The 72,089-nt window shown below is 42.3% G+C and overlaps 1 protein-coding gene across 2 annotated transcripts; it reads left to right on the forward strand.

Annotated features, from left to right (window-relative positions):
- Positions 1–8,537: 8,537 nt before the first annotated feature.
- Positions 8,538–45,263, forward strand: LOC147889956 (RNA binding (RRM/RBD/RNP motifs) family protein). Of its 2 annotated transcripts, XM_087390490.1 has the most exons (12): positions 8,538–8,882; positions 35,273–35,373; positions 35,608–35,752; positions 35,880–35,958; positions 36,109–36,182; positions 36,304–36,448; positions 36,800–37,680; positions 37,836–37,953; positions 43,219–43,280; positions 43,578–43,684; positions 43,777–43,864; positions 43,999–45,263. In XM_087390490.1, exons 1-12 carry the CDS (start codon positions 8,751–8,753, stop codon positions 44,476–44,478), a joined length of 2,412 nt encoding a protein of 803 aa, XP_087246616.1. In that variant the 5' UTR covers positions 8,538–8,750; the 3' UTR covers positions 44,479–45,263. The 2 variants fall into 2 exon arrangements, with proteins under 2 accessions (XP_087246616.1, XP_087246615.1); XM_087390489.1 differs by having other exon boundaries at positions 35,880–36,182.
- The last annotated feature ends 26,826 nt before the right edge of the window (positions 45,264–72,089 follow it).

A 72,089-nucleotide genomic window follows, 5' to 3' on the forward strand; every position in this document is an offset into this window, starting at 1 on the left:
CAAAATAAATTTTAAGCATCTAGCACTTCTGAACCACTTTCTTCCTCAAGGATCGGAGGCCTAACACTAATAATTATTAGGCACTTTAATTTACTCTCGCAACCTTTGTTGCGTAGGATTTGCCGAACTAAACAACAAACACGAAATGTAAAAAACATTGAATTCAAAAAACAAAAGATTTACAAAAGACAACCAAAGCATAAATATTACTATTATAATAGATTGGTCAACAATATGCCACCGCTGGTTAAGTGATGTGATTTGATGGACAGTGGCAAATCCGTAGAGCTAGGATTGTGCCTTGGACCTAGATGGGCCCAAGAGGATGGTAAAAGAATGAGAAGGGAGAGTGGTATAAAGAGATTAGGGTTAGCCTGACAAAGTGCAGATCGTATTAGCCTAATCTATCACTTAATGAGTGTAAAAATCACAGAGGATCAAACCAAATATGAAAAGCCATGGGGAGAGAGACAAGAAGTATGAAACACTCAATCTATTCCAATGTGCTATATCAACAATACATGATAGGCATCTTATATAGAGAGTGCCCTTTGAATAGTCAACACTGGTGGGATCCTCTCATCCACATCTCTCCTTGTGGATATCCTCAATCCACATCTCCACATCATGTAGTCCACATCCTAGGGTGGCTACTTTGATTATTTCCTATACCATACCTTAGCCTTTAATTCATGTGCTCATGGCACCATATCTCAACACCTCCCCTTGGTGCCATGATCTTTTGGCTACTGCAAGGTGGTCAGATGTGAGTTACAAGATCAAATCCTCCCTTGGGTGCTTGCATGGCTACTCTCAGGTGGTCAGGTTTGATTACAAACATATGGACAGAAGGTGGCAAGGATGTTGCTTCTCAATACATGTTGTTTCTGTCATTTTGCTCATGGCTTGATGATGACTCCACATAGTTGACTTGCGGGTTCTTCAATCTACAATCTTCTCTCTTGTGTCCTAGCTTCTTGTAATGGTGACGCTTTGGTTTGTTCTTCAATCTGCGATCACATTGATAGTGACCCATCCTTCTACAATGGTAGCACTTCATTGATGTTTTACTGAATAGTGCTTGTTCTTCATTATAGGTATTGCATGTTGATGTCGGTCTTCAACTCTCTTTCTTTTTTGAGAAGAGAGGATACACATTCCTCAAATTTTGGATCTGGCAAATTCTTCAAAGTGGTTGTCAGTGCACTGTACTCTACAGGCATGCTTTTAAGGAGAATTGCAAGTGCATCTTTCTCTCCTACTTTTGCATTTATGCCCTCTAGTCGGGTCATAATGCTTTTGATTTTGTTGACAAATTGTGCCATGGATTCATTGAAGCCCATGTGCATACCATAGAATTCAATCTTTAGATGGATTTCTTGGTTTTTAGCTTTTGCACCAAACACTGTGTTCAACTCATCCCATGCATCCTTGGCATGATCCTTGGAGTCTATATGATGAATTATGTTTGGACCCAAGTGCAAATCAATGAGTGATAGTGCTACTTTGTCTTTTTCCTTCCAAGCATCATTTTGTGCAATGGGTATATCTTCTTTTACAGTCTTCCAAAGCTTTTGATGCATTAGGAGATACCTCATTTGTGTAAACCAAGTGTGAAATCCTTCCTCGGTGAACTTCTCAACAGATGGGGTGTGTATTGCCATTGCAAAGGTCTTACCAAATGATTTCTTTCAATATTGGCAGTGTCTAATTGTTGCTGATAATGTTTTTGATTTGACAAGCATGTAGAGCTCGAAAAGACGATCACTTTTTCATTTTGGAGCATCTGCAAATTCCCCTTGGATTGCAAGTTACGCCTTGTCGAAAATTCTGTGAAGAAGAAGGTGGCCTTACGATGTGGCACAGCGATTCACATGTTGAATTCCAAACTGTGCTTGGTAGAGGCTAGGTGCTTAGGTGGCGCTTAACTAACCCTGAACCTAAACCTAACCATGGTTTAGTGTAGGTTACTTGACCATTGACCAAGGTTGCAACCACAGATTTAACCCAAGGTCAATGTTTGACCTAGGCTTACCTACTACTTGTCCTAAGGTCTAACCCTTGAGTGTGGCTAACCAAGCATGTATTAACCATGGTTATATTAGCCACGTGGCCTTATCTGCCACATGGCGTTGTCTTCCTCAGATAGTCCAGAATGAGATGGCGATGGGGTGAAGAAGGCATTGCGATGGCTGGTTGGAGCGTCTTGGATGGTGCAAGAAAGTTGTTTTTCAGAGCATCTCTCCTTAGCACACCTTTTACGTCTTGCCTCGGAGCCTTCCCTCAGCTTGCCAAGGCTCTGCTGAGTGATGCACATCAACAACAACTAATTCAACTAAAGTAGTAGTGATCTTTTTTTAACATCAAAATTTTGAATTCTGCGAACTATATGAGGAAATACAGGTCACGTCTCCATTTCTTTGCACACAAAAAATTTCTTTGAATTGCCCAAGAGCTATGCTGGATAGAAGGCACAGGTAGCAGCTTCCGTGAAGGCTATGGCAACGTAGAGATGTGCCCATTGTTGGAGTCATGGGCTGTAAGAGGTAGCCATCTGCTTGAGGCTTGGAGGCTTGGAGATGAGCCTAGGAGCTACAGGGTCATTGGAGAGGCAGCTAAGCTTATTGGAGGTGACTTGGAGAGCAAGGATGTGTTGTTGTCTTGAGCATTCGTAGGAGCCGTTGATGAAGCTTAGGCCATGTGAGTTGTTTGGGGATGAACAACCAGGCGTTGGCATTGCATGCGGATCTGCTATTACAATCGAGGCTACAAAGTTCATTGATGGGCATGCTTCTTGTGAGCCAGGAGCTGTTGTAAGCCCGTGTTCTCAGTCGGAGATGCTTTGAAGTTACAGACCATGACTGAAGCTTTGATTGCTAGGCGTTGAAGATGGAGGCGGCCTTTATTGTAGAGTTGATGACTAAAGTTGTTGATGGCACAGATTCGGGGCTGCTATTGTAGGAGCTAAGGACCCAAAAAAAAAAAAGGAAGTAAACCCGAAATGGCTAGAGGAAGACCTCTAATGTATCATCAAATGAGCCTTCTCTAAAAACTCAAACCTGTCTCAAAGAATATGAGAGACCTTACAGAGACTACTCCAATCTCTCAAAACTTGAGCTCTAGGAAACGGAATCCAGATCTTTCCAATCCGAAACGAAGATAGAATGAGTAACTCTCTCTCTCTATGTGAAGATTATGAAGGAATCGCTCTCTTTCAAAATGGGGAGACAAAAATTTCATAAGAACTCTCCTTTACAAAAACATCAATAAACCAAGAAGGAACTCTCCATCTAAACACTAAAACTAACCTAGGAGAACTCATGAGCTCCTAAGGCATGCCTATAACTGATCTAGGAGACTCAACCTAAGCTCTGATACCATGACAAAGTAAGGATCGTACTAGTGTAATCTATCACTTAATGAGCATAAAGATCACGGAGGATCAAACCAAATATGGAAAGCCATGGGGAGAGAGACAGGAAGTATGAAACACTCAATCTATTCCAATGTGCTATATCAACAATACATGATAGGCCTCTTATATAGAGAGTGCCCTTTAAATAATCAACACTTGTGGGATCCTCTCATCCACATCTCTCCTTGTGGATATCCTCAATCCACATCTCCACATCATGTAGTCCACATCCTAGGGTGGCTACTTTGATTATTTCCTATACCATACCTTAGCCTTTAATTCATGTGCTCATGGCACCATATCTCAACATGGCCCTCCCTTTAAAAGGTGACTTGCATAAAAGGCCAAATGATTTACTTTGGCCTTCATTGTTGTTTCCACAAGTTTGAATACAAGCTCCCTCTTCTCTTCCAAGAGAGTGTTTTGGGTGTCCTCTTGTTTCCATTGCAGTGCCCTTGTGTTTACCACTCCATCCCCCTTCACTCTCCTCTTCCCTTCTCCTTCTCCTTCTCCTTTCCTTCTCCCCTCTCCCCATTCCCTCTTTCTTGTGTGGAAACACATTGCAATAATTCGGAGGCTGCTTGAGTGAGACTTGCGGATAGCTTGTGCCTTGCATTGCTCTCATAAGGAGTACCTTGGAGTGGAGGCTACATTGGTATCTCTTCCACATCCCCGCAACACGTGAGTCATTGCCGAGACCCACACAATTACCTTCAACACATGCTTGTTTTGTAGCAACATGGAAAGCAGTCTTGAATGTTGGCTTCGTGTTTTTTCGGATACCAGCATCCTTTGGAGCCAGAAGCAAAGGCAAACTTGTAATCGATGATGGTTTTAGAAGAGAATTCTTTATCAAGCACATGCTCGAAGCAAAGACCATACCATGCAGTGCAAGAGCTCGAACCGCATCTCTCATTGTAGAAGGAAGTCCTACATGGAATATTGAAATAAAAACAAACCCTTGTAGAAAACAAGATTTCATACTACATGAAAGTATGCAAAAGGTCCAAATATTTTCCTGTACCTTCCGTTGGATTAAAAGCCTCATTTAAGCATATTGGATTTCTGATGGAGGATTTGGCCAGTTCGGTTTGTATAAAACAATCTACCATAAGATTGTTCCATAACATTATAACCGGAATCAAATTCATGAATATAGATTTTGCACGTGATGGTATACGATCTTTCTATGTAAACACAAAGAAACGCATTCATGTAAGACTACGGGGGAAAATGCTAATGCAAAGATGCAATTAATAGGAGCAAACTTAGATTAAAAAATGGAGGGGGGAACTATGGAAAATATCGTGGACAATAGAGGTGCATCGACCGGTTTGTGAAGATGCATTTGAAATAAAGCATTAGTCTTTTCTGTAATTATAGGCCAGTTCGTGAACATGCATTCGAAATTCCAAATGTTACAAGCAGTCCATAACATATGGGAGAAATGTTAATAGATGGGAGAAAAGAGATACCTTGGTTTGATATTTTGTCCTTAGGATTCAGTAGCACACAGATGCATTTTCTGATCTAGACGTGTATCAGAAGAGTGTTCCTCCTCTGGAACACATAAACCTTCCTGTTTTTTGACGTTTGATTCGTTCGGGTTCTCTACGGTGGAACAACAATAGCAAAGTAATTTATGTCAGGCCCAAGACACTTCTTTGAAAACACATAATTAGAGTAAATACATACGATAAAGCCTTCACATACATCGGTTCGAATGCTTACTTGGATGGACCGAATGTAAATCCTGCTTGCATGGTTTCTTTGATTTTACCATATTCATAAGGCCTACAAAGGTAATCAAAGTTTTACAATGGAATCAGAAGTTCATTAGAAAATTAAAAAAGAATCTCGAAAACGAAACGAATCAACACCTCTTTTGAACTTGCCACTACTAGTATTCATTGAGTCTCCTGATCCCTCAGACTCATTTGCAGAAGTGTTGAGATATCGAGCTCCACTCGTGAAATGCTAGGGTGACCATTGTGCATTTATGTCACCGACTTGTTAGCTATAGATGCGGTTGGTACACCGCCCATGAATAATAATTGGATGACAGCTATCTTTATGTACTCTAGTTAGTGGCTCAGTTAGTATGCCACCTAAGTTAGTTGAGTTTGGTTAGAGACCCACATATAGGGTTCATTTATTCCTTTTGTACTAAGAGAGAGTTCTTTTGGCTTTCACAACTAAGAAGAGGAAAACTGTTTTCAACCTCCACCTTTGTGTGTATTCCCCCATTGTGTATGTAAGAAAGCTACAAGTGACACTCCTTACTTCTCTCCCACTCTCTTCACATGGTATCAGAGCTTGGTTCATGGTAAGAAGCTCAAGAAAGCAAACCAAGTTCGCGGTGTCTTGGTAAGAGGATCAGTGTTGCTTTCCTTTTTCGAGTTTGGGAGCAAATCTCTGCAGGTAGCACAGCCGGGAAAGTGCAAGAGTGCACTGGTCTCAGATTGGGATGCCCTTCATGGTGTGGCGAGAGGGTAGTATATGCTGCGGCGTAGGACAAAGCCCCTGGTGACATTATTTTTTTGATTTGAGGCCATTTCGGGGCCCATTTTGGTGGCAGAAGTTTTGCACAGGCACTCAGAAAAGTGCCCTGTTTTTGTTGTGCGACCACTATTTTGCAGGTCGGTGAAAAGTTGCCGCAGAAATTGCATCGTATGCCTATGCGCAGAGATATTGGGAGTGACAAAATCATTCTTATTACCTGTTAATGCAAAATCATCACTAGGAAGTGACTGTGTGGTCAAATACCACTTTTGTCAGTTTTGCAGATTTGCCCTTATGAGGCAAAAGTTGTGTTTTTTGTAGTGACAGAATATTTTTGCAGTGTTCTATAATGGCATCTGATGCTCTTTCATAGATAGTCATTGAAAAGCTTGACAAGAACTTCCAAGCATGGAAGTTCAGAATGACAAATTTCCTTAAGGGAAAAGGCTATTGGGAATTCATTACTAGAGCTGAACAAGAACCAGTTATTCCTAATGTTCCCAATCAATAGGAGTTGCAAGCATTTAAAGGATGGCATGAGAGAGCCATAAAAGTTATGTACTGGCTGTCTATTAGTATTTCAGATTCTACTATTATGCATATTCAGGATGCAAGCACGCCGAAGGAGGCATGGGATACTTTGACAAAAATGTATAGCACAAATACGCAAGCCGAAAAAATGCAACTCAAGCAGGAGTTGCATAATGTGCAGAGAGAAAATATGAGCATCAATGACTACCACATGAAGGTGAAGAAGATTGCAGATGCACTTGCTTCCATTGGGTCGCCAGTGGAAGATGACGATTTAGTTTCTATGACCTTGAATGGTCTAGGAAAGGATTATGCATAGTTCCGGACACCCATTGCCGTCTGTGAGAATTTTCCTGATTTTGGGGATTTGATTACTCTTCTAATTTCTGAAGAACAGAGAAACAGTGGTGCATCTTCTTCAGGAGGAACTTTAAAAGAAGCTGTCTTCTACTCAAATGCTGGAAGAGGTACTATCACTGTGGTAAAATGGGTCATATGGCTAAAGACTGCTATAAAAAGCAGAATGACATCATGAATGGAAAATTGCAGCAAGGCAATTATGCGTCCTCTAGTAGACATGGTGATGACAGAAATGAGCATTTGTTTATGGTGCAAACATGACCAATTTTGTGGCAAGTATAGAAGAGAGCAATGATGTGTGGTATGTTGACTCAGGTGCATCAAACCACATGACAGCCTCCCCGATGAATGCGCATTCTGTAGGCCACCTTGATCCTCATCATGTGTTGCAAGGGAAGGCAAGTTTTGTAGCCTAAGGTCTGTGTGGCTACTACTACAAAATTCTTTATACGCATCTTTGAGGAAATTAAAGCGGTTTTCCTTACCTCCACCAGCATGGTGTGCCACTTGCTTGAGTCTCTTAGTGAGACTATGGCTGGGTCCCCTTTCTTCAGCCTACAGGGCCTCAGGGGGTTTAGCCTCATGGGTTCTCTTCCTCTTCGTGAAATCTAGCATTTCTTCATCATCTGGGCCCTTTGCTTCCTTTGCTTTTCGCTTAACTTATGCTCGCCGGGTGGTGGGGAGAATCCAGCTCGTAGCTTTTAAGCCAGAACTTGCGCGATGAGGGCAGGGCATCATCATCTTTACTAGAGTCCTCGGGAGGAGGACTGTCCTGGTGTCTTTCTTCCCTCTTTGCTTCATCATTGGCTTTGGTTTCACCACTCATTGCTTCAACACTATCACCTTCGCAGGGTTTGGGGGTCACCTCACTCGCTTGATGGCGTTTGTGGCGGCTACCTCCCTTCTCCCCATGCAGACAACACGCGGCTTGCATGCACACTTCAGCCTATTGAGCGAGCGGAGCTAGCTAGCTACACCCCCTCCAAGTTAACAAGGATCATACCCTCTTGTTTGCTTTCTCTTTGCATCCCCCCAAGATACACATTTTTGAATAGACATGCTCTCGAAGTCTCATCATAGTTAGCTCCACATCCACACATGGAGCTACATATCTTATATCATAGACTTGCATTTATATCTTAATGTGCACTTTCTTATTGCATATAGTGTCATTTATGATCATCTTGCTTAATTTACTTCATTATCCATTTGTAGTCATTGCAAAAGCTTGTTAAGATTGCCCACCTACATGTGTGGTCATTTACTTCTATTAACTCTATGGTAAACACTTAGTTCAATATTCCTCCCCTTCAATACAACCAAGCTTATGTAAGACATCATGATCGAAACAACATCAATGCTTAAAATGCAAATTTTTTATTCGACATTATTCCCGGCATTTTGCATCTTCATCATTTTGATGACAATGGTTTGGTTAATTGTTATTATGGTTGTATCCACGCTTAACGCACTGGAGTTTCGACTATTCAAACTGTAAAATTTCAAAATGGGCTATCTTTGATTTTGAGGGTGTCCTAGATTCAAAGACTTTATTACTTCTAGACTTTGCACAAGAGGCACAATATAAATTTCAAAATGGTCTGCTTGATTTTCACAATGTCATAGGCCTCCAAGATTTTAACCCATTAATATTGACCAATGAAATCTTTAAGAGGGGCCCGGGCCATCACCATCATCTTTCCCCCTTTAGATAGCATTTTTAGGAGGGGAAAAATATCATAGGTCAAACTGTTAGTTTATATGCTAAAGCCCTCTTGATTCACCCTGTGTGCGCGACCCCTTCAATCATTCTCGGGAGCCATGGTTTCCTCTCGAACTGCAGGCTTCGATGGCCTGCAGGTCCCCCTTCCCGTCTAAGGCAACCTCTCCATCAGCATTCAGGAATTCGTGTTAAAACCCTAAATTTATTGCAGTACCAGCCATGGCTTCTGTCCCTGACAGCGGGGTTACCTTCTCCCTCGATGTCAGTAGCGTCGGCGCTTCTTTGCTCCGAAAGGCTGTCATGACTAAGCTCTCGGAATTCATGGGTAGCTATACCGACGACGTCCTCGCGGTATGTGCAGTCCTTTTCTACGTGCTTGTTTACTATCGTGATCCGACCGGAGTTTGTTTCGTACATTTTTCCTGTGTCTCATTTCATCGTGTGCCATACAGTGACAGCGACCCAGATCACATCTCATGTTTCTCTATTCTAAGACCAGCAAAATTGAATGCAGGAAGCGACTTTTGTCAACTAATTGTAGTACTCATCAACGTTTGTTTTTCGGGACCTTAGATTCATCATTTTTTCCCTTACAGAAAGAGGAAAACCGAGTGTTACGAGTGCTTCTAAATGAACGCACGCGAGGGTACCGAGGGTACCTGGCTCTTTTGTTTTCGGAACGTGATATCATTGTCTACATAATGTGTTCATCCCTACGGCCAGCTCTGCATATCAGGTCCGTCTCTTAATGTAGAAACCCTGAGCCTGCAATACAAATCGGGCCAATTTTGCCTGAAATGAAGAGGGCCAATTCCGTAGTGTTGTTAGTAACGAGACCCTCTATGCATAATTTCTTAAGAATTCATAGGGGACCATTTGACATGAGCTTAAAGATTTCTCTCCTTTTTGGGCTGTTTGCGAGTTACCTAGATTTGCATATGCAGTTAGTTTCTACCATGGAAGACCATTGATGCTAGACAAGTTGCAGCTAGCTTCTATAGCAGAAGATCTTGCAATATATAATTGCTATCTGCTAGTTTTGCATGCTACTATTAAATGTGCCTATAAAGAAAGTGGATTGATATCTCTAGTATCTATTGTTGCAGGTCCACATCTTCTGATGTCACCTTAGAGAAAGAGGGCCTTGATTGTGGGTGTGCCCGCTCAGTGAGTGAGGCTAGGGTCAAGAGTGAGGGCCTTTGTTGTGGGTCTGCCCGCCCCCCGTGAGAGTAGGTTAGTATGGCTTTCGAGTGCCTCGTGTGTTGCCAAGTAGGCCATGGAGGTTCCCAGGAGGGGTGCAGGGCTGTGTGGGCAGGTATGCCTCAGTTTGCTGCTCTTAGGTGCCTCTTATGGGCCTCTTGTTTGGGCTGTGGACCAGAGGGTGGGCCGACCTACAGGTCGGCCACCTTGCTGGCCATGAGCTGGGGGGCTTGAGCCCTCCTTATAGGGCAGTAGGCAGCCCTTTAGGTGGGGCGGCCCACCTGGCTTGGCCAGCCCATATGCTGCAGGGGGTCGGTCCCAAAGGTGTCCTTTTATAGGGCTGTGTCCAGCCCTATGAGCTGGAGTCAGCCCACGTAGGGGCAGTGAGTCGGCCTGCATGCTGCGGCTATATGTAGGCCCCCCCTCACTCCTTGTTAGAGCATCTTCTAGAGCTAGAGCAGTTCTTCCAGTAGTGCATCAAGTGGAGCAGTTCAGTCCACCATCTAGTGGAGCGTGGCAGAGGTGTAGAGGCAGCCCACAACATCACTTGACGAGCATGTGTAGGAAAAAATGAGAGCAAGAGAGGGCTTGAACGAAGTGAGAGCAGCAAAACATTGTATTGAAAGAGATAAGAAACAATACAAGATTGGGGGTTTTGCATATGTGACAAAACCTAACCAACCCACTAACTGTAGTTAGGGGAAAAAACCTCTAATGAGGGAAATGGGCCTTATTAGTCATATTTGGTCACTGCCATGAATTATGGCTATAATTCTAACACCCCCTTGCAGTGCTAATGTGATGATGTACAACGAAATGATTAATTACCAAAAGGAGATAAGTTCAAGGCACTGCGAAATGCCTCAAACTTCGCACGTGGAAGTGCTTTGGTGAATATGTCGGCAACATTGTCATGTGTGGACACATAGATCATACTGATCTCCCCTGCATGCAACTTCTCTGTGACATAATGATAGTGAACCTCAATGTGCTTTGTGCGAGCATGAAACACAGGATTCTTGGCCATTGCTATAGCACTTTGACTGTCAGTGAGAATTGGAGAAGGACCCTCCAATGAGAGATGAAGATCAACAAATAAACGGCGCAGCCAAACACACTCAACTGTTGCTGTGAAAGCTGCTCGGTACTTAGCTTCACATGAGGAGGTAGCCACAGTAGTTTGTTTCTTGCTCAACCAAGAAATGCAAGAATGACCCAAAAAGAAACAATTGCCACCACTTGTGGACTTCCTTGTATCGTAATCTCCAGCCCAATCGGAGTCACGGTAAGCACGCATTTGCAAGTCACCCCCCTTAGGAAACATCAAGCCATAAGACTTAGTTCCTTGCAAGTAGCAGAAAATGCGTTTTACAGCCTGCCAATGCGAAGTCTTCGGGTTGTGCATATATCTGCTCACTTGTAAAACTGCAAATTGAATGTTAGGCCGAGTATTGCATAAGTAAATGAGGCATCCAATAACCCGGCTATAATGTGGCATCAACCGGTTCACCTTCACGATGCATGGTAAGCTTCAGCCCTGGCTCCATGGGAGTGGTTGTAGTTGCAATCTTGCATCTTGAACCGATCCAAAAGCTTGTGCACATACTTGGATTGAGACATAATGATGCCACTTCTCTCTTGTATGAACTGAATCCCGAAATAAAAACGAAGCATGCCCAAATCTGACATGTCAAAAGTAGCTCTCAACTCAGCCTTGAAATTTGCTATTTTTTCTCATTTGACCCTGTGAGCAGCAGATAAAGAATGATGACCAAAATATCCCCCCCATCCTTCTTGATGTAGAGGGTACTCTCAATTGGACTATTATTGAGACCCTTGCTAGGTTTAGTGAGCGGTGAACAGTAAGGGCTATACAGGGTATGTGGATGCCCATTGGGATGTGGAATGCTCTAGTTGTAAGAAGGAATGCATCGTTTATGTAGCCTGGATTTCAGGACCTCTCACTTAATTAAAGAAATACCGAAAGGAGTGCCAAGGTTTGGGGCCAATTTGTGTCTTTGTCTTGGTGCTGGGGCAGTCTAGCTCCAAATCTGTTGGTAATACTTTTGCTGAATAACAGTGTTGATTGGTTACTTGTTAGTTTTACTGCCCTTTTATTTATTGAAGGCCTATTTCATGGTTCCGTTGCTGGGACATCAGCAATTTTCCTCAAAGACAACCTGAAATCCTCTTTTATTGGGAGAGGACACAGAAAGCAAATTTTTCTTGATTCCAGGCACATAAAGCACATTATGAATTCTGAAATTTGTGTCATTTGTGGCTGTAAGCACAATCTCACCAATACCATGTACGGAATAAGAAGAATCACTTGCACAAGACAACCTTTTTCCAGCGGGTGGTGGATGCAGAGAATCAAACAAACACTTCTTGGGAGTGATAGGTTTGGTGGCACGGCTATCAAAATACCAATTATATAATGTCTCATTGACTTTGAAAGTGCATGCATCCTTAGAAGGGTCATGATTGCAAGTCAAAAAGCATAATCATCCTCCTCAAAAGTGGTTGTAACATTAGGGACAGCCATGTAGGCCATCTTCTCCCGGTTCTAGTGATGCCCTATGGGCCCTAGTATGTGCCTTGTAGGCATAGTTATAGGCACTTAGTGTTTTAGTGCCTTTATGCCACATAGGACATTCAGTCCTATGTGACACCTAGGACACTTAGTCCTAGGGTCTACCTTCAAGTACTATGTACTCTTCATTCTATCTAATCTAGTTGATGTGACGGCTAATCTCCCTCGACTCCTGTACTGGCTGTTTTGCACATCGCCCCTATAGTGGTATCAGAGCCCAGCAGGTTGGACCTGCTTCTTGTCCCCGGACCTTCATTGCTCCCTGCACCCCCTTCCGTACAATCCGTACGACTGTACGGACGTTCGTACAGAAACGTACGGATCACGCGTCAGATCCCGTACGTGTTCTACTAGTTGCCCGTTTTATTCGTACGTACTTGTGAAGTACTTGCTCCGTACGCTGTACTTGCGACGTGCATCATACCTTTTCCGTACAAGTGTATATGCAAAGTACATGCTCCGTACAATCGTTACTACGTTGTACCAGTGTCGTACCTACGTGTACGTGCACAGCAACTGTTCTGTACAAGATACTCGCTCCTACAGTGATATTCCGTACTTGTATACATGTAGTGCTGACTGTGCAGCTTGTACCTGCTCCAAGCTTTGTACAATCGTTACTGCATTGTACCTACGTCGTACTTGCGTTGTACAGCTACCTACGTCGTACTTGCGTTGTACAGCTGTACTTGCACAACTGTTCCGTTTTAGGGTTTTCAATTCTTTTCACCTCCTTTGGTTGCAATTTCTTGCAAGAACATTGGAGTTTTGGGATTTGGTTTGCAATTCCTTGTTTAGATTGTAGTACAGTGGGTCAGATTGCAGGACATTGAGTCACATTTGTAGGACATTGGGTCAGATTGCAATACATTGGGTCACATTTGCAAAATCTCAGTTTGGGGCTTTTCTGTATTTGCCCTCTTTTTGGCGTATATGCCCTCATTAAATTTGGGGCTTTTGCCAGATTTGCTGTTTTTTGCAATGAACATTGCGTGACACAGTCACATTTGGGTAAATTTGCATTTGCCCCTTGATTTGGGCTGGAAATTTGCAGAACATTAACTCGCAGACATTTGCTGTCATTTTTGGACAGCCAGCTCTTTGCAATGATAGCCTTGAGGCTTTTGTGTTTACAGGTCTCTTCTTTTCAGGGTATCCCATTTGCAATGGCTCGCAACAATCATGATCTATTTGGCATTCTTCGTGAAGATGATAAGTTGGATGGCACCAACTATCCGATGTGGTCTTATCTCATGAAACATATTCCTGTTGCAAGGCATTTTTGGAATATTGTTTCTGGGATTGATCTAAGGCCAGCCAATGCTATAGTGGCTGCCCTTACTGCTGGTCCCTCTGCAGAGGGTACTCCTCCTGATGCCTTATCCTCTAGCACCCTTGCTGCTGCTCCTCCAACTCAGGAACAATCAAGATGCAAGAGATGCAAATGCACATTCCTGTATTGCTTTGTCATGCAAGAGAATCATTATTCCACACGTCCGGTCTTGCAGGACAGGAAAGGATGCTTGGGACAAATTGGCTTCTCTTTATCAGATTCACAATGAGGCACGTGTTGCATATTTAAGAAGGCAATTGCAGGAAGTCAGTATGAATGAAGGTGACTCTATGGATGCATACCTGACAAAGGTCAAGGACCTCATGGAACAACTTGCCAATATTGATGAGGTGGTGCCAAATTCTCAGCTTGTCAGTACCACATTGAATGGACTGCCAGATATATATCAAGGGTTTGCTACAACCCTTCGATTAGTGGCCATGGATAATCCAGACCACTACTCTTTTGATCAGCTAGTCACTTTGCTTTTTTGCAGAAAGAGCAAAGTCGAGCTAATAGACAAGCTATTTTTCCTGATCATGCATTTGCTTCACAACAGACAGGAAGAGGCAAGGCTTCCAAGCCAGCGGGCAAGCCTAAATATGGGCCTAACAGTGGCAATTCCTCCAATGCATCTAAAAATACAGCAGAGAAGTCGAAGAAAAGATGCAACTATTGTCGCAAGCCTGGGCATGAAATTTCAGAATGCAGGAAGCGCATTGCTTCGGAGAAAAAGAAAGCAAGATTTAGAGTTAATGCCTCACATGCAATTGAATCCCACGAGCCAGCATATGCCTCACATGCACATGCTCTCCAAGATGATTGGGCATGGGCTGTCCATTGCTCCTTTGATCCCTCCCAAGTTGATGCATTCTTTACTGCTAATGATGCTCAGTCTTGGTATTTTGATAGTGGTGCTTCCAAGCACGTCACATCTTGCAGACAGTTGTTTCATTCCTTAGCTAATGCACCTCGTGGGGGAACTGTCACATGTGCTAATAATGCCTCCTATGTTGTAAAAGGAATTGGAGATGTGCAGCTCACATCAATTTCAAGCCATCCTGTCACTTTGACTTATGTTCTTTTCGTGCTTGGAATAGAAGTCAACTTGATTTCAATTTCAGCAATTGCCACTTCTGGTTTCAGAGTGATTTTTGATGGATACAGATGCCTGGTATATGATCTTCGTGATGACAATGCCATAGTTCTCACTGGCACTTTGAAAAAGGGGCTTCATCACCTTGATGATCACTCATCTGCACTCTCTATTGAAGCATTTGCTATTTCAGATTCACAGCTTGCTGAAACTCATCTTTGGCATGAGAGAATGGGTCATCTCAATTATAGAGCTCTTGCCAAGTTACAGTCACAGGACATGGCAAATGATGTACCTCAAATTCACACAATTTTCAAACGTGTGTGAGGGTTGTCTTTTGGGTAAGATGCATCGGTTTCCTTTTCAAAAGAATTGTCCAAAACTCTCACAAAGGAAATTGCAGCTAGTGCACAGTGATGTCTGTGGCCCAATGAGGACAAATGCCATTGGGGGGTACAAATATTTCATGACTCTCATTGATGACTTCACAAGATATTGTTGGGTATATGCTTTAAAAGCCGAATCTGAAGTGTTCTCATGCTTTCAGAGGTGGCTGAATATGGTTGAGAATGAATCAGGATGCAAGCTTGTCACCCTCAACACAGATAGGGGGAGAGAGTATATGTCAAAGGAGTTTGATGCATTTTTGTCTTCACGGGGCATTGTTCACTCATGCTCTACTCCTTACACTCCTCAGCATTATCCTGTTCTTGAAAGGAAGAACAGGTCCACTATGGAGATGGCCAAATGCATGCTTAAGGCCAAGTCCTTGCCCAATAAATTTTGGCTTGATGCAGTGATGTGTGCCAACTATGTGCTGAATAGATCACCTACAAGGGCATTGAAGACTGTTACACCTTATGAAGCATGGAAAGGCAGGAAGCCTTCACTTTCACACATGAGAGTTTTTGGGTCTCTTGCATATGTTCATGTACCATCTCAGCTGAGACATAAGCTTGATGACAAGGCAATCAAATGCATATTTATTGGTTACAGCCAGGAGAGCAGAGGGTATAGGTTATACCAACCAAATACTGGGAAGATCATTGTTAGTAGAGATGTAATCTTTGCTGAACATTCGGCTTCTCCTCTTGTGGACTGCAAAGCTAAGGTAGAAGTTGACATGTTTGATGCCTTTGACTCTTGGTTACCTCTGCCTTCCTCTGAGGGGGACTTTGACCAGCAACATGAGCCTCCTGCAGGCCCTCCAACAAGCAATGATCAGCCAGTACGCCATGCTGATTTGCAGGTTTCTCTTCCAGCACAAAATGATCCCACTATTCATGATGCAGTGATTGAAGAAAGAGCTGCCAATAGACAGCAAAGGCAAGTTCCCAGATGGCTTCTTGATACATTGAGGGACAGCAAACAAGATCAACCTTTTGCTGCCCGGACAAGATCAGGGAATAGACAGATGCATGGTCACTTTCTTGAGTTTGCACTCCTTGCTACAGCTTGCAATGAAGAGCCTTTGTGCCATAAAGATGCTTTTGACAGCAAAGAGTGGATGGATGCAATGAGAGCTGAGTTACAATCCATTGCCAAAAATGACACAGGGGAATTAGTAGATCTCCCTCCCGGCAAGCATGCCATTGGTACCTGGTGGGTCTACAAATTAAAAAGGAAATCTGATGGCAGTATAGATCGACACAAAGCCCGTCTTGTTGCAAAAGGGTATGCCCAACAACAAGGCATTGACTTTGAGGAGACCTTTGCTCCCACATCCAGGATTACTACTATTAGATGTGTCATTGCCATTGCAGCCCATCACCATTGGCAAGTGCACCAGCTTGACATCAAGACTGCTTTTCTTCGTGGGGATCTGCAAGAAGAAGTTTATGTGACACAACCTTCTGGCTTTGAGGTTGTTAATTTTGAAAACAAGGTATGCCGGCTTAGAAAAGCCCTTTATGGTTTGAAGCAGGCACCCAAGGCATGGTATGCCCAAATTCATGCACACTTACTATCCCTTGGTTTTTAGAATAGCCCCACAGAGCCCACTCTTTATGTCCGTGGGAGTGGATCTGATTTTTTAGTGCTGATTTTATATGTGGATGATATGCTAATCACGGGCCCAGATACTCAGCATATTGCAGCTTTCAAGGCTGATTTGCAGCAGGCTTTTGAAATGTTAGACATGGGACAGATACACTATTATTTGGGCATTCAGTTTGCTCATGTTGAGGGGGGTATCATGATGTCACAGTCCAAGTATATTGGACAGCTCCTTGATCGTTTTCAGTTCGAGGATTGCAAGCCAATCTCTACTCTAGTGGACCTTGGCTTCAAATTTTCAGCTCATGATGGGAGCCCACCATGTGATATCACTCTTTACCAGCAGGCTGTTGGATGTCTCATTTACTTATGTCACACCAGACCTGACTTACAGTATGCAGTATCTCAGCTCAGCATGTTCATGCACATGCCCAGTTCACAGCATTGGCAGGCAGTGAAGAGAGTCTTCAGATATCTCAGAGGCACTCAGGATTTAGCCCTCTTCTATGGTGATCAGGGTTCACTTACCATGCATGCTTACACGGATAGTGATTGGGCAGGTTGTATCGACACCAGAGTGTCACATACCAGCAATTGTTTTTTGCTTGGCAGTTCATGTATCTCTTGGCTCAGCAAGAAGCAACCAAGAGTTGCCACATCTAGCTGTGAGGCTGAGTACAGGGCAGCCTTCACTGCTGCAGTAGAGTGTGTCTGGCTTCGACAGTTACTTACAGATATTAGTATTCGCCAGACATCCTCCACTATGGTCTACACTGACAGCCATAGTGCTTTGGCCATTGCGCGTAATCCAGTGTTTCATGCGTGTACCAAGCACATTGAAGTTCACTATCATTATGCTCGAGAACGGTTGTCAGCAGGAGACATAGAGTTGTCCTACGTTCCCACAGAGGACAACATAGCAGATATGTTTACAAAGGCACTTCCTCGTCCCAAGTTCGAAGTCTTCAGACAGGCTTTACACTTGGTTCCCTTTGTTACATGATCTGACATACCTTGTACATTCATAGGTGGCTATATCCTTCTGGATGAACATGCGCCACCATGACCAGAAAATACCAGGTATTGTGAGACGTTTCCAGAATACTTCAGCCCATACCATGGAGGGGGGTTTGTAGGCCATCTTCTCCTGGTTCTAGTGATGCCCTATGGGCCCAGGTATGTGCCTTGTAGGCATAGTTATAGGCACTTAGTGTTTTAGTGCCTTTTATGCCACATAGGACATTTAGTCCTATGTGACACCTAGGACACTTAGTCCTAGGGTCTACCTTCAAGTACTATGTACTCTTCATTCTATCTAATCTAGTTGACGTGACGGCTAATCTCCCTCGACTCTTGTACTTGCTCTTTTGCACATCGCCCCTATAAGCCACACTACTATCATGACTGCAAATCAAAAGGCATATTCCTCTTCCACCAAATTGGCTGTAGCATCACCTTCATGTGCATGAGAGGCTGATGTATCCGAGACAACCATACCAAAATCTTTCTTCTTCTCCTTGGCAAGCCTTTTCCAGCATTCATCAGTGTAATGACTTGGCTTTTTGCAGTAATGACATCTCCCCTTTTTTCTTGGGCTTCTCTGCATCACTCTTAGCCTTTTGTGAAGGCTGTCTAGAATCAGCCTTAGATTGATTTGCAGGCTGATTTGTATGCTGCTTCCCTTTTGCCCTTGGCTTGAACTTGGAAAACATGGCATGTTCACCCGCACGTGTGGCCATATTTTTCCGTGTTTGCTCTTCCTGCAACAAAAGCTCTATCAACTCATGAAAGGTGAGAGGGTTGCCACCCCCCCTAAAAGACAAGTTCAATGCGGTGTGAAAACCAAGATAAGACTCAGGAAGAGAATTCAAAGTGGTAGTAACCATCTGTGAATCTGGAATGATCTCATCAATATTCAACACAACACCCTAATCCTCCTTTTTGTGTGTTGGCTCAACACTCCCTCTGCTCCTCGGGTCTCAAGCCAACCGTGGCTGTGATACCATGTGAGAAGTGCAACGGAAATGAATGGAAGAGAGAGAGAGACATCACACCTCACACATACACGACACTGAAAAAGAGAGAAATGCATGGAAGAACTGCAAATGATTTGTCACGGGGACGTGAAATTCTAAGTACTTTAAAGTAGTACAAGACCGTGACAACTTTGGTTTTAAAAGTCCAAGCATGGGCTTAATAATGTGTAATTAAACGCAGCATGGTGCCTAGCACATAAGCGTAATTAATCCCTAGGCCCAAAGGCATTCCAAGGAATTAAAAGAGTGGTTGTTGGGAAATGGTGATGTGGCATTTTTAATGGGCCCCCTAGAGGGCCATGTACCTTTAGTGGCCCCCCTAGAGTTCCAGGTGGCTCTAGTGCCTTCTACATGCTCCTTTGCCATTCTTGGACCTTCCTGGGCCTTCTAAACTTCACATGTGTGGTTTTCTCTCTCATCTTCTCCCTTTGTTGAGATTTTGGATTGGTTTTTCAGCCTCCTTCAGCTGAGTTTCGTTTTTCTTCATAACTCCTCACCCGTTTGGATTCCTCGACTTCCGTTTGGCCCGATGGCTTCCCCTCTGCCTCCCCTTCGTAGTGATATGCTTTTCCCTCCGTGCGTTTGGTAGAATGGGTAGAGCTGAGCACTTCTTTTGCTGGTCGAATCTGCAAAAGTGGCTTTTTCTGGACCTTTTTGCTTCTACCGCCTCCTGGGCCTCTCCTCTTGCAAAGCTACAGCTTTCTGTTGAATTTCGAGTGGTCCCACGCGCTGGTTGACTGGTTTTTCTCAGTTTTGGAGGACTTTCTGGCGATGAAACCTCTCCAAAACCTTCTCAATGCATTCCTCTCTGAAGCACGCTTCTTTTAAGCCCAAGAACTCCCATTTCTTCCCGACAGAAGTGCTTCTTTTCGCATTTTTCAGTGGAATTCTTGCTGGTCGGCTCTTGTAAATGCTCTTTCTTCATGCCTTTGCACTCCTCTTTGGCTGAGAATGCAATTGGGCATTGGCTACTATGTCCTCTTGGCGATTGAGGACTTGGTTCGAGTTTCCAAGGCGGTGAGTTGTGATTTTGTTGCTGCAATTTCTTTTTGCCATAAGCTATTGGTTGGCCTCGTGTGCCGCCCCTTTCTTGGCTCAGAGGTGCCTAGGCAGTGCTACATGAGTCATTCATTGGTTGGGTACTTTGCTGATTTTATTTTGGAGCTTTGAAAAGCGCTATGAATGCCATCTGGAAACCACTCAAAGAGAGTGCAGCTGGGGTGTAGTGTGATTGCATCTGGACAACCACTGGAATTGCACTCGGAAAAGAGAACGCCTTTGGGTTGAGCCTATGGGTTAAGTGCACTTATGTGATGGTGTTCTATGCTTGAAAGCCTTGCGAAGGCTTAGTGAATTGGGGCTGCATGCTGAGTTGCAGGGAAGGTCTCCCAGATGCAACTTGTAATCATTTCATTGTGAAATATAAAGAATTACCGAAAGGGGCGCCACGGTGTTTGGGGCCAATCGGGTGCACTTGTCTATGTTTGTTGAGCAGGGGCATTCTAGCCTCCATCCCTTTTTCAGTGGTTTTGTTTGTGAACAAATGGGTAAATGCCAAATGGTGATCATGCAATGGTTAATGGTTGTGATATATGCTTTGTGAGCTGTAAATAAGTGCTGAAGTGATTAAAGGTTTAGTTCCACTGCCCTCTGAGTGATTGATCTTTGGAGAAAACCCCACTACAACTGGGGGAAAACCTTGGAAACAATGGGCTGCTCGAGAGCTCAATCAGACAGCTCAGCAACCTCGCCAATTGGAGGGACAAGAGGAGTGGATGAACTGCTCCACAACTCTACCCTAGTACTCCTCTACAGGGCAGGCACAGCTGCTCTAAAACTGCTCAACTGAGCTGGCTATGTTGCTCCATTGGATGATGAAAAGAGGGCTGAGGGGGGGCCTATATATAGCCCCCCAGCCCCTCCCTAGTTAGGTAGGGCAGGCTGGCCGACCAGCCTGTAAGGTGGCTGAACCAACAAGGGGAGCCACCAAGGCTGACTGCCCCGCCTCCACACTGCCCTACAGAAAGCTCAAGGACAGCCCTAAAGGAAGCCTGTCCTCCTACCCCTCAGCCTTGACCAGGCTGCCACTGCCTGCAGCCGTATAGGAGGCTGCCTTACACCAAACATGGCAGACACATGGTGACCAGCCTACCAGAGACTACCCACACGGGGGACGGGCACACCCACGACACAGGCCCTCACTCTCTACCCTAGCCTCACTCATAAGCAAGGCCCTCTCTCTCTAGGTGACATAAGGAGATGTTGATCTCTAACAGAGACATGGTATGCATCCGTCTCCGCATGCTTTGCTAGCCATGGTATCCAGATGGATCGGCTGCTCTCTTTCTAGTACAGCATGGACGCACCACCTAAGTCGCTCCCTCGTGATGAGATTAACTGCATCATACGGTTAGATATCCTCTAGCTGTATACATCTCGGACTTGGGGAGGGGACTTGGGGAGGGGACCAAGAGTTCCCCACCAAAGTCCAGTTCTACTGTGACAATTTTCTGAGAGGATCGGGGGAGGGACTCATCATTAGACCCCATTACCTTGAGGACAGAGAGTATCGCATGCATTGAGGATTGCTATTGGTTAGATGCGGGTCTCGTGAATTAACTGGAGATCAAGGTAGGGAGAGCCGTAGGCATACCTACAGAGCAGCAGATCTGCAGCATATGCACACTGGAGACAGTCGAGACAGCGGAGCATTTCCTATGTGTTTGCCTAGCCTACTATGAGATCCGAGGACGCTATCACTGCCTCTTTCAGGAGGGGCATGGATTTGGCCCACTCTCCCGACTGGCCCACTTACATGATTAGGTTTGTATTGGACTCTATGGATCGAGATGTGACGACATAGACACGCTACTACGGCAGTAGCATGCTTTGACAGCACCATAGGGTGCTGAGGTAGATCGATCACAGTGACATGTCATAGACTTCTATGCATTCTAGTCTGCTCCAATACATAGAGGAGTAGAGGATGATGAAGTAGCAGATATGTGAGCAGCATGGATCGCGAGGGGCGACGTAGTACAACTGACCGAGGGATGCAAAGTCCACGTAGGACACGCAGAGCGATTGGGGCACGCACGATCGTGGTTCGACCCATCTCCGTCTTCCTTGGAGGAGATCACCCTAGACGAGGTGTCACCCTTGATATTGCTCTTCCTTTTGAAACAGAGGTTGAGGAAGCCATGCCCTCTGCCACAGTAGGAGAGCCCGACAGACGCAGATTTGCAGTCCACCGGTGAGCTACCACAGTGCCGGGTTTGGCTCTTGAGTTATGTGTACGAGACTGTTGTTTAGCACTCAGCAAGGGCCTTAGCGAGCCCTTTGCTTCAACCCTTTGTGGTTTGTATGAGTTTTCATTTTCATTTGTTTGGCTCAATGGCCTCCTTTATATATAGGGCCCAAGGCCCCTTGAAATGGCCGACTGGCAGCCTTATTCTGGCCGACCAGTCTGCCATAAAACCCACCCCCACCAAGCCCTATTTGTTGAGCTGTGGGCAGCTCTTCTGGCTGTGTGCCCTCTGAATTTAAGTGGGGGCCCAGCCCCCTTGCTTTGTGTGCCAGCCGACTGGCTGGCCCCTTCCACGCCCCCCTATTTTGGGGCTGTGTGCTGGGCCTTATGGCCAATCAGTCAGCTCCTTGGCCCTATAAAGGGCAGGGTGCTGCCCACTGCAGCCCCTCCCTTTCCTTGCCATCTGCTGTGCTGTTGCCACACCCTGCTGCAGGCCTTTCACCTGCCCACGGTCACCCTCCTTATAGGCGCCTTCACTCATGGTATCCCCCCCCCCCCCCCCCCCCCCCACATGTATGCTGCTCCAAATCTGCCTTTTCCAGGCCAGATCCCTCCTGCTGAGTGCATAGCTATCTGCTCCTGTCTTGCAGCTCCATCGGATGCAGCCGTCACAACTCCTTCTCTTGTGAGGTGCCGCCCATGTGGCAGCCCCTTCTCTCTCTTTTCTCTGGGAATCTTCTTCCCCAGGTCTCCCTCCCCCACGCTCTCCTCATTTGGGGGCTTATAGATGGGGAGGTGACCTTTCCAACACCGCAGACCATCCATTTGGATGACATATCATCATCACTATAGACCTTAGTAGGTTCCATTTAAGGTCTAAACAAATCCATCTTGGATTTGTGAATCTATTGCTAGATTCCAGAAAATCATTCTAGACTTTCTCTTCCTTTACCACTTTAGAATAATAAGAGCCAATCCTAAACTTCTCTTGGCTTTGAGGGAGAGGTATGGGTGGAAAACTCAGTCAAGTACACAACTTGACTTCTCAATGTCAATTGTGACATGAGAAACAACTCAATGCCTATTTTTGACATGAGTATCTTTGTCCACAAGGTTGATTTTCACCTGCGTAACTTTTAGCCACATAGAAGTGATCCATATCCAGGATTCAGCTTATTTCGATCTGTTCTTGCTTACGCACACTATAGGAAAGTACACCCTTATTATGTTTGACAAGACACAATAATACCGGGCTACTTATATCCCATAACCCTCATCTTTTCTGGTATGGACTCACACAATTTTGCAATAACTGGAATATCTGCTCGCACATGCTTTTTAAGCAAGGACACATGGAATACATTATGGATCTTGGTGGAGGGAGTGAAATTGGCCTTCAGAAAATCCAAAGGGGAGTGAACAGATAACAACCAGCAAATACTTAGCTTTCAGCCACTTAGAAAGTATCCACGACACAAAATAATTCCAAAGCCAATATTGACATAGATTGGCCCTAAAATTTAGCGCCTCTTTCGGTCTTTCTTTATCTTTTATTCAGAAGGCAACAAAGATACAGAGAAAGGCACTCTCATGTATCCGATCAAAACCAGCCAACTACTAAAGCTGAATGTGCTTTGGCATCACGCTCCTCCCATTCCTTAAGCTCCTCCTAGAAGGCATTCTCCTCGTTCTTGGGACGTCCGGGATTTCTTTTGTAATCCTGAACTATACCCTGTGAATAACCCAAATCTTAATGTTCAGCTTCCAATGGACATAGTTTGTGCCATCGAGCTTGTCCTCCTTACTCGCACACGAGGATCCCATAAAACTATTCGAATCCTCGCACCCTGCTGCTGATCCTGGCAAGCCGCAAAAACCAGCCTACTATGCGGAAAAGAAGAGATGGAAAGGGAGAGGAGGGATATGGGAACGATCCATGTTTCTGCTCCGAACCTCTACCACTAATCACAATGGGCAGGCAGCCCCAAACTGCTGCCACAAGTCAACATGGGCAGGCTGCTCAGAACATCTGATCACCTCACCTCAGTTCGGCTTGTAGAAGAGGTTGCTCCAAACTGCTGCCTCAAGTCGTCTCTAGATCTCCTTGGAGCTCTGCCTCAACTCGCTTTGAACCAGCCGTGCAAACTCTGATCAGCCAGATCTACCTAGCAATGCCTCAGATTTGCGTCAGCTCAGCGCTCTCCTGGTCCCTAGGGAACCACAACATCTGATACCAGAAGTCTGTGGCCATATTACCAATCCTTTCACCTTTGAAGGCATTGAAGTCGGGTTAAAACAGATGGCTAATGGCAAAGCTGCAGATCACATGAAGATACATGCTGAATTTGTGAAATGGACAGGAGACCGAGCAAGAACATGGCTCTCGCACATCTTAACACATGCTTTACACCATTAGGAATGGCAAGAGAATTGGGTTCAGCCTTTATATAAGGGAGGAGACAAAAATTCAGTCACAAATTACAGAACTATAATGGTAAGCTCCACATTAGCCAAGCTCTTCAGTACAGTGCCTGAAATGAGAATCAGTTCATGAACAGAAGAAGCCCAGAAACGGGCTACTGGACAAGCAGGCTTTCACAAGGAACACAGGACAACAGATCACCTCATTACCTTGAGAGCCCTCATGGATGAGAGTAGACTAAGAGGACGTACTCTATTCTGTTGCTTTGTCGATTTCAAGAAAGCATTTGACACAGTCCCGAGAGGAGGATTATGGAAAAGAATGCAAGAAATAGGAGTCCCCTCGGCCTTGAGAGTTGGCATTTCTCGGATCTATGAGAAAGTACTTTGTTGACTCAAGCAATCACAGGGCATGTCAGATGTTTTTGAGAGCAATATGGGAGTGAAACAAGGCTGCCCTCTATCACCTACCTTGTTTGGCATATGCATTGATCAACTGGAAGAACTCATCAATGAGTTTGTAGTGGAAGAAGGGGTGCAAGGATCGCAATTGGGATTATGGACAGTGCTATTGTTACCATACGAAGATGATGTGGTTCTCTTTGCATGCGACCCGGACTCTATGCACAAACTACTAAAGGTGCTCAAGACTTTTTGCAGTGAAGGCTGGCTGCAAGTGAATGTAGGAAAAACAAAGATGATGGCAGTATGTACCAATCAGCCCGAGCATCCTCATGAGATCACTTTTGATGGATAGATTATTGAATATGTCAGTGCCTTCAAGTATTTGGGGATTGACATCCCGACGGATCACAAATGGTGGCAATGCATACACAGAAGGATGGATACTGGTTGGGGGAAATACTACCAGTTTGAGAATGACTGCAGGCACACTGACACCAGGAATTGGAAAATTCAAAATGTATTGTTTGATGCATATGTAGTGCAGACAGTGTTATATGGAGTGGAAGTATGGGGAGGCAAGTATTTTAGCATCTACATGGAATGAGATTGAAAAAATGCAAATAGCATTTCTACGCAGGCACCTTGGTGTCAAACCCACTACCCCATACTCAGTGCTTCTATTGGAAACAGGTAGGAGGCCGATCGAATTTCATGCATTGATGAGAGTTATGCAATATTTGCTAGAGGTGCAGCAAATGCCACTAGATAGACTACCTTATAGAGCATGGACTGCCAGCACAAAGCTTCAAAAGAATCACAAAAGTAAGATCATTTGTACAAGGTGGGCAACAGACATAAGGAAATGGTTCAGCCGATGGAAAGTAGATGCATACTTGACCATGCCGTTTGGAAAGGTCACCATGCAAGAATTTTAAACGTCCCTACTAAGCACTTTGCAGACCCACTGGTTGACAAATGAAAAGAGGACAAAGCTGGAGTATTATCAAGACAACATAAACCCTTCATGTTGGTCTACATACATGTCCATGGAGGCCTTTGCTCAGCCCTACATTAGCACACCTATTCCCCTTCTCTATCGCAGAAGTATAGCCAGGTTTCGCACCAGATCTCATACGCTTGCTATAGAGAAGGGAGCTTGGATGCATCAGCCCAGACACGCTAGAGTTTGTACTCTCTGCGACTTGTAGTCAGTTGAGACGGAGGCACATGTAGCTTCACAGTGCCCTTGATATGCACATATCAGGGAGGACTATCAGCAGATATTGGAGGACTCCGCTCAGTTGACATCAATTCTACTGCCTCTCCGACAGTGTTGGGATCTTTTGTCACCCGTCTTTTTACATGTCGTCAGGAACTCATAGATTCCTGACCTCTCTTTTTGAGGAGACTTTCTTTACTTTGTATTGAGATGGTCCCATTGGTCATTTTTGGCCCCCTGTGGACGTTAATAAATTCTACTTCTACTTCTCTACCATGTTTCTAACATAGCATCCATTGGGTGACTTAGGGAGCGTGAGCTGGCCTCTTAGTAATTGGCAAGATACGGCAACATCAAGCTAAGAGCTATAGGTGTTGGAGATCCGGCATGAGAGTACTCTTACCAATCCTCTAGCGTGAGATGAGTACATCAAGGAGATGAAACATCAGTTCTTTCAAACCAACAGGAAGGGTGTCAGCTCCAACTGTTGAGAGACGAGAGAGGCTAGCTGCACTTAGACTTGCAAGGTGTTGTAGAGATGATACTTCCTTTAATTGGCAGCTTTCGAGTAGAGGAGTAGACTTTGGAGGTGTTGAAAGCTCGGTGGAGTTCTAAGCCCGTGTCACCCTAGACGTCATGGCACAATTTGAGGAATTCCTTCACGGATAAGATCCTCTTGCAAACCCTCAAGGCTCTCCTTGTGCAGAATGCCTAGGGGAGGTTTGGGTTGTCCTCGATGTTCTTTGGCTGCTTTTGGGAGCACATTAGCATTCCCTTGCGCTTAGCTTTCCAGCTCGGAGTTGCTTCCATATTTGCTAGCCTGAGGTTGGATATGCTTGATTGCGGAATGGAGAATTGAGTTGACATCTACGAGTGGTGCTCGATCAGATTTTTGGACATAGCCTACAAGATCTTACCTCAGGTCTAGACCTTGAGGCTCCGTCCACATTACCCCAACATAATCCACAACATCCATACTTTTTTATTTAGGAGAGCAGCATCTTGGGCAACATCTACACATTTTAGGAGGCAATGGAGGTGGTGTACAGCAGGGTGGACTGAGTGAAACCGAACCAAAAACTCTAAAAACGATCTGGTAATCAGCCTTGAAACCCCAAAAACGAATCATTGCTGGTTCGCAACAGATAATCACCAAGATTAATTTTGAATTTCATATATAACAGGGAAAAACAGCAATTAATAGCTTCATCTGACAAGGAGGAGCGACAGGTTTCTTCTGGGAATCAAAACGAACTGTCATGTGCACGGATTAGTATCTGACGTGTACTGGGTACACAAGACTAGCTCAGGTAGCCGGGGGAGGCTTAGAGCTAGGCAGGCTTGATTCTCGGGTTGAGTGGCAAGGGTATGAACCAGTTAGAGGTCTTCGCTATTTTTGGCGCTTGGGGTCCGAGACTTAAAAGGGGCGCAGGGGTTCAGTTCTCAGGGAGCCGATGGGAGCAAGTTTCGTTCCCAGGTGCTAGGTCTGATCCTGGATTGAGTCGCGGACGTGCGCCTGCATCATAGCGCAGCCGAGGGCCCAGTAGCAGATCCCAGGCTTCACAACGCCACCTAGTGGTATGGGACACCATGCTGGTTTGGATTTGGATGGGAGTTCGTGCCAGTAGCTCAGCTCGTGGCTCGGAGGGGACATCTCCTGATTTGGGATCATATCCAGTAGATGTCATGGTTGGGTGGTGAGCAGCCTGCTCAGTTTCTCACGTTGTGTGTGTGTTCTTGTGTTTGCTTGCAGATCAGAGGTTTCAGGAGTGTTGGAACGTGTCAGTTGGTATCAGAGCCAACTCCTGAGGTAGGAACTTCTAATGCGAAAATTTTGGACGATTTCTTCCTCCAGGTATGCCCTAATTTCGAAATTTGCTGCTGCAAGATCTTGTTGGTTTATGGGTTATGGGAAGTGGTTAGGATCTAAGGAAAAGGTAGGAAGAAGGAGAGTCATGATTTCGAAATTACTGAAGGGAAAAGTGAGAGAGGGTTGAGGTGTAGCTAGGTGAGAGTGGAGATGAATGGAGGTGAGGCGTGAGAAGAGCTGATTGGTAGGTGAGGGGATTCTGTATGCTGGTCAGGGCTGCGCAGAGGTAGGTGACGTAGGTAGGAGAGGCTGAGAGGTGCGCCTTAGGCTGGAGAGGAATTCGGCCAGGCAGGAACCCTCCAAAGTTAGGAGGGGTTGGATGCTAAAAAAAGGCACCAACCCTCCAAGATTGGGAGGGTGAGCGTTTCTAGAAAGCATAGCTTCCTAGATTAGCTGCACCATCTCCTTTATAGCCTGGCAGGATCCCAAGCTCAGCCACAGCCTAAGCTAGAGTGCGCAAGAAGACCTCCTTATGCTTCTACCAGATTTCGCCATCTAGGAACGGCCACAGCCTACGTCAGACTCCGTACAGCCTGCGTCAGATTCCGTACAGCCTGCGGCAGACTTCCGTATAGTACGGCCTGCAGCAGACTTCCGTACACTGCAGCCTGCAACGGAACCAGCAAAAAGGGAGACTCCGGGTTCACCTACGCCAGCTGATCGTCAGCTTCCAGCATCTTCTTTTCGGCCAGCTCCTCTTCTTTCGTCACCTCCTCTTGGGACGGTTTTTCTCTGCTCCACTCTCCTTCCAGCTTCGATTCCCCCAGTTATTTCTCTCAGTTTGCTACTCTTTTCAGATCAGATTTCAAACATGGCTGATTCTGTAAATCCTGAGTTTGCCATGGGAGATCAGGATTTGGACTACCTTGCTGAGGAAGACCAGGGTCTTTACGATGATTTGATTACGAAGAAAGCTTTCAGTGAATTCACCACTGCTCTAGATGAAAATTTGAGCAGGTTAATGCGAATCAAACGGGGTTGACACAGCAACTCCAAGGGATTCAGTCTACTCTCACACTTCTGACTAGCACTGTGCAGGCACTCACGCATGTGGATGCCATGGCTTCAGTGTTAGGTCCGAACATAACTCCAGACCCTTTTCACGGAGATCAGAAGTCTCGAACCAAGGAGGTTGTTGACACTTGGTTGCATAAGTGGCAAGTACACTTTCAGTTCCACCCGTACCCAGATGAAAAGAAAATACATCTTGCGGCCGGCTTCAAGTCAGGAAAGGCTTTGCTATGGTGGAAGGAACTCCAACCTAAGCTGGTAACATGGATAGATTTCGAAGGGGTCTTCAGGAAGGAGTGCCTGAAGAAGGAGGACGGCTATGATATCGTAGGCAAGCTTAAAGCCCTCGATATGTCTAAGCTGAACTTGACGTTTGAAGTTTATCTTCAAAGGTTTCGAGATCTGCAAACCAGGGCCACAAAGATGGATCCAGTGACCTTGTTAGGTTTCTTTGTGGATGGTTTGCCAGATTCATACAAGTTGCAGATCAAGAACAACAAATGTACAACGTTGCAAGAGGCCATGAATTACGCGCGTATTTATGATGATACCATGGCCAGTGCAAAGGCAACTACAGTTTCCGACACGAGTAGGAAGAACAAATGGAAGTTCTTCCAGTCTACGACTGGTACCGGGGAGACGAAGACTATAGATAACGCCTCCAAGAAACACTTGACTCAGGCAAAGAATGGTCGAGCCTGTTTCCTTCGTACCTTGAAGCTTAAGAAGGAAGGACGTTGCTTCTACTGGGAGGAGCGGGGCCACACCAAGAATGAGTGTCCAAAGCGCAAGAATCAAAAGCAAGCGCTGGCACCAAAGCTCCAAGCGAGTCCGGGTACCAAAGCTAAGGGAGCGAACCAAGTTTCGATGACAGGTATTTCTGTAAATGTCATTACCTGCGCACTTTCTTGTAATTGCACTTTCAATACTTTGTTATTTGGTTCCCATGATCTTTTTCGAGTTTATGGAGAAGTTAGGGACCAAAGAGTTCACATTCTCTTTGACCCGGGTAGCTCTCATAACTTTGTCAATTACAAATTTGTGCGGAAGATGGGGCTGTCCACGATACCTAGCGATCACACCTATGAGGTGCAGCTTCCAGCTGGGAAGCAGTTTTGGGATCACAAGATTGAAGTGCTTTCTATCCGGATTCAAGCATACACAGGGGCTCTTACGTGCTATGTTATGCACTTGGAGCATGTGGACTTGTTAATCGGAATAGAGTGGTTTAAAACCCACAATATTCGGATTGGATGGACGGAGCATACCCTTTCTTTTGTGGATAAGGACACCCAATTTTGTATTCAGTGTGATAAAATTCCCTCTTCTTAGGGGCCTATTGTATCTGCGATGCAGCTTTGGAATATATTAAACACTTCTCATTATGATGTCTATCAGTGTGTTTTGATTCCGCTTTCTTCATTTGTTGTCTGTGTAAATAACAAGAATGATTTAAGTGTGTTTGAACACCGTGAATTGAGAATGTTGTTAGATAGTTTCAAGGATGTATTCCCTGCTCAACTGCCGGAAGGTTTACCTTCAGAACGGGCAGTAGATCATCGCATAGACTTAGTCCCTGGGGCTCAACCTATTAGTATACCACCTTATAGGATGAGCCATCTTGAGGAGGATGAGCTAGCTTCACAGCTACAGGATTACCTGAATATGGGCTATATTCGCCCAAGTAAATCACCTCGGGGAGCACCTGTTCTCTTAAGGAAGAAGAAAGATTCTACATGGAGAATGTGTATAGATTATAAACGATTGAATAAAGTGACAATTAAGAATCGATGCCCTCTACCTCGTTCTGATGATCTGATAGACCGTTTGGCCGGAGCGAAGTATTTCACTAAGATTGATTTGCATATGGGTTATCACCAAATCCGTATCTATGCTAAACACATAGATAGAACCGCATTCCGAACTAGATATGGCCACTATGAGTTTCTTGTATTACTTTTTGGTTTGACCATTGCTCCTGCTACCTTCCAGCAAATGATGAACGATTTGTTCCGAGATTTTTCTGGGCAAATTCGTTGTAGTGTTCTTAGATGACATCTTGGTATATAGCCGAACGCTTGAGGATCACATAGGACACCTCCGGATTGTCTTAGTTATTCTAAGACAGCATAAGCTCTATGCCAAGATGAGTAAATGTGACTTCTTTATGAAGGAGATCATTTACTTAGGGCACAAGATTTCTTCTGAAGGTATTAGCATTGATCTGGATTGTATCCAGAAGGTTTTAGAATGGCCTATCTCTCAGACTGTGAAACAACTTCGTTCTTTCCTAGGATTTATGGTATTTCTACGGAAGTTTGTGTGTGATTATTCACATATCACGGCACCCCTGACAAACATATTGAAGGGTCGTGGACGCAGGTCTACCCAGCCGATCTCTTGGAATGATGCATTGAACAAGGCTTTTGAAACCTTGAAGTTTTCTATCAAGGAAGCACCCGTTCTTGCATTACCCGATCCTACCCGGCCTTATGTTTTAGAGGCCGATGCGAGTGATTTTGCGACTGGGGCAGCTCTATTCCAACAGGACAGACCTGTAGCTTTCGAGAGTAAGAAGCTAGACGACACCCAATATCGTTGGCCCACACTAGAAAAGGAACTTTATGCTGTAGTGTATGCCCTTAAGGTTTGGAGACACTACTTGTATGGTTCGAAGTTTCTTGTATTGACTGATCATCAGTCAATTAAGTATGTGTGTGAGGGATCTGAATTAAGGGGACGGAAAGCTAGATGGGCAGAATTAATGCAAGATTTTGATTTTGAAATATGTTATCGAAAGGGTTCGTTGAATAGTGTGGCGGATGCCTTAAGTCAAGTCAAGTTTGTAAATGCTATGTCATTTACGGAAATATCCTCAAACCTATTTCAATCCTTGAGAGGGCTTTACGCAACTGATAGTCATTTCAGTTCTTATTGGCAAAGAGTCCATTATGGGAGCTCCATAGTTGACCAGGACACAGGGATTGTGCCACCTACGGTATAGGCGGCGGGAGGTCAGTGGATGATTAGGAACGGCTTGCTGTTCCGGAATGGAAAGATTTGTGTGCCAGATGTTCTGGAACTTAGATCCAAGATTCTCTGGGAGTGTCATGATGCTCATAGTGCTGGACATCCGGGTATACATCGGACTCTGTCTCTTGTGAAGCATACCTTTTATTGGCCTAAGATGCGTGCATTTATTGAGAACTATGTAGTAGGTTGCCAGGTTTGTCAGGTTACTAAGGCAGAACACCTTAGAAGTGCGGGTTTATTACTGCCATTACAGATTCCAGGTAATAAATGGGAAAGTATTTCCATGGATTTTATTACTGGTTTGCCTCGAACGCGCAAGGGTCATGACTCCATTTGGATCATAGTCGACCGTCTGACAAAAATGGCTAGATTCTTACCTACTAGAACAACTATTTCAGCTGTTCAGCTGGCTCACGAGTTTGTGGACCACTTGTTTAAGTTGTATGGTTTGCCATCTGACATAGTCAGTGACAGGGACTCAAAGTTTACAAGTAACTTTTGGACACTTGTTTTTGAGAAGTTAGAAACTACTCTATGAGTTCCTCAGATCATGCACAATCCGATGGCAGTACAGAGAAGGTTAACCAGTTGGTTGAAGATATGCTTCGGGCATATGTATCTAAGAGACAGTCTTCATGGGAAGATTATCTACCTATGATAGAATTTGCTTACAACAGTGCGAAGCATTCGAGTATTGGTTACAGTCCTTTTATGCTTATGTACGGGTTTCAACCTAAGTCACCAGTTATGGTTGGGTTAAAAGGGATTCAAAATGATGCTGCAAAGAACTTCTTGCTAGACATGCAGGAAATGTTGCAGTTTGCCAAGGAGTCTATTAGAAGTGCCCAAGATCGGGACAGATTTTATGCTAATAGACATCGTTCACCTAGAGAGTTCTCTGAAGGAACGATGGTATATTTGCGAATTCCCAAGGAATCCAAGAGCCTAAGTACTGGTTTGGCTCCGAAATTATCCCCCCGATACTGTGGTCCGTTCAAGGTCATTAAAAGAATTGGACCAGTTGCATACCGACTAGAATTGCCTCCTGATGTTAAAGTACATCGAGTCTTTCATGTTAGTAGACTGAAAGAGAGGATGCAACATGGGAGACATTACAAAACCTCCAAAGAACATTTCCGGGTTTTTTAGCGAACTCAGGAGTGAGTTCTTAGAGGAGGGGAAGTATGTCATGTACACGGATTAGTATCTGACGTGTACTGGGTACACACGACTAGCTCAGGTAGCCTGGGGAGGCTTAGAGCTAGGCAGGCTTGATTCTCGGGTTGAGTGGCAAGGGTACGAACCAGTTAGAGGTCTTCACTATTTTTGGCGCTTGGGGCCCGAGTCTATAAAAGGGGCCCAGGGGTTCAGTTCTCAGGGAGCCGATGGGAGCAAGTTTCGTTCCCAGGTGCTAGGTCTAATCCTGGATTGAGTCGCGGAAGCGCGCCTGCATTATAGCGTAGCCCAAGGCCCAGTAGCAGATCCCAGGCTTCATAGCGCCACCTGGTGGTATGGGACACCAGGCTGGTTTGGATTTGGATGGGAGTTCGTGCCAGTAGCCCAGCTCGTGGCTCGGAGGGGACATCTTCTGATTCGGGATCATATCCCGTAGATGTCATGGTTGGGTGGTGAGCAGCCTGCTCAGTTTCTCACGTTGTGTGTGTGTTCTTGTGTTTGCTTGCAGATCAGAGGTTTCAGGAGTGCTGGGACGTGTCACGAACTGAGAGAGGGAGAGAAAGAACATAGATTGCTACTTCCCCGCAATATTTTTGCAATATTTTACAAGAACTTTGCGATAGAAACTGGTGAACACAAACTGAAATCTGAAAATCAGAATTGCAGCACTTATCTGAAAGATTCTTCACGCTAGAACAACGGGAGAGGAGGCGCAGCACGCGCAACACTAGGGCGCAGAAATAAGGGCTGGACTCCCCGAAGGTCTTTATTGCAATAGAATAATACTTTGTACAATTGGCTCTGAAAAGAGCATAGTCGAGGAATGATCTAGGAGCCCTGAGGCCCTTCTTTTATAGACTTGGGCTAGCAAAAAGCTAGACCTGCTTTTAAATACCTACTTTTTATAAAAATAGACTTAATTGCTTTTTGCCCATCGTGGAGCCACTTTTTAAGCCTTTTCTAGAACCTCGTGGGGTCTTCGTTAATGGCACCATCTCCCGGGTGCTTTTTGCCTTGTGGGACCTGCTTTTTCCCACTTGCTCCAGCTTTTTGAGCCTTTTAGCACTCTTCCAAGTCCTACACAAACTCGAACACTTTAACCCTTTAAAGGTTATCGAAATGCATTCCTAGTTCTTGGAGTAATCCTAGTCCCTTGTGAGCGTCCCCACAGTTCTCTTTTACCAATGCAAAGCAAAAGTAAAAACTTATTCTAGTGAACCAAAGTCAGTTTTCTTTGACCATAGTCAATCTGATAAAGACTCTTCTTTATTTCTTGGGAGAAATACCAATTGGTGACAGTGAGCTTTCTCAAAAAGCAATGTGGAGGTTGGGCTTCTCGAACTCATGGGTGTGGGGGATTGTTGCTCTTTATTTAGGCAGCTCTAGCCAGGCGCTTATAGAGGGACACATAGGGGAGGCTTTCTCATGCTCGAGTCAATGCGACAAGGGTATCCTTTTAGCCCCCTTCCTGTTTCTTCTTGGTTTTCTCAAGATTTCGGAAGTATTTTTGGTTGTAATTTATCTCATAGGCTGGCGAGGCCTCCAAAAAACATATATATATATATATATATATATATTTTTATTTGTGCACTGGAGCCACCGTTTCAATTTTCAAACATAATACAGAAGGTTCCCTTTTCTGTGGAAAAAAGCAGTCCTGCTATACAGGAAGATACGTTTGAGTGTGTATGTGTGACACTATGCTTTTCCTGACCTTGAAACCTTAAGGTAAGTGACCTATTTTTATTTGGCGTTGAATGGCTTTATAAGGTATGCCAAAATATGTTCTTGATGTTATTTTCATTTGGTTTAGAACTAGCAGCTACAAAAATTGTATGATGGTTTACCATGTAGTTGGCACTTAAATAGAGTTCCTGGTTAATATTGGTCTTGTTTTACTGTATGCTTTTATATTTTAATTAAACATCCTGTGGATTACTGGTTTAGCCTTTTCAGTAGATTCAAAAGAGATAGATCGGAGCTCCTCCGAACCATTTTGGGTTTGTAGGTGAACAGTGTATAAAGCACAACTGCTGCCTCTTTAAAAAGTCCTGATCTGACTTCAAGTGTATTGGAAGATGGCATTAATGCTCTCCTTGGTTGCAGGAATATGTGGTGGTCCTTGTGGGGCATGGTAAACACCAAACACAAGCTGTAAAGGATCTTGAAGCGTTTCTTGGTGACCAGAGTGAAGCCTTTGTTACCTGGTATGGAATCGGAGATCACAAAAGGCTTTTAAGTATTTGTCGGGTGGTTGTTTTTTGCTTGTACATGCAAATTGTGCTGTGAAGCTTTTGTGCTGTTTGGGGAATTTCGTAGCAATGGACGCTGTGTTTTTTATGTTTTTGATACTAGCATTTCAGAGAATCTCAAAGGAAAGTTGATTGCCTTCACATTATTCAAGTGCTAAGCTACTATTGTATTCTGGATGGTTGATGCAGGCTTTGGGATCACTTGTGCTCCAATATACATCTGTACACGCCAATATCAAAGCCATCATCTCCAAAGGATGGCTTTGGCAGCACTGAGCAACTTGTGCAAGACAGAAGTAAGGAGCCTATTGAAAGCATCCATTTTGATGCACAGGTCTGTAAAAGGTTGTGCTGGTTGCGTACCTTTAAAAGAATCTGCCATCACATGAATGATGCTTGTTAAGTTTGGTTTTTGAGTCAAAATTTGACAATACTTTTGTCATTTTTCTTACAATATGCAGTCAGAAGAAAAGAACCATGTACAGGTCTCTTCGGTAACTTATGAGGGTGGAAGATTGGCCAGACTCAGGAGGGATTTTGGTAAGGATGTTGATTTGAAGTCAGGAAAGGATCTAGGTATGGTTGCTTCAGTGTCTGGGAGAGAAGACACAGGGCTTCATTCTGGAGACTTTGAAAACGACCGAACTGTGACAAATGAACTGAGTCGAGGTCGTGGATCTATACGTTCAGCAAAGCGACCACGCTCCCCCGATTCCTGGGCTTTCAGAGAAAGAAATGCCTCTGATGAAAGGCTTCATCAAAAGGTTTTCTAGGGTGCCCAAGAAAAGTCTTTTGATATGAACATGCACATTCACTGTCTAAATAGCCAATTCAGAAAAGCAAACTAGGGCTAATGTATATCCAAAACTCATTGTGTATATACAGAGGCACTTATCTCCTCCTCGGGTGAACGCTACGCGACGACTGTTGCAGTCCGCAGTGCGAGAGGCTGTGGCACCAGCAACACGGCACTCAAGGCGATCAGATTCCTCCTTAAAGCGTTTAAGATCAGTTGTATCAGCTGATGTTGGTAAAATACAATCTGCTCTTCCAGTATCCACCAAGCCCATGCCTGTTTGTGCCTGATATAACCCACTGATTGAATCCTGTGATTCTTTATGCACACCACCAGCATATGCACGCATATATCCACACAGACACCTTTCCTGCACATTAGCCCTAAAGACATTATGAAGCTGTATCCCCTTTATGAGAGCAGCACCTCTTTCTGCCAGTTTCTGATTCCTTCCTGCTTTCTCATATCTTTGCAAACATGAGCTGGCTTGATTCCATCTTTCAGGAGTTCAATGGTGAAGCCCCCTCTTTTGTTTTTAATGTATAGCTGACGGTCTCTTAACCTGACTAAATTGTGCTGTCGCAGAGAAGTCTGAGAGTGTTGCAGAGTTGAGCAGGCAGCAGCCTCTTAAAGGTGTGGCACAAACTGATGGCAGACAAGGCAAGAGGGTTATGCCAGCCATGATAATGGCCATGAAAGCTGCCGCCGCTGCAGCAGAGGATGCCACAAAAGTGAGAGGAATGCTTATAGGTAGCGTGTGGGATAGGCTGGGAAAAAAATCAGCGGAAGGTGTAGAAAATAAGGAAGAAGTAGTTGATGGACTTGCAAGGGATGGTGGGGAGGGTAGGGAAGCTGCAGAGAGTAGGTTTATAGGTGCAACTCAACGTGGAGGCGAGCAAAAGGCCAGGAAGAGGGCTAGGTTAGGAAGTGACGACAGAATAAGCCAAGATTCTACAGGAGATGATGCTGTTGCTGTGTCAGATTCTATGATTGATGAATACACAGAAGGACCGTATACTGATGGCAGGAGCGTTTATGCAGTCAGGGCTGGCAAATATCAGGCCGATGAAAGGAATGATGAGGGATTTGCAAGAGATGTCAGCTTCAGTGAGGGTCAACGAGTGAGAGCAAAGGATAGGCAGGATCAAAGCCGAGAGGAGTCTGTGACTGTACAATACAGGCTCGCACAAAACATGGATGGCGAGGTGAAAGAAACACACAAACAGAAAGGTTCAAATGTTGCTTCAGGACTGGCTAATTCCTCCCAGAAGATTGTGAATATATCTGTGAATGTAAATACTTGGAAGCCTCGCCCATATGAAAAGTTGAAAGACTTAGCAGCTACTGAACAGCCTGTCGCTTCAACATCGAAACAATCACAAGACCAACCAGACAAACCTTCAAATTCTAGTATGCCTCATGTACTTGATGCAAAGCAGCTTGAAGAAGAGAATGACATCGATCCGGTATTTCTTATAATGGAGTCTGAACCTAGTCTCTTATCTTCAAATTAGATCTGCTCATCTTTCAGAATTTTGACATTTAGCATATTTGTGAGCTTTTTCAGTCACATCAAGGAGTGTGTTTGCTAAGCTGTAATACTCTGGGATTCTTCTATCAGCATGGAACAGCTATGAAGAAAAAAATGCACCAAGGTCAACAGGAAATGAGCAAGTTGCGCACCAAGCAACCAGACCTTACAAAAGAAGTGCAGAAGCCTGCTTCACACATTGTACCAGGTAAGGTTTTGGCTCTTCATTCCTTTGAAACCTAACGTCTGTGTAAGGGCATGTAGATAGAAAGAGGCCATAGAGCTTTTCCATCCTGCTTGGACTTATCAATGTGCGAATTTTCATTTTGCTCTCTGTCAGCATCATCTTGTTCTAGATAGAAGTTGGGTAAGACATTCCCTTCTAGAGTGTTTCAACTTTCTATTCCTTCCTTAATGAAGCCAAAACTACAAAGAATCAGACAATCAAGTTGTAGGTTAACCCAGTCTAGCTAGGAGCACCATCCAATCAGTAGTTGCTATGCAAAGAGCCATAATGATGTTGAGAGTGTTGTTTGCTAAGATCATAACACGAATTGTAATCATACATGTAAAAAAATGTGACAATGATTTGATGTCGATTGTGAAAATACTTTTTTTCTTTATATAATACAATGTACTCTTGCTCATGGATTACTTATTTGATTTTTACATCAAATTGTTGAAATAACAAGCTTGCTAGCACAACAAGAAAAATAATTTTAGTGCATATCACCTACAATCATATGCCTCTCCGGGTTGCAAATGCAGGGCTATAGAAAGGTGCACACCCGCATGTACTTAAGAACCCATTCATACATGATGGAAAATAGGCTCCATTGTCCCACTTGTAGCCACCATTGTTAGCACTTAGCCTTGGTCCCTAAGGGCCTTGTAGGCTAGTCTTAGGACTTACTCAACCCTTAGGTTGACTTCATTGGTCAACCATATGGTTGACTTTGGGGCCATATAGGCCACCCACTTTCTCATTATCCATTTGTAAGTACTCATATTTGCTTCAGCTTGTTTGCTTCTTTGACTTACACTCCCCATTCCATTGCTTCCCGCGACCAACAGTGGTATCAGAGCAGGATCCAGCCTGCTCCCCTCGTACATCTTGTCCACCCCCAACTTAGTTCTGTAGCTTGGCCTTGACCGGCGCCAATTTTTGTTTTAGCTGCAACTTGGGATCTGCGCTGCCATCGTCTAGTTTCTTGCTTAGTTGCACGCTTCCCTCGTCCATCTAGTGCACCCCTAGCTTAGTTCTGTAGCTTGACCTAGCAAAAGAGTCGATGATAAACGCCTTAGCCGTCACGTCAAAGTTGGATAATAAAAAACAAAGGAGTACAAGGTACGAGTACCTAGACCTAGGACTAAGTGTCCTAGGTGTCACATAGGACTAAGTATCCTATGTGGCCTAAAAGACACTAACACTATAAGTGTCTTTATTTATGCCTACAAGGTTCATACCATGGCCTATAGGGCATCACTAGAACCGCCAGAGGATGGCCTACACCCCCAAGTGGAGCACAGGTTGTAAATGATGTCTTGCCAGATGGCGATCGAAGTGGTCGTGGGTGAACACATGGTGCTCACCCATCTCTACGTTGCAGCGTGTAACACATGTTCCACGCCATGATGCTGGGCATTGTCTCCCACTGGAGAAGAGAAAGGACAATGCTGAGCAAATGGGATCGCCTCATATAGCTCGATCCTATGTATGGTATGTCATGTATCCTGTAGGCTAGGGAGATCTCATCAATGTGGAAGGCATGGCCCCTCTCTTTCAACCAAGTGAAGTCCTGCTTAACCCTCTGTATCGAAGCCACAATCTATAGTGATCCCAACGAGATGCCTTGAGCACTAGGGCAGCTCCATAAGCAATCCGGGATCGTTTCCAAAACTCTGTCTATGCAACGGTGGCATCACATCCAACCACATCTGCTTCAACCAAGGGCCGATGGCTAAACCCCTGCAGGTGGCCAACCAGAAGAAGTAATTAATCTTATGTGGCCATAGGTTGGATCTTGATCTAGAATCTCGATATGACCTTGTGGGGCACCTCCTGCTCAACCAAGTCTTTCTCTCTCTTTGTCTGTCTGTCTGTCTTTCCCTCTCTCTCACACACACACACAAGAGTTCATGCCGATGTCTCCATCTGGAGCCACCATTCTATCTGTTTCATGTAAGAGAAGAAGGCCACCTCATCCACTCACTCTTTGTGGCCTACTCTATATGGCCAAAACCACTCCCTGATCTCACTGGACCTCTTGAATGGGCCGGCCCTACCAAAGCCAAAGGCGCCACTGGGGGGCGTCTTTGTTCGAGATAAAATTCTTGCCAAAAGATGCAATGGGGAAACGAGCATATAGCCATTGCTGTAATAAAAGCAAGAAACCACGGGACTCTGAGCAGTGCCAAAACAGATGAGGCATAGACTCTCATGTGGACAGACATTTTCGACAAGTGGCAATGGCAATATGACGACTAGCTAAGATCTGTGCAAAGGGAAAAACCCCAAGCATTACCCGCCATAGAAAGAACTTCCCTCAAAGAGGGAGTTTGGAATCCCAAATGTACTGCGATGTTGTCTGGCCCCACTGAGAGCTTCCAGTATTCCAATTTCTTCTTAAGCATGTCAAGCACTAGCGACATGTAACCATCCACCCCAAAGGGTAACCAAAATGCTGTACCAGTTGCGTGGGTAAAACAATGTCTCCTTGGCCATAGTATACGATGCCAAGCTTTCTCATGAAGAGGCAGAAGTTCAGATTTATGAAGATTAACATGTAGACCATTTAGCGATAAAGCAAGCATGAGACAAGAAAGATCCCTTTCAGAATTTTGAGGCAAGAAAACAGAAACATCAGCATATGCCTACGCAATTAAGGGTGTGCTGCCATTTATCTCCAGACCATGCGAGGTACCAGTGTCTAGCAAGTGATCCATCTATTGTAGCATGGGATGAGTAGCTATGGCATAGAACAATGCACTAAGAGGACAACCTTGTCGCATTGAATAAAAAGGGTCCAGTGATCCGTGATCTCACCTACCAGTATACCCACCCATAGCTTGACTGTCTTGATATAACCAATAAATAAGATTTTCCTCCCAAATGCTAGAGATTGCATGGTTTGTGACTTAAAATCCCATTGTAGCATATCAAAAGCTTTAGCAATAAGAACATCTTGGTCAGTATACTTTGCATATTCTATCCTCACATATGCATTGGCAATGTTGTCAGTAAATGTCTACGGGAAATAAAACCATGGTGATTAGGATGCAATCCATCATGCAGAAAGCTCATGCATGATTAACCATATGTAATAATGCATGTGAAATGGCATCTCAATAGTGTAGATAAAACTCCACCGTGAGCCATCCTTTCTCGGACTTTTCCATTTGCCACATACTCTAATGGCATCTTTTCTCTCCATGAAAGGTGATTCAAGCTCCAAGGCCTGTTACGGAGATAGAGTTGGAGTAACATGTTGAAGTTCATGCCAAGCTGATATCACATCCTGTGAAGCCTGCCCAAAATGTCGAGCAAAGTGAGAAACACAAGCCTCAGCAAGGTGTGCTCCGGAATTGGTCCAAGTACCATCCAAATTTTTAACCCGGCAAATATTGGCAGATTGCCTCTTATAATCCAAGTTTTTATAAAAGTCATTTTGAGGAGAAGCCTTTGTTAGTGAAAGCCCTCTGTCTGGCTGTAGTTTCCCGTTCGTGAATTTTCCTGTGGTCCATGCATCAAAGATGTAGCCTGTCATAAGAAAACAGCCTCATCTTAAGCCTGAAAATGACTAATTTCTGTCAATAGGCACTTTTAGCTTTAACAACATCCTCTCTGAGAGCACGCATATAATTCTTGCCATCAATCACGAATAACATGCTGCATATGTGTGACAAGTTGTCCATGCATAATCAGGATCAAAGTGATAGTGCATCCAAAGAGGAGCAATTGCTTCCTTTACCATATTTTCAGAGGACTCATGCTGCAAATAACTGTTATCTACTGAAAGTAGCCTTTTGTCTGGCAACTTGTCCTGCTGAATTTCATAAAATGACAATCGCAACCATAGAGGAGCATGATCTGAATGTGGGAAGGCATAATATACACATTTAAAATATACCAGCGATCTAGGGGGCTCGATAAGTGGATTGCGCATTATGCTGGAAGGTGAAACCCGGAAGGAAAGGCTGAGTCACTTTCCAGAGGTCAACTAGACCAGACTGCGAGAGTAATTGAGTCCATTGCATTTTCTCGTAGGCAAGCACATGTGTATGGCCTGATGTGTTGTCTCTTGCTTGTGGTGCATTATTAAAATCCTCACAAAGGGATGCATTTTGCCTTCAAGGATAATTCAGCATATCCTACCAAATCAATGCTTTGTGACTAAAGGATTGGGGGGCATAACTGAGGCAAATTCAAACATCTCTCCTTGCAGAAGGCATTGCCCTATCATCCAACAACCAGTCTTGTCATTAAAAGCTACTATAGGCTGAAGCTCATGTTTCACAAGTCGCAGTACACCAAAGAATGAGTTTTCACCCACATACAAAATGTCATAGCCTGTGTGCGCACGCGCGCGCACACACACACACACACTTGTTTGTTTGGGGTAGAATCCATTTATATTTATATTACGAGAAGCAGTCTCCTCAGAGGGGACATGCAATTACCATATCAAACGATCTCATTGTAAGACAATTAAACAGAGTAATCTATCTAACGAAAACACAGACAATATTAGAAAGATTGCCCGAGTGACATCCGGAAGTAGTGAACCTTGGAAGAAGTAGATCTCCAAAGACTCTGTGATTTATGTCTATCCACAGAGTCCAAAGTCCCTCCCCCTGAAAAAACACACACACACTCTCTCTTTTGGACTAATGTCTTTCTTTCAAGCCCTTGGAACAAACCCTCACTTGTATGTCTTGAACTCTCTAGTGGCAAAAATACAACTTGGCATTACATTGAATTGGATCAACAACTGGAACTAATTCTTTTACATAAATAAGGACCCTAAGATGTGATTCCTTTGAAGGGAATGAATTGTGCTTCTGAAATCAGGAAAGCACTACTTTTAAATCCTAAAGAACCATGCAAATGTCTTCTTAGAAAATAGACTAACTAGAAAATTAGCTCCCATGAAACAGGATTTAATGGGACAACTCTATGTATGCACCGGCAAGTAAACTAAAGCATGATAATGATGCATGTGAGGGAAAATGCACTTGATGTTACACACTTTAGTGTGTGAAGGGAGCAGTTTTTGTTCAAATTATTGAGAGAAAAGTTTGTCTTACTGAGGTGTCAATGTAATATAGGTTTGCTAAACATGAGGTGTGCTGATCTGAGTGCTGATCTCAGATCTGTACACCTTTATAAAGTAATGTAATGTTTGGTGGCTTGGCTTTAATAGCTATTACTACAAAGGGGGGGTGTAATTTTTGACATGTTCTTCATCTGCAGGTACAAAGGCAGTTCAAAAGTCTCAGGATGACACAGACACACGGACGGTATTCGTTGCAAATGTGAGTATTGCACGTGCGTTGGTCCTTAACCCACAGGAAAGGACGCTTAAAATCTTATTTGTTAATCTTAACCATTTTCATAAGGGAGTTTGGACTCTGGCTCAGACAATAAAAATGAAGATACAGCCCATTTTTCTACATATACAGTTCTAAGGCTGAAATGATAATCATGGCAGTCTTGTCTTTGTTGTTTCAAACTGTTGTGCTACCTAATCTTACATATTGAATTATTCAGGCTCAATCAAAATGGCTTTCGATGGATTTTAAGAAATGAATTTGGTTTTGGGGTGCATGCAGATTCATTTTGCTGCTACCAAAGAATCAGTTACAGCTCATTTCACCCAATGTGGTGATATTGAAAGGATTGTCATGCTCACGGATGGGGCGACAGGACAGCCCAAAGGGTACGTGACCATGCATCTGATCTTTGCTGTTCCTTTGGCATGAAAGGTTGGATTCTTCCACTGATCTAATTGGTGTACGTATTTTCTGGCAGATCTGCATACATTGAGTTTAACACAAGAGATGCAGCAGATAAGGCTTTGGCTCTGAATGAATCATCCTTCTATTCCAGAGTACTGAAGGTCATCATTTCAACTGTGTAAACTTAAAAATATATGTAGCTGGTTGTATTTCTGACCTTTTTCTATATACTGCTGCCTTTAAATTAGAAGTACTTTCGATTGGCGCTCATTCATCCTATGCTTATGCCTTTCAGGTGGTCAGAAAGAATGCAGCTATCCAGGCCATGCAGGAGACAGCTCCCCTCTTAATTCGTCCAACGATGATACGACGCCCTATCCCTCTGGCTTTGCGAGTTCCCTTGAGGGGTAGGTTTTTGAGAGCTTCACCATACATTATGCACAGGTTTCCCAGCATGCCAAGGCCCTATGGAAATTTCCCTAGTTTGCAGTGGAAGCGGGATACTGTAATAGCAGGTGGCACAAACCCTACTTTATCTAATGGGAACAGGCCAGGCTATGGTCTGCAAATACGCCCTGGTCGCTCTCTTTCTTATGTTAGAAGTCCAAGCAATGCCATTTCACAAAATATAGGAACAACCGAGGAGCAAAAAGTTGTTACACAGCAAGGTGTCAGTGATGAAACTAAGTCAGATTTATTAAGTGGAACACAGGAGCAGAAATGTGACACAGAACTGGGACAGGCAGAGTTGGAGCAGGGTAGTGGTGGAGGTTGAATATTGATCCATTTTATATGCATGAATCTCTTTACTTGGGTGGTAGTGTTTTAGCAGGTATGCTTCTAATTTTGCCCATCACAACCATTGGCGATTATAACCTTATTCTTTACAAGCTGAGAGGTATGAGTAGGCTTCATGGGTGTATTCTCACTACAGAGCAGTCAAGGGTGGTGTTGGTCTCTCTTCTGTCCGGCCAATAAGAGCATGTTTGTGTAATTATCCGAGGCAACCTTTGTATTTCTCTTACCGTAAATAGTTGGCATTGTGCTCTTGCGCATTCCTGTAAGCACTCTAAACACTTTTTTAGTATCTTTATCTTGTCTTTTCTTAGATAGTCAGGTGTGCTCTTCGAAATGCTGGCATGACATAGAAAGGCAGTACTTGGAACTTTGATGACAGCTCTAACAACCAATGCCAGTTCAAAGGCAGAATTTTAAGGATGTTTCAATGCAACCATCCTCCTTGAGTCAGATTGACAAAGAATTATGGATTGGGGTGCATCTCTTTTCTTCTTGGATCTCTCTTCTGGGAAGGGAACTGCCTAGGACATGATTTCAGTGCAAAGTCCTTGTTGGAATATAGCTCATGTTGACTTACTTTCCTGCACACTTGTTTTTTGTGATTAGGCTCTTTTACAGCATGACCTTATGGTCTCTTAGATGATTTTTTGTTGGGTGCATATTGACTTGGTATTTCGAGTAACATTTTGCAGCCTCTAAAATCAAGTTTGAGCTGCTTGCTAGAAGGTACATATTTCCATAATTCCTCTCTTGTTGATGCAAGCAAGATTTTTGCCAAATACGTAGGAGTTTCAAAACAGGATTGAATGAGTTATAGTCAAAAAAGCTGAAGTGATGGGAAATATTCCCTCACATCATCAAGTTTTGATGCTTTGGGTTTAACTCGCTTGGCAACCTTGCCTTATTTTTTTTAAAACACAACTTTGGAAGGTCAGCAAACATGCTAAATTTGATGTGTCCTCTTGCCTGTTTTTTGTTTTTCCTTTACTTCTATTACTCAGTAACGACTCAATAAAACCGGCCTCGTTCGTATTGCAAAATGATATCGATCAGCCAAGCTATGGAGCAATTCATTGAAAGCAAGTTTCTTGATGTTGTATTATAGATTACTCCCCAAGATTGCAATGTGAAGTGGTTGGGTAATTGTTTTGTCCTTTGGTTTGTGGTTTGTTTATATGCTCTCTTTTGCATTAAATGTGACTCACATCGTTCTTTTACAGCTAGATATCTATTGGCTCATTATGTCCAGTCAACTTGTGAACAAGTCATACGTTGTTACTGTTTTATTTTGTCCAAAAATCAATTGGTATGAGGCCATCATATCATTCTGGGTCATCGATTGTTGTCTTTATGCCAACATGGACTTAAGGTAATACAGAATGTATGTGTAGAGTAGCGACAAAGCTTCGCTTGTACTTGCATTATAAGGTTAGGAATAATTCCTTTTTAGCAATCCAACTTGCATATTCTACATGTAAATACATGCAACATGCGAGTTGAACATGCAACTCTTATATGCAAGTCTTACATGCGATCCCTACATGCATGATCTACTTGTAACTTTTACTTGTAACTCTTACATGCAAGTCCTACATGCGATTCCTACATGCATGTTATACTTGGGCTTGTGTTTTGTTAAAAAGATTGTCGTATGCTATTAAAAGACTAGCCCATGCAAAGCATAGCTTCAGTGGTCATTGTAAGCTTAAATGAATGGGACATAGTATCATTTGAGGCGAGTCTGGTTTTTGAGATCTTAACAATCCAGTCTGTTGAGAGGGTGACAATAGTACTATGTGTGTGTGTGGAGAGAACTATGGAGCTTTGCCTGTTGTCCCAATCCGGTCTAGGGCTTGTCTAGGGTTTCTGTGTCTCTCGTGAGCTCGTCAGTGCTTAATCTCCTCTTGTAGCCGTTGCACCACGACAGCCCGTCCTTACTTGTTGTATGGTTACTCGTATAAGCTCTACGGTAGTCTCGTATAGGTGTCCGTCCATGTTTCGTACTGATTCTACCAAGCTTGACTGTGGCTGTCTGTTCGTACCCATACAAGGCCATGGTTAATGAAGCTGTCAATCCCCTATCACAACAGTCTCACTTTGGCATTGACTATGCTTGGGAAGCCTTCATTGCTATGATGTACGCAGTGCTTCGTAACTATGGTAAGAATTACATGAAGATCTTGAGAATCTTGCAACTTTTACATGCGATTCCTATATGTATGTTCTACATGCGAGTTCTACATGCAACTCTTACATGCAATATGCAACATGCAAGTCTTATATGTAACTCTTATATGTAACGTGCAACTCCTACATGCAACTTGCAACTTCTACATGTAACTTCTATATGTAAGTTTTAAATGTAGAGAGAGAATGTCTTACAATTTTTACATGCAGAGAAAAGCTCTTCAACTTGTATAAATATCTCATAATGAAATGAAGCCCACACTCTTTGGGGCATTGTGTTGAGTTCTACTTTGGTATTTCAAGAAATTGTCGAAGTGTCCATGCTTCCTTGCACTCCACATTCAAAAGCATGTCCTAATCTTGCAACTCTTCTCCTCTTCTCCAACCTTGCAATCCATTCTCTCTCCTCCCTTCCCCTTCTCCTCCTCCTCCTCCCTCCTCCTCCTCCTCTTTCCTCCGCCTCCTTTCTTCTCTTCCTCCCTCTTCTCTCTCCTTTCCTCCCATGCTCTTACATTTTCTTCCTCTCCCACTCCTATGCTCCTCCTAAATCTTTAGTTCCGCAACCCTTAACCTCGATGAACTACGAGGGAGATGAGTTCTCCTTACCATGTGCTCTACCTTGAACCTTGGATCCTCCTTCTAACCCTTGAACCTCTTCTAAACTCTGGAGCCTCTCTCTAAATCTTAAAACCTCCTTCTAAATCCTAGGGGACTGAGGGACCCTCCCTATGTGTATAAAGGGTTTCAAATACTAGCTCATTGCACCTTGATACGAAATTTTCAACCGTCATGGAAGTCCTGTATGTTCGAGAAGTATTGAAAGGAAAGGTTTTAATGTTGAAGCTCTTACCTCTAGCTACTCTATTGTTTCTTTTTTAGGACGGTTATGTTATTAAATCACGTACTTTATTTTTTATTTTTTTAATTTTTTGCGGTAAAGTAACATCTTTATTAAGTGGTAAAGAAAAGTAAAAAAGAAATTACAGCTATGACAGTTTCAAATTGTAGGCTATCTTGTTCTAAGCACAAAATTTCTACCATAGTCTTGCTAAGGCTTTACAAGCTTCGTTCTTGGATCCAAAAGAGGTCAGCATCCTTTGAATCTCCACCATGTAGCTTGGTATCGGCATTCTTCCTTGTGGGAGTCTCTGGAAAGCTCTTCCGTTTCTAAATTTCCATATGAGAGAGAGAATAGCAGCTCTCAATGGTTGGGCTGATTGGATGGTGAGCTCATTATACTTGCCTCTATCACCAAGGAGCGCAGTTCTCCAGTGAAACTTGATGTCCAGCTTCATTCTAGTCAATTTTTTCTCTATCGCCATCCATAGTTCCCTCGAGATGGGACATTCCCATAGCAGGTGCATGTGTGTTTCTTTGAACCTGCTACAAAGTGGGCACTCTGGGGGTATGTGCGGATTCCATTTAGTAAGCCTCGCTCTTACTAGCAGTTTGCCAATCACTATTCTCTAGGGTAGCACATTCAGTCTGTAAGATTGAGTGGCATCCCACACTCTTCTTAGTCTCGATACCCATCTGTCCACTCCATCTCGCGGGGCATGAAACTTCCACTGTCTGCGAGCTACTAATGCGCTTGGTGGTTCCTTCACACTCTGAAAGTTCTTGCATGTCAATCGGTTGAGGGGTTTCTTTGTGGGACTGACGAATCCCTTAAAGTCTTGTTCCTCTCTAAGTTGATTGCTTCTTGGTCAGTTGGGGGTGATTCTTTGGATCATGTTGTCTACTAGCTGTTCTCGGTTACTGAGTTTGAATTCCTCGGCTATATGCTCCGATCTCTTCCACGTGTTTTCGCTTGGGTCCCAGATCTGTCTGTATACATTGAGGCCCTTGAGATTCTCCTTGCTAATCTGGGATTTTCATGTATTACTGCTAGGCCATTAGGGAGACCCCAATCTGATAACCTGAGAATCTGCCTGGTGATGCGTCTCCGTAGAGACTGCGTAGGCCAGTCTGCTTCACTCCTCTCATCTAAATCTTCCAGATCTGCATAAGCTTGGAGAGGACCTCACATTGAGGAATTTTTACCTTCAAGTCGGAAAGGACAATATCCTGCCACGGGACACTTACACCCTTCGGTGCGTTTTGGGTGATCAACTCTCTTGCTATCCTTGCCCAAGGTTGGTTACTGCCTAGCTGTAGCAGTGTTTCAGAACATAGTGCATCGTTCTTATCTTTCATGCTTGTCAGTCCTAGACCTCCTTTGTCTTTGGGGGAGGAGCAGCTCTACTCTAAATGCCCTCCATCTTCCCTCCCAGACCATATCTAGAGTGCATTTGTCCACCTCTTTTAGGCATGCATTCGAAAAGGGGAGCATTGATAGTACATAGACCATCATGGATTCTAAGACGTGCTTTGCCACTGTTAATCTTCCTGTGAAGGAGAGTTGCTTACCTGTCCACTTGTCAAATTTGACTTTTACTTTCTGTAGTGCCCACTCGAACTTGCTTCTTAGATTGGTTCCTACCCCTATAGGACAATCCTAAATATCTGATGATGCTCGGTTGGTATCCAATTCGGTAGCACCTTGTTTGTCCATTCTGGTCTTGGCCTCCAGGTGAGCCATAGTGCCTCGGTCTTTACCATTGTTGACTTTCAAATTTGATACTGCAACAAATTCGTTGAACAGCTCCATAAACCTATTTACGTTTGTTTCGGATGCTTCTAAAAAACTACTGTTGTTGTTTGCAAAGAGCTGGGTGCAAAAGTTGGAATTCTTCGGTAGGCTAAGGCCCTTGATAAGTCCGTTGGAATTTGAATTTTTGATAGTGGTATCCATTGACTGATATGGTAGCCCAAGCATTTGATAGCAGCATTTTGGTGAGTCCACAGAAGCCTGCCCCAAAACCGAGTGCATGCATTGTTTTGAGTATGAACTCCCAGCTTACTTTGTCATATGCCTTTTCCAAGTCCATGTTCAACATCACATAATTTTCTCGACTTCCTAATGCATAATCCATTGTTAGTGTGGCATTTAGTACTGCATCCTTGATGTTCCTACCTACCACAAAACCATATTGGTGAGGATGTATGAGTCTGCTCAAGAGATGTTTTACCCGAATCGCTAGTAACTTTGCTAGAATCTTGTAGATAGTGTTTAGCATTGTTAGTGGCCTCCATTGGCTTGGGTGGAGCTTATTGTGAGCTTTGGGAATTAGTTTAATGCCCCTTGTATTTATCCTACAAGGCAATTCTTTCTACTGATACACCCAATGTATTAGTTCCACTAATTCATTCCTGCATGTGGCCCAGTAATGTTGAAAGAACTCTACCAGTATCCTATTCGGCCCAGGTGCTTTGTCTCGAGGCATCTGCATCATTGTATATTTGATCTCCTCCTCAAAGAAGGATCTTTGCAACATTGCTTCATCGTGTTCGCCTACATGCCTTTGTAGATTGTGAAGAAAGGCATGTTATTTCTGCCTTCCCATGGACCAACGAGTTCTTCTCGTCTACTATTGCTGTGATGCATTCTTTCTACTTTGTCCCTGATGGCATTGAAGAAGGGGGCAAGTTTGTCTCCTTCCTCGAGCCACTTCAATCTTGATTGAATTTTGGCTGCCTTTAGCCTCTTGTGCTCTTGTGCTCTGAGAAAGTGATCTGTTGAGTGAAGGAGTGTTGCCAGTCTTGTATCTTCAGGTGACTCTTGAAGAGCATGGATCAATGATAGTCTGGCCTGGGCTACAAACCCTACTATTCTTCCAGCATTTCTTGCTTTGGTTCTACCATATTCTTTCGTTGCTTGTGTCACTGCTCGTATGCAGTTTCTCCATGTGCTAGCCGGGTTTGTAGGCTTGGCTGCAGTCGTTCTCCCTGCATTTTGCAATGTCTCGTCAAACGCTCACCCCCAGCATTGAGCCATTTAATTTGAAAGGCAGCGGGCCCTTGGAGGTCGAGTGTATACCCAACAATTTCACCGTAAGCAACAAAGGAAAGTGGTATGATGTAATGATTTCGTAGAGAACTTTACCTTGCAAGCAGGGGGAGATCCAATTACCTTCTTTGCTCAGGTAGATCCTATCTAGGTGTGCTGCTCTCCATGAGTTGTCTCCACGCTTGTTATGCCACGTGAACAGCCTCAGCTATTGGAGAGCCTCGAAAGACACCCAATCTATCAGGCCGTTGGAAGTCTCCAGTTGTTTCCATGCTAGTTGCTCCTGGTATGACATTGCGGTGCTCTTGTGCAATCTATCTTGAGAGCTAGTGACACTATTCCAATCACCCAGTAAGATTGCATTCTTACCTGCAATTGCTTCCTTCAATCTATTTCACAGCTCAACTCTTTGAGGGGCTCTATTGGGTGCATAACTGAAACCGTAGAGAATGCAATACCTTAGCACATGTCTTTTGCCATCACAAACTCACCTCTTGGGTCTGCGAACGTGTCTTGAATCTGCATTGTGTTCTTGATCAGGAGTGTTGTTCCACCTTTGCCCACTGTGGGGCAGTTTACTATGCTATAACCTTGAATCTTCATGTTGTCAAAAATTTTAGGACCAACCTTTAGCTCTTGCAATGCTAGCACATTCAGTCTGTGCTCTCTTAGCATTCGGTGCACTTCTGCTTGCTTCCAAGAGGCGCACATGCCTCTCACATTCGACGAGATAAAGCCAGCTCTAGGCCTTCATGGGTTCGTGCCACTCATCTTCTGAATCACGCTCCAATTCATCCGCCAGAGGGGCATACAAGTTAACAAAGGGGGAAATATTTTAGTGAGCTTTTTAATGTGAGCTTTTCTACAATTTCCTTTGTTTTTACGAGCTTTTCTTAGAAATCCATACGTGTTTTTATTATAAGAAAGATGGGGAGGTTAGAAAGAGGGGGAGAGGATATAGGATATGTTCATTTTCATAGCATGTGGGAGGGGTGGAAGAGTGTATACTATGCACAAGGGGGGGCGAATATGAGTGGCAGTAGGAGGCAAAAAATTATGGAAGATATGTCCATATTCAAAGTAGAAGGGAGGAACTATGGGAGATATGTTCATTTTAGAAGTGTATAATTTGAAACTTTTGACCTCATATTTGGATTCCTCGTCGAATTCCGGTCATTTTGAGTACCAACATGACCATATTCCGATAAAAATTGAAAAAATGGTGTTTTTGTCATTTTGGCCTGTTTTGGGCCTATTTTGAGTCTGCGCTAGATTCGACAAGGAATCCAAATATGAGGTCAAACTTGTCAAATTATACACTTTCAAATTTCCCACATGCTCTCCCTTTCCCTTTGCATTTAGTAGATGAACATAACTTTCACATTCCTCATCCTCTCTCTCCTCCTTACACTCCTCTTTGCATACCTTATAAGTTCCCCCTCTACGTTCTCCACTATGATAACAAATATATGTTCCAACTCCCCTCCCCTCCCTTCTCCATGCCACCTTACCCATGTGCCCATCCCTCCCCCTTTCCTTTATCTCCCCTCCCCCCCCTCTCTCGTCTTAACTGCAACCACAACCCAAATTTTCAACCCACCCTACTCCATGAACCCCCCCCCCCCCTCTCTCTCTCTCTCTCTCTCTCTCTCTCTCAAGTGAATGAAAAACTCGCAATATTCATGAAAATTGAAAAAAAGCTTATGACAAAAAGCTCACAAAAAAATCACACCCTTGGGACAAACGGGGTTCCTCTTCGTGTCTTTCCCTTAATCGATCTGAGGGAGTCCGTCCTCCTTGGAGATTTCTCGGCACTTGCTTGTTGCACTGGGCTAGTTGCCTTGCCTGAGCTCTCTCCATCCTTACAGCATGGTATGCTCCCCCCCTCAGGGGGCTTCTTCTTGTCCGGTGTGTCCTCCCACCCCGAGGGGAGCTTTGGTGCTTGATCAGATTCCTCAACTTTCGCTAAATCCAGTTCCACCCTCCAAGGAAGCTGGGGGAGGTGTCCGTTGTGCATCTTCTGTGTTGTTTTGTCATGGTTGCTTTCTCCCTTGTCTCCTTGGGGGTTTCGACACTGTGTGCTCTGTCCACTTCATCCCTCTTCGTAGTCGCTTTGTTAGGACACTCTCGCGAGAAGTGTCCGCTATGTTTGCAGTAGTAGCACGCATATGGGAAGATGCCAAAACATACCTTGATGAACAGCTTCCAGCTGTTTGGGAGTGCCAGATCCACTGCATCAGGGACTTCTTCTCTTCTATCCCATAGGATACAAGCTTTTAGGGAGGCTCGCTTCGGTTGGATCGGAGGCAGGTAGAGCATCTTTCCCAGGGGTCCAGCGACCACTCCGAGTTTTGGAAGGAGAAGTTCGTTAAGGCTAGGGAAGTGAACCCAACCTAGACACTCGTGCTGCAGCACCTCCTCTGGGGTGAATCTTGCACTTCAGGAGATGGTGTAAACAAGGTTTCCTCTGAAACCGATCGAGCTCATGCACTCCAGGGGATGGCATAAACAAGGTTTCCTCTGAAATCGACTGAGCTTGAGATGCGAGCCACTCCCTCTCCTGTGCAGTGAGGACTGTGGCTTAGTAGAAATCCCTCTCGATGAAGCGAAAGTCCACCAAGGCGGCTTTCCCTTGATATGCTACATGGAACCACTTGGGGAACCCTTCCTCAAACGGGATCCTACCCAGGGACATCATGAACACTCCTCCACAGTCAAGGAACCGACTGTATTCTCTACACAAGCTCTTCGGTTTGATATAGGGAGGACTCGACGTGGCTCTGCTACTCCTGCATGGAAGCTCTCTCTTTTCTTGAGATTGATTCGCTTAAGGTCATTCTCGGGACATGCAAGCTCTACCACCTGGTGTCCTTCCAGCCCTCCCTTCACTGTGTCCACAAAAGACGCTGATGTCTCGCCTACTTTCTCAAAGTTCACTGCCAGCTTGGGGATCTTTCGAGCCTCTGTGTCAGTGCTGCTTGAGGTGAGCTTGACCTCATCTTGACGGCGCTTGTTGGTGGGCATCTCGGCGGCGGCGCGGAGCTCAAGGAGCTCTAACCCTAACCCTCACCTCTCGCCCTCGCCCTCATCCGCTTCATCTCCTCAAGTACCTCAAATTAAAAAATCCAATTGCGTACTTTGTTCTCCTAGTCACCATCTCCTTTCTATCATTCTTAATATGAACTTCATTTTCAAGATATGTGACATAATGAAGCTTTTAGGCCATATTAGCATGTTTCAACATCAACAATTCTAATGTGCTTTGAAATATCTAGGCTTGAGCTAATAGCAAGAGGATGAAGCTTGATATTGATTGTTGCTTGTAATGAATGCTTTGACATACTCATGATGTATTTTTTCTTTCTTATGTCCTTAATAGATTAAGCACTTGAAGGCTTTGAAGATGAAAAGAGAGAGAGAGAGAGAGATTTTATATTAGTCTTCGGAAGATCGATTGGTTTATGAGTGTGTGTGTGTGTGTGTGTGTGAGAGAGAGAGAGAGAGAGAGAGAGAGAGAGAGAGAGAGAGAGAGAGAGGTGTAACTATACGCTGAGAGAGAGGTTGAGAGAGAGAGAGAGAGAGAGGGGGGGAGAGAGGGAGAGAGAGAGAGAGAGAGAGAGAGAGAGAGAGAGAGAGAGAGATGTAACTATATGCTAAGAGAGAGGTTAAGTACGTATGCTCGGTATTTGGGCCTGGAAAGTTACTTCAAGACATCTTTAAAAATGAGCCTTGTGCTTTCCATGTAGTGTGTATAGTGCATAGGGAGATTATTCATGCTTGGCTTAACTATTCCTTTCTTAACATATAAAACTTTGAAATTTTATCCTTGCTTTAAGTTTGGCTTGCAGTCCAGGTGCCATGCTTATGCTATAAGAATTTGTGACTAGGGATGTATACTCTAGTTTTTGTACATATTATTCCTTATACATATTTTAGTGCACATCCTAATTGGTGTAACCAAATTTAGTAAAAACAATGATCTATTCTCTATGTCACTCAAATGTATGTATTATATATATAGATATAGATGTACATGTATGCATGCACATGGGAGTTGCATGTAGACATATGCACATTCTTGATCACCAAGCATCAATGTGCAATAGTGGATTGTGTATTAGAGAACTAAAATGATTCCTAGGTGTAGAAGGTCTTAACCCTAAATACTTCATGTTGATAATTTGTGTGTGGATGATTTACTTGCAAATTGTTAGCAAGTGTGGCTCCCCTCTCCCTATTCTATGCTTATCTTCATGTTGTGTCTACATGGGTTGTTACACAACCCCCTCACACCCCTGCATTCTCATGGTATCAAAGCAAGGTGTAACTACTTACTTATCGATCCCCTTTCTTCTAGCCTCTTTTTTCCCAAAAAGAGACTTAAATAGATTTAAGTATGAACGAAAAACCAAGAGTAGACTCAAGGGAGAAGTAGATCATACGAGGCATGAGAGAAAACACAAAAAGGGCAAGAACTTTCTTCAAGCTTTTGAAGTGAAGTCCATTGAAATGGATTTGTGGGGGGTGCTCAAATTGGTTTCGAGACCAAGGAGGAAGCAAGGCAAACTTTGTGGAGAGCAAGGTAGGCTAACAATGGTTTTCAACAAATATGATTAGTTCTGAGTAGGTGAAGATTCTTTGACTTGGAAGTCAAGTTGGTACAATTGACTAGTAGAGAAGGAAAAAAAGGTTAGGAGCAGCAAGCAAGTGTACAGGAAGGAGTTAAGCAACCAATGTCTTCAAGAATAGACCAGCTATAACTCAAGCTCATTGGTTGACAAGTAGCCAGAATCAAGGCAACACTCAAGTACATAGACAAAACGTGATGCTAACTTAGTGTAGCAAGGAAAAAGTCACAAGCACAAAGTAGTAACAATTGAAGACGAGACAATTTAAAGGAACTAGCATTAACAACTCCATCAATGCACAATACACAAGTAAAATAGTATATATATGCACCCACTCACACACTAGTAGTACGGTATCCTTCCTACCAGGGCGGCGGGCCTCATTTGAATCCCAGTTGCAACTTCTTGCATAGGTGCAAGGTGGGTGCCCCTTGATATTGCCACCGGGTGTGAGTGGGTGCATGTGAAAAAAAGAAAAGAAGGAGGCCAGTTGCAAGCACTCTATGTTAGAGCTAACATGAAGTAGTAAAGGGGAGAGAAGTGAACAACCAAAAGAACCAAAGCTATAGCAAGTAATCATACAAATTTTAATAACCAACAGATGCAGCCTAGAAGGCAATATAAACCCAAAAAGCAACTTCAAGAAGCCATAGCCAAGCATAGAGCATAAATTTAAATAGAGGATCTGTGAAATTTGGACATGCAAAGTAGGAAACGCGAGAGAAGTGAACAACCAAAAGAACCAAAGATATAGCAAGCAACCAATATAACTTTTAATGACCAGAAAGTGCAGCATAGAAGGGAATATTAACACAAAAAGAAACTTGAACAAGCCATAGCCAACCATAGAGCATAGGCCCTTCAAATAGAGGATATGCAAAATTTTGGACATGTGAGAAAGAGAGGCATCAGTAGACATATGAATGCCTCCTGCTAATAAAATATATGTGAATCTCCTCCCATAGATATATATGTAAATGTGTGATTTAAAATTTCCAAAGTCTTGTTGTGTGATAAACGGTCAAGTCTCTTCATTCAAGTCTCAAAAAAGGCACCATTGCATGGTATATATTTGTTTGTCTATTTATACACTTTTTTTTTGTGAATTCTATCTACAAACACATGTAAAAATACATATATGAGAGAGAGAGAGAGAGAGAGAGAGAGAGAGAGAGAGAGAGTCTATCTACACACACACACGCACACACACACAAGGAAAATATGTCAAGAGTTTCCCACCAAGATCCAATTCTATCATGCTCACTTCCAAAGAGTATCAGAGGATGGAAGATCTTCGCGCCTCATCATAGAGCCACCATGGCACCCGAATATGTATTTGGAGCACTAGCTTTGCATGTTCGAGCTTTCAATTTGAGATTATTAGCTTAGCTTAGCATTCAACAAGCCCATTGATAAGTTATGTAACTCATATAGGAGAGTTATCCTAATCAATGTCATCTCATTTTGCAAATGAATATGCTCACTCTAAAATATATTACATAACTAGTGCTCCAATATTTCAATTTTTGCATGGAATGAGACCCGCATCTTACCATAGCTTTAACATGCTTGGCTAGAAGATTGTTAAACGTTTGTGCTAGGTAGATCAGTGTTTGAGACAAAATAGGATAGCTACGAGCTAAAAGGATGGATAGAAGAACGATGTCCTTGTGAGGGGCAATGTGTGTATTCTAATCATATTTTTGAGCAACTTTCGTAGGAGAAGGAGAAAATTTTCAATATAACTTATGATGATATGTGGCTATTGTGTTATAACAACATACTTTATAATACTTTTGTGGACAAAGCAAAAACATACATCTATAAAGTATTTGATAGATTTACGGATGGCCCTGTTTAAGAAGGAGGTTGATTATGACTTTTTGCAATCCTTGCCTATTAGTACGTTACCTTATCATCATGTCTTTGTCATTACAATGCTACTTTTTTATAATCTACTTTCAATAAGGGTGGGCTATGGCTAATCAATTTACACTTAAGAGAAGGTCAATGTTTTGCCTATCAAGAACATCAAGAATCATTATTTGGTATGGATATTGATTGCATAGAAATTATAGATGTTAATTTTTTTTTGTAAATGTCAAAAGTTATCTTCTTGTTTTTCACTTGATTAGAAAATTTAGAGGCCGCTATCACTGGAGTAGTATGTAGCTCCAAAGTATGCAAAATGTTTGTGTTTTTATTCACTTGATTTAATCATCCAAATGTTGTGAAATCTTTCCAATACCCCATGTTGGAAATAATTGCTTGATGAATATTTTAAATGCATGGTGTTAAAAATAATATGATTCTTCAATGACGATGAATAAATTTTTCATGAATTATTATATCTTACTAACATATTCCATTGAGAAAAGCATCACCATTATAGGGATAATGCCCGCTACCTACTTCTTTGTATTGAACTAAAACAAGTAAAGAAAAAGGAAAAATAGATTTTTTTTGCTAGTGTGAGTTAATACAATAGCTCCATGTAGTTGACTTACATGAGATTCCTTGTGTTCATTAGTCCTCCATAATCCCACATGTAGGTGGAAGAAATAGTCATTAATAGTGCTAGGAATAAATTCCCTTTTATAGTTGCTAAAATTGAGTGTTTTCAAATCCAACTTTGGACAAGGATTCGAGATATAGAATGGAAACTACTCATTGCATTCTCGCGTAGAAGGACTAGAGCAAAATCTTTCAATTGGGTAATCCATTCTCTCAAATTTGTCTTAAGTCTCATATCCACTCTTGATACCATTTATTAAATAATTCATATTAAAATATTTTCTATTAAGCTCAACTAACTTGTCATTAAAGGGCAAACCAAAAAATGAAGTTTGGCCCACAAAATGTTGAAAAGGTCTTTCCAACCTAGCCCTTGTGCATGAATTGAGTAACGATTTTCAAAAAGCCCAAACATCTACCAAAGTAAGTATGCCTAGACTATCAATGAAGACGATATTGAAACCAAATATCTTATAGGAAATATTTTCCTTATATATATATGTATATATATGTACATGTATGTATAGATAGACTCTCTCTCTCTCTCTCTCTCTCTCTCTCTCACACACACACACACACACACACACACAGACACACATCCCTTGGGAAATTTTGCAGTTCCCTTGCATGGGGACTATGTATAGGACCTACTAATCGTGGTCTTTCTCTAGCCTCATCTTTGCTAGTGACCTCAATGAAAGAAAGGTTTGAGATAAGAAGTGTGATATATTTTTGTATATATTTTTTGCACATTACTTGGAAAGGTTTGGATCACTACTACTTGGAGCTTAGGAGATTCTCCATTTGTTAGCCTATGTGTTGGAAGCACCATGCCTCACCTTCACCCTCCTCTAATTTTTGACATGGCTTAGGCATGAGGGCCATGTTATTTCCCCCCCCTTGCATGGACCCTATATTCTTTGATGTCATATCTAATTTAACATGAGAGGCCCATATTATTCCCCCATACATGGATGAAGGAGCACAATATGAAAGCAGATTATATAGGGATCATTTGTTAAAAAAAAATTCATGTTAACTATTTTTTTTCTTTTATTTATTTAAACCTTATACTATTTCTTGAAGGTAGGCAAATGTTAGAAGTGAGACTAGAAATAACTATGATGCTAATGAAATGTACACACTTTATGTTAGTACATAGACTAGCATGAGACATTGTGGACTGGTCGGAGCATTGATGAGGAGAAGATCTAGGAGATAGATATCCCCTTATGAAGACAACCGAAAAAAGGGACTCTATACATTTATGGAAAAAGGGACTCTACATCCCATGAATTGAACATGTATGGTATACCACTGGTGATGGCTATTCATGTTAACTATTTTTTTTCTTTTATTTATTTAAACCTTATACTATTTCTTGAAGGTAGGCAAATGTTAGAAGTGAGACTAGAAATAACTATGATGCTAATGAAATGTACACACTTTATGTTAGTACATAGACTAGCATGAGACATTGTGGACTGGTCGGAGCATTGATGAGGAGAAGATCTAGGAGATAGATATCCCCTTATGAAGACAACCGAAAAAAGGGACTCTATACATTTATGGAAAAAGGGACTCTACATCCCATGAATTGAACATGTATGGTATACCACTGGTGATGGCTAGGGCGAACTTATAAGAGAGGAGATCCCTTTGGAATGGCAAGAAATTTGATGAGTGGCAGGTAAGCAAGACCTGCTACCACCACTGTCATTGGTAGGAAGAGAGAGAATAGGGAGTGGAGGAGAGAGAGATAGGGAGTGAAAGAGAGAGCAATAGGGAGTGAGAACGAGAGAGGAGAGAGGTGAGAGAGGAAAAAGAGCTAAGAGAGGTAGAGAGAAAAGAAAGAGAGAGGTAGAGAGAGAGCAGATAGGAACTAACTCTTAGGTTAGATATAACTAATCACATTAGGTTAGGTTAGTCAAACCAACCCTTTCATCATTAAGAAAAAAACACCCATTGGATAATCTAGTTAAGTATAGTTAGGGTTAGGTTAAATTAACTAGTCCCGCCCCAAAAAAATTACCCATTTTTCCCCCTTGTTCAAGGGCTCATATCTTGGTCGGTTGGAGAACCGATGGGCCCAATGTAAGGAACTCATTGGAGAATTTAGATGGCCACAGTACTAGATGATGCAAGAATTCGACCTAGGCATTGTTTGGAGCCCTTACGAGCATTGTTTCTTACTAAGCCTTTCTCATTTAGAGGATTCTTTTACATAGGTTCCCTAAGCATGTGAATAAGTTTGATTTCTAGAGGGATTCCTAAAGCATGTAAGTAAAGGATCCAAAAGGACTTATTAGCATTTTCTTGATTCCCCTTTAAAACCTCATGATTATTACTGCCTCATGGTATTTTGTGATTAATTAGTGGTCATTTCCTACAAGAATATGAAAATGAGAATTGTCATGTTTCTGTTTCTTGGTAAAATAGAGTTAAACATGCAATTCTCTAACACTGAGGAGTGTCCACTCGTATTTATAATGTTTATGATCTTGATTCCATTTCAAGATTCATTATCTTAGGGCCCCCTAACTGTGGGGTTTTCATTTATCCCCTTGGGAATTTCTCTAGCATAGAGAAGTATCCATAAGGTAAGTTGCCATGGATATTTATGTCTCATAATCGGGACAAGTTTTTAGAAGATGACATGGATGTTCATGTTGCTCGTCGCGAATGTTGCATGGTGCTACTTATGGTTCCCTTTGACACAAAGTAGCTCTACACAATCTCTTGTTCATGTTGCTCGTGAATATGCAGATTTCATTGGGGATTTTTTAGAGTTCTTAAAGGTTTTTAATTCTAAAAGAAAAAATGAGACTTTCATGGCTCATGATAAGTATCATGCAAGGATTTGTATCCTTATCATGCAGAGATTTGTACCCTTATACACATTTCATAACATAAATTTGATACACTTTATACTTTGAAGAGAATATGCTTACGAAACATTTTACAATAAGAAATTTGATACACTTTATACTCAATCACTACTTTACATAGTCATAACCGTGGTTAGTAATGTTTTGATTCTTGCAAGATTTTGAGTGACCTAAAGCCTTTGTATTTCTTTTGAACATGGAAACTTACTAAGGATATAATGATTACACATGACTTTGGATGACTTTACTAAATGGGTGTTATTGGTGATTTTTTTTTTCTGGTTTGCAGGCATAACATGATTCAGCATCATGATTACTTGAGAATTGATCAAAGGACAACAGGGCCTTTAATTAGTCCATATAGTACTTTGAGAATTGCCCTAACATTCTATAAGCATTTCATTAACTTTCTAAATGCCAACCGTTAATATTTTTGAATACTAGAATGCCAAGATTTGATTATACTAGTCTAGATAGAGTGACATGGATGACAACTATGTGCTAGCATTGAAGCCTGACTACCACAACTTGAATGAATTGTTCTAGCTTTCATTTGGTTGTGATGGTTCCAGGTGAGTCAGCATACGTCTCCATCAGGTTTGCATTAAAAAATCTATGGCATGAAGATACAATGTTGACAACTTCGAGGAGTACTTTGTAGTGGATTATCTCCAACTATTGATAAATAAGATTGGACTTTCTATTGGAGACTAGTCAAGAGTATTGTTGTACTTTTTACAAGTTACTATCTGACATGAATGTGAGTATGTAAGTTGACTCCCACTTTGACACTTTGTTGGAAGGGACGATATGGTAATGGATTATTCTCAGTTATGCAATGTTAAGGGCAATGGTATATGGTTGTATTTGATTTACTAGTTCATTGAGAATTGGTGTAGTAGAGTAGTTGAGAGGACAAACACACACACACACACACTCATAGCTATCCTATTTTTTCTTAGAACACTCCCCCTCGAGCTCAATCCCAATTCCTACACACTAAGCAAGTCTCTGAACTTGCATAGCTTCTCTGTGCCCAATGCCTTCATGAATATGTCAACTACTTGATCCTCTGTGCTGACATAAACTAGATTAATAAAACCTACTAGAACCTTCTCTCGCACATAGTGATAATGCACCTTAATGTGCTTTGTTCTAGCATGATAGACTGGGTTATTTGCCAAGTGTATATTGCTCATGTTGTCACAATAAATGACAACTGGCCTGATGCATATCATAAAGTAGCTTATGCAACCAAGCTACCTCACATGTAGCCATTGCTGCCACCCTTCTGTACTCAGCCTCCGTGCTCGACAAGGCAACTATAGGCTGTTTCTTGCTGCTCCAAGTGACTGCAACACTCCCAAAAGAGAACACATATCCACTGGTAGATTGTCTATCAAAAATTCTACCAGCCCAATCAGCATCAGTGTATCCATGCAATTGTATCTAAACCCTAGTCTCATAAAATAGTCCATACTGCAATGTAGACTTCACATACCTCAGTATGCATCTAGCCGCATCCAAATGCGATTTCCTTGGAGCTTGCATAAACTGACTTACCAGACCAATAGCATAGCTCAAATCTGGCCTGGTAATAGTTATATAAATCAAACTTCCTACTATGTGTTTGTACATAGTAGGGTCTTTCAGAAGCTCACCTGCATCTGCACTCAACTTCACATTCTGCTCCAAAGGAACTGAAACAAGCTTATATCCTGTCATCCCATATTTGGACAGCATGTCCAATCCATACTACCTCTGCAAGAGTCATATCCCACTTGTGGATCTAATCACCTCAATGCCCTAGAAGTAAAGCAACTCTCCCAAATCCTTCATCTCAAACTTCTGCTTCAATAGCATTTTCACATGAAGGATATCTTCATCACTATCACATGTGATGATCAAATCATCAACATAAATGACAAGCGGCATAATGCCTCTCTGTTTTTCTCACATAAAGTGAGAAATCTACCTTGGAAATCTAAAAGCCAATAGTGACAAGATAATGTCCTATCTTGTCAGACCATGCTCTGGGTGCTTGCTTCAAGCCATACAAAGCTTTCTTCAACTTGTAAACAAACTCAGGATGAACAACATGCACATAACTTGGTGGTTGCTCCATATAGATCTCTTCTTGCAAATCACCATCCAAGAAGGCATTCTTTATCATCCATCTGATGTAAAGACCATCCCTTTGATGTAGCTTGGAAGTTGTTCTTGTCAAGCTTTTCAGTGACTATCTATGAAAGAGCATCAGACGCCATTACATGACACTGCAAAAATATTCTGTCACTACAAAAAACACTACTTCTGCCTCACAAGGGCAAATTTGCAAAACTGATGAAAGTGGTATTTAACCACACAGTCACATCCAGTGACGATTTTGCATCAACATGCAATAAGAATGATTCTGTCACTCCCAATATCTCTGCACATAGGCATACGATGCAATTTCTGCGACAACTTTTCACCGACCTGCGGAACAGTGGTCGCACAGCAAAACAGGGCACTTTTTTGAGTGCCTACAAAAAACTTCCACTACCAAAACTGGCTTTGAAATGGCCCTAAAATGGGCCTCACAGCATATACTACCCTCTCACCACACTGTGAAGGGCATCCCAATCTGAGATAGTGTACTCTTGCACTTTCTAACTGTACTATCTGTAGAGATTTTCTCCTAAACTCGAAAAAGGAAAGCAACAGTGATCCTCTTAGTCCAATTAAGCTAGCAGCTAGGTATACAGATAATAAATACATACTTGTTGCTATTGATTATTGTACTAAGTGGGTTAAAGCAGTAGCTTTGAAAGACAATAAGGGAAGAAGTGTTGCAAATTTTTTGTATCATAATATCATGACAAGGTTTGGAATACCAATTGAGATAGTGTCTAATTGAGGTACTCACTTTATTAATAAGGTCATTACAAAGCTAACTAAGACTCACATGATGTTGCATAAGAAGTCTATAGCATATCATCCATAAGGAAATAGACAGGTTGAGAGCTCCAATAAAATAATTATGAAAATTTTCAGAAGGATAGTAGTTGAGGATAATCCTAAGGACTGGGATCAAAATCTAGATTCAATTCTGTGGGGGTTTAGAACAGAATTTAAACACACCATGTGAAACTTACTCCCCACCTAAAATAAATGGTAAGCAACATGTACAACGAAGAGAATGGTGGATACATATGATAAGTGTAAAAGAGTGGTTTTAAATTAAGGCCATAGTTGCAAAATCCAAATTCAGAAGAGGTCACGATGATCTCGTGTTTCTACACTATAAACCAATAGTATGAAATCAAAGGAAAGAGTAGCCATTACTAAATTGAAACTTGATTGTATGATACTAGCCCAACCAAAGGCTAGTTGGGAGATCAACGTGTGATTCAGTCATAGAATGGCTTAAAGATAATTATTAGAAATTGTTCAGATATGGAGAATAAATACTTGAAGAATACAAATTTAGATTAATTTTAAATGTACTATTATAAACATACTAAGTGTCGCATTTGTTTGGTAGTCCAAGCTCTAAGGTCAAGGTCCACTTATCTGCCACCATCCAAACAAGCCTAGATGTTAGAACAACATAGATTTGCAAGGGAAGATAGGTAATACGTGTGCACCCTAGCTTGTCATTACTTATACCAAAGACCCAGACCACCATTGATATTCGACAGTAGATATCACAATTTAAAATATAAGGGGGGTTCTAATCCACTTCTTTTAAGTAAACATTTAGAACATCAAGGGGGGTGGTCCTCACTCTTCAACAAGCTAGAGTTAATATGAGGAAATATTGTAAACTATTTTATATTTTTTGGAAACAGATATCAGAATTTAAGTGTTAAAAAGCCCCTACAAGAAAATTAGAGTGCTTACAAGTTTTTCTCTAAATATAAATTATAAGTTTAGTATGAAAGACATGAAACTAACTCATAGTTAGTCTAGTAAATAAAGAGGACCATTAATACATATATTTAAATGAACTTTTTTTGAGAATTCAAGAAAAAGTCCCCTATAAAATATTGCAAGCATAGGAGAAGGCAAGAAGCAAATAATTCTATTATACGTTATTTCAACATAATCATCCTAAAGAATAATTGATTAAAATTTTCTCATTAGTAGAATTTTTTTATAGAATAACAAAAAATTAAGAGCAAAAAAATCTAAAGCACATACTAGAAATTAAGAAGGAAAACTTGAAGAGGAAAATAAGGAATGAGCTAATAAAGAAAAAATCCTAACAAAATAACATTACAATGAAAAATTAAAGGTTATACGCATTAAGATTTCAACTAGAGAGTGAGCACAAGGGAAGCTAGGAGGAAGCTTGAGAGCATGAGAGGAATCGAGATCAAGAGAAGCTAATCTGCATGCATGGAAGAGAAAGGATAGACTGCAACAAAGTGAAGACTTTGACTATACAAAGGATTAGGTTCCTTGTATTTCAGCCTTAAGAAATACACTCTTGGACTTCTTTAAATAGAGCCAAGAGTTCAACCAAGTGAGATAAGGCACCCATTTGGTTGTACAATATCCATACGCTTGTTCCTATCCAAGACCACAAGTACAAGGGATAAGTTCCATGTGAGCCTATCCATGAAAGCCATGTGCCCATGTGTTTCATAATGAGAATGCCATGTGATCACACCACTCACCATTTCACTCTAGTGAATGTTACAAAGCAGAATTCTCAACATCCTTCCTCAATGTAATTTTTGGGAAGAGTTACATAGAGCTTGCTTTCAAAGTGGCAAGGATTGTACAAGAGTGTAATAGACTTTGTATTACAAGAAATTTTTATTGGATGGTGATTGTGTTACCATATTGCTCTCTTGTTTTTTAATGTTGCATTCATGGGATAGATGATCGTGTTCCTTGCATTTGCCACATCTCTTTTCCTTTGGGTCCTTGATATAACATCTTGACTCAGTATGACCTTTCTTTTTGCGGAAAGAACATTTTAGAGTCTTTGTCATAATCAAGTCTCCATTTGGAGTTGAAGTAGATGCTCACCTAGCTTCTTTGCCTCTCTTTTCTTCATCAAGTAGCAAAGATATTACATTTTCCAATGATAGATTAGGAACATTTTTTAATGTTGTTACCAAGGCTAGATAAACTTTTGAAACATCCTTAAGCAACACAACGGTGGCATCTTCTTCATCAACTTTGGCACTAATTTATGAGAGTTGTACCATCAAACCTTTCATTTTTAAATGAATGTGCCCAAATCTTCACCACTTTCAAAATCTAATCCAAAGAATTCAATCTTCAAGGAGATTTTGGAGCTTTAACCTCGAGCGCATATAACTTTTCAAGCTCATCCCATTTCTCCTTTGCCATTTTGAGTTCATCCACATGATGAATGAGACTTTTATGGAGATATCTCATGATGATGGATTGCGCTCGCTCATCATCTTTCACCTCATTGAGTTTAGAAGGGTCAATTGCCTTTGTGCCAGTAACATACGACCAAAGACCTTTACCCATGAGGTGATATTTTACCTCAACTTGCCAAGAATGAAATCCTTTGCTCGAGAATTTTTAAATGTGTATGTAGAATTTTTCCCTCCTTTTTCCATGGGAGAGAGTGAAAAGAAAATAGAAGATAAGAGAACTTGAAAGAATACCACAAATCTAGCTATAAGAAGCTAGTCAACTCCTAGATTGACTAGCATTTGAACCTTAGCCTGTGATTTTAAAGGCCAAAAGAATTAAGGGACACGAGGCAGCACATAAAGTGATCTTCTTCAACCTTGTACTATGAAGGTTTTGGAGAAGAGAACAGAGTCGGGCAACGATAGAGATTTCATCTCTTTTCAGAAGCTTCATGAATCATAGATTGGAGGTTGTAGCAAAGGTTTTGGACCCTTCTATGCGCAATGGAGTAGATAAAATTGAAAACAGTGGGCTCTACATGTAATTTCAAACACACAACTATTTTCATGATTCATCTTCTTTGCTTCACGTTCGGCTCCTCTATTGATTTTGCCTTCAACTATTTACTCAAGCACTTGGTAAGGTGAGTAAGATTAAAAATTTGCTTACAGAAGTATTACTTGGGTTTTGACATTGTTGTCGGCCATGGTTGAATGCTCTGCTTGGCTGAGAGAACTAACTTGATGTTTGCAGCCACCCTTATTCTATGCTTCAATTGCTCTCTTGATTGCTTGGCTGCTCCACTAGGCACATTGTGTTGCCTACTTGTGCACTTGCTTTGGCTCCCTACATTGCTGCTGCTGCCAATGCCACTATTGCTCCAAAGTGATTGCTATGTTCTGCCGCTTGCCTTCTCCTTTTCTCAACAAATGTTGGTTGCTATGCTAATGGGCTTGTTGATGTGAAAGATTGAATGAAGCATGGCATAAGGGCAAGAGATGAGATAGTAGCATGGTAGTAGCATACGCAATATTACGGCAGATTTAGAGGGACAATAGGATCTATATTAGCAAGCAAGAAAGAGCTCTAGAATAGAAAACCGACATGGCCCTAATACCTTGTTAATATTTTAGCTAGAGAGTGAGCACAAGGGAATCTACAAGGAAGCTTGAGAGCATGAGGGAAAGTGAGAGTAAGAGAAGCTAATCTATGTGCATGGAAGAGAAAGGAGAGACTGCAACAAAGTGAAGACTTTGACTATACAAAGGATTAGGTTCGTTGTGACTTACAAAAGACTCTCTTGGGCTTCTTTAAATAGAACCAAGATTTCCACCAAGGGAGATAAGGTACCCACTTGGTTGTACAATATCCATAGACTTGTCTCACTTGTTTCTATCCACGACCACAAGTACAAGGGACATGTTCCATGTGAGCATGTCCATGAAACCCATGTGCCCATGTGTTTTATAATGAGAATGCCATGTGATCACACCACTTACCATTTCACTCTAGTGAATGTTACAAAGCACAGTTCTCAAAATGATGCCTTACATATTAATATTCTACAAGGGGAAAAATTCTAGTGTGCCGAAATTTTGTGTGTGTGTGTGTGTGTGTGTGTGTGTGTGTGTAGTAAGGGAAAAGCGAGCAAAAAAAAGGGGGGGGCGGGGGCGGGTATTTATAAACTAGGTGGGAAAATAAGAGGATCCTAAAGCATATAAAGTAAGAAATGGCCATGTACATGAAAGAATCATATTGGCTGTGCCCTTAAGCTTAGATTAATGTCAATAATATTCTCAAGGAAATGGAGGAGAGGAAAAAGTGTAACATATTAGAAACTCTTATGCCATTTGGGTCATGTACCGCATTTGAATTTTTTTGACTTTGAATTTTGTGAGCATTGTCTCTATGGGTAGCAGACTAAATTAGCCCATAAAAGAAGGGGAAAGAAAGAGCTGGAATGGCTTAATTTGGTGCATTTAGATGTATGTGGTCCATGCCTACATGGTCATTAGGTAGGTTGAATACTATGTGACATTCATTGATGATGCAACTAGGAAAGTGTGGACTTATGCTATAGCTTGAAAAAGCGATGTGTTTCAGGTATTTTAAAAATGGTTGGTTTCGGCTGAAAATCAGCCAGGTAGAACGATCAAATAACTATGGACTGATAACATCTCTCATGACTTTCAGCATTTCTATGATACACATGGGATCAAGAGGGAGCACGTCTCCTCATACCCAGAGCAAAATCCAGTTGTAAAATAGATAAACTGCACCATTTAGGAAAGGTTGCTTTCCAATGCAAGTCTTTCTGGTGGTTTTTGGGTTGAGGCAATGAAGACTGCAGTACATGTGATCAGTGAATTTGAGATAAAGTTATTGGTAGACATGAAAAAGAGATGGAAACCAATAAAAGATGATCATTTAAACAAAGGATGGCTTGTACAAATGGTGATATCATTTGGATACTCCATTGCACTTGCAAGTTTTAGCAAGTATGAAACGTGCTTTAAGACCTAACTTTATTATTGGGTAATTAGATGATTTTCAAACCATGTGGAGAGCATCTTGTGTATTTTAGAAAGGGTCGTGCACAGGCCATACATCAACCTTGAAAATAGTGAACTTTGCAAGAAAAAGCTTGCATACCTTAGTTTTGTGATATCAAATAAAGATCTAGAAGTAGAAGTAGCAAAGTTGAGGCCATTTTTCATGGTCAATACCTCAAATAGTTATGGAAGTGGAGAAGCTTGCATGGCGCAATAAATGTGTATAGACAATTTACCAATGACTTCTCAAAATTTCAACCCTATGAACACCCCCGTTGACAACCCTAATGAAGAAGGATCAAGGAATTAATTGTAATCAAAGAGTAGCACATGCCAAAAAACATGTGCTACTCTTTCATTACATGGTTAAAATCTGTTGTAACTATGCAAATCTCTTACAAATCTTTTGCTAATTAATAAAAACTCTTACTCTTATGCCCCAAAAAGAAGAGTAGTAGAAGATCAATGAATCAAAGCAAAGGTGTATCCATATAGATAATTACTATATGTACTTATGGAGCATTGAAGAATCAAGAAATAGTTTGTTCCCTAAATTACATGTAGTTCAAAGGAATCATCAACTCATCATCAAACGATGAAGCACTGATAGAGTTAATAAAAATTATAGCAGGTAAAGGAGTGAATATTCTTCAAGATCACTTGTCTATGATCAAGGATACTGCTAGAGTCACTTTTTTGCAAAGTATAACCCTAGGGTCACAACATTGAGTGCTTATTTTTTTGAGTTTAATAAGATTGTTATTGGTAAGCATGAGGGATGAGATAGCAAATTTATAGGAAATGAAGGACACAACATAACTTGTGAAATTCCAAGCTATGTAATCCATAGGATCTTATAAATAATATTTGTCTTACAATGGTTTTTTGTTCAAAGGGAAACATTTATGCATTGCTAGCAAGAATGCATCATTTTGGATCATCACATAGGTGGAAGAGTCGATTTTCTTGGAAGAAATAAGATCTTGTTTCCCATGTAAAGCAAATACTTTTGGCCCAGATTGGCATTTTAAATTAACAAATTTATGGAGAGATGTGTGAGGTGCTAACAAGACAGAAGAAAGAAGTCAAATGTAGGACTATACTAACCCTTATCAAGTCCCAAAGAAGCCATCATGAAATTTTTTATTTTATTTTGAGATTGTTACAAGCTAAGAAGAGAATTCATAGCTCTATGGTTGTCACATTATTTTGAGATTGTTACAAGTTAAGCAGAGCTCTATGGTTGTCACAAACAAGTTTCACAAGATGGAACATTTCATTGCATGAAAGGAGCCTCCTAATGCCCAAAAGACTATTAGAGAAGTGATCAGATGTCGTGGATTGCAAGTTGGATTACATAAGGTAAGGATATTTATTTCCTTACTTATGTTTGGAACATTTTATGAATAAATATTAGGACTAAGTTATTGTTTTAGCACACGATACCATCCAAAATATATGCACAAAATAGAATGCTTGAAAAGAAGTTACAAGAACATCCTATATTTTATGTATCACACATATTAAAACAAACATGAGTACCTCAAGATCTGTGGAGTGCTCATATTAGCTTGTAGTGAATGAATCCTATATGCAAACATAGACTAAATAACCACAAACTCAAGTTCAACTAGGTTACAAGATTGAGACTTATGAGTACTCCTAAAGAGACTTGAGAGCTTGCATATGTTATTGCATGAAAATGGACTCCCTTTTATAAGAGTGGATACATACTTGCATTTCTTTCTCATATGTGGGATAATGTGGGGGTAATGCCTCCTTACCATGTGGCAACATGCTCTTGCCTTCATACCTTTAGTCACACCTTGCCTCTATTTTGTGCTCATGGCGGCACCATAACTCTCAACACATGTACTCTTATACTAATCCCAAAGCCTTTTGAATCCTTCCTTTTCATTCATACAGACCACATTTTATTCTAGCTATGCCCACTTGATCTCATATCGTATACCATAAACATCTCGTAATAAGGATAACACACTCTCAATATAGAGCAAGTGCTATAAAGATTGCAAAGCTACTAAGATGGGACCCTCATTTTTTGAAAGAAATACATCTCCAACATTTTGTAATGAGGAGCACACACTCTTAGTGTAGGGCAAGTGCTATAAGAATCCTACAAAGCTACTAAGATGGTATCTCATTTTTTGAAAGAGACAAGTCTTCTCAAAAAATGGTTTGATATTTGAGCATTTATGTTACAAAGTCATTAAACTTGAATGCAATCTATCTTTCCATGAATATATTAGGAAATTAAGACTCAATTCATGTATCCATGTCTAGAATATCTGAGTGGAGCATAAGAGCTTATGCAAGTGTAACAAATATTATCTATTGTTCCTCTTATTATTCCAAGGTAGCTAGTGGATTATTTCATAACTATAACACATGGGATAAAGGGTACTGAAAGGAGAGAGGCAAAACTTGTTAGAACAAATTGATGAAGGTATACCTATGTTTGTGTGTGTGCGCTTGTGTGTCCATGTGTGTGACCACCTATGTGGTGAGTGTGTCTGTAGTAGGTGTGATTGATGATGTGTTAGTCAGTAGGTGTGAGTGTGGAAGGTTCTAGTGGATGATTGAGAGATTCATGGAGAGATTAGTGGAGTGATTTGTGGATCTGGGATGCTCTCTCTTGAGCTCACATACAATGTATCACTGGCCTATATATTGATACTTCCTCTCATGAATAAAGAACACTTTCTCCTTCATTGTTGATCTCATCATGTCTTCCTTTTAGTTACTTCATTTGGTATCAGAGAAATATGATCCACCATGAGCCTAGTAGCCCAAATCCCCCCTGACAAACCTCTTTCTTCCTCTTCACCATTTTTCCCAAATTTGAGCTGATCTTGGGAGCTCGAATTCTTAGCATACACTACACCATTTTGAGCATCCTTCTAGTTGTGGAACCTTCATGATAAGGCGAACTTCTAGCTGAGAGAGATTTTAGAATAGACGCTTCTACTGCCCATGCCGCGTCTCTTCTTGCTCGACGAAATTGCGCCTCATCCAGGAGCTATGGTTACAATCTCTAAAATTCCTTCTGGCTTGGGTTTAGCAATGTTGTGAGGAGCCTTCAGCCCAAAGCTGAGCTCATTTAGTTGCATATCCGAGCCGGCATTGTCTAAGGAAAGTTCAGATTTGCTATTGTTGCCCCAGGAAGAAGTGCGACATATTTCACCCATGCTTTGCTGAGTGCCTTCTCTGATGAACCGGGCTCCTTTCTACTGCAAAATCCCTCTGAGATCTTGCTCCATCAGGTCGAATGTCATGGTCAAAGGACTGCTGCAATTTCATCTCTGATTTAGGTTAAAATCTATTGCAAAAGGTGTTGACTAGTCAACAAAAATTGGGGCTTTTATTGTTTTCTAGAAGTGTACTGAGTATTTGTGTTGCTTGAATCAGTTGTTGATGCATGACAAGTCTAGAATCATCATTATTTTCAAGATACTTCTACTCAAAACTTGATAAGTTTGAGAGAGGGACACGTGTAGCTTGGACACTTGTAGATTGGCAAACTA

The sequence above is a fragment of the Dipteris shenzhenensis genome, chromosome 19 (genome assembly GCF_047967505.1).
Source record: "Dipteris shenzhenensis isolate YYH24624 ecotype China chromosome 19, Dip_SZ_1.0, whole genome shotgun sequence".
Taxonomy (NCBI): Eukaryota; Viridiplantae; Streptophyta; class Polypodiopsida; order Gleicheniales; family Dipteridaceae; genus Dipteris; species Dipteris shenzhenensis.

What these genes read in the sequence shown, in the direction of transcription:
- LOC147889956 (XM_087390489.1), top strand. Translation starts at nt 8,751, where the DNA reads ATGGCTTCTGTCCCTGACAGCGGGGTTACCTTCTCCCTCGATGTCAGT. An exon ending in GCATCCATTTTGATGCACAG is followed by an intron (nt 35,753 to 35,879) that starts GTCTGTAAAAGG and finishes TACAATATGCAG; the next exon opens with TCAGAAGAAAAGAACCATGT. An exon ending in AAGAGAATGACATCGATCCG is followed by an intron (nt 37,681 to 37,835) that starts GTATTTCTTATA and finishes TTCTTCTATCAG; the next exon opens with CATGGAACAGCTATGAAGAA.